The sequence below is a fragment of the Acinonyx jubatus genome, chromosome B4 (assembly GCF_027475565.1).
Source record: "Acinonyx jubatus isolate Ajub_Pintada_27869175 chromosome B4, VMU_Ajub_asm_v1.0, whole genome shotgun sequence".
Classification (NCBI taxonomy): Eukaryota; Metazoa; Chordata; class Mammalia; order Carnivora; family Felidae; genus Acinonyx; species Acinonyx jubatus.
The window spans coordinates 84,404,880-84,476,968 of NC_069387.1; the positions used below are offsets into that span (position 1 = coordinate 84,404,880).

Below are 72,089 nucleotides of genomic sequence, written 5' to 3' on the forward strand. Positions count from 1 at the left end.
GACATTTAAGGACAGGAGTTTAGGACTTGGCCCTCCTTAAAATGGTCCTGAGTTGAGTGTCCTGGCCCAGACATTTAGGATAGAAGTAAGGGGCTTGACGCTTTTTAAAGTGGCCTTGAGTTGAGTGTCATGGCCCAGACTGTGACACTTAAAGACAGGAATATGGGACTTGGTCCTTCTTAAAGTGGCCCTCAGTTGAGTGTCCTGACCCAGACCATGGCCTTTAGGTACAGGAATATGGGACTTGGCTGTTTAAAGTGGCCTTGAGTTGAGTGTCCTGGCCCAGACCATGACATTTAATGACAGGAATATGGGACTTGGCCTTTTTTAAAGTGGCCCTGAGTTGAGTGTCCTGGCCCAAACTATGACATTTAAGGACAGGAGTATGGGACTTGACCCTCTTTAAAGTGGCCCTGAGTGAGTGTCCTGACACAGACCATCACATTTAATGACAGGAATATGCTACTTGGCTCTTTTTAAAATGGCCCTGAGTTGAGTGTCTTGGCCCAGATTATGACATTTAAGGACAGGAGTATGGGAATTGGCCCTCTTTCAAATGGCCCTAGGTTGAGTGTCCTGGCCCAGACTGTGACATTTAGGACAGGAGTATGGAACTTGGCCTTCCTTCAAGTGTCCCTGAGTTAAGTGTCCTGGCCCAGACCAGGACATTTAAGGACAGGAGTATGGGACTTGCCCCTCCTTAAAGTGACCCTGAGTTGAATGTTCTGGCTTTGTGTCTTTGATTGAATTATGTATCTCAATTCAGTATAGGTTATCATTGATGCTAGGGTTATGAGAGCAACTCTTACCCTGTGATTGCTGATTATTTGTCTAAACCAGACATAGGCTCCCATTTGATAGACTACTCAGAGGAAAAATGGGTACACTGGATGGTTGCTTGTGTGGATGAAAAGTCAGCATGTGGCTTGCTGAGATCACATTTCTAAAAGCAAATGGCCTAATAGAACCCTGCAAAATGCTTCTGCTGTTACTACTGCCTATGCCTCTATGACCAAAAGAGATATTCTGATCCTTTGGGTTTTAGAGAAAATACCCAAGGCACCCCTGTGGCACAGTCACAGGGTTCATTCAAACTTGATTGGAATTCAGGATCGTTAAGCTCTATAAAGCTATTATTGCCATGAAGGAAACCCCTAACCCTGATGATACTGATTTAACAATCTCTGGAGGAAGAAACTTACAAATATTGGAAGGTTAGAGAGAATGTCCCCTGTAATAAATCCAGTACTACAAAGGCAGTCCGTTCAACTATGGTGATGATGATGATAAGGGAGGAGAAGGAAGAGGATGAGGAGGAGAAAGAGAGCAACAACAATAACAACAACAGGAAGAAGGAGGAGGAGAAGAAGCTATAATCATTGCCTGTATATAGAGGAAGGCAACAAAAAACTAAAATAAAAGTCCAAAATTTGACCTTTTTGGAAACCCAAAACTTACTAAAGTAATTTATAACAACAAAAAGATAAAATTGCACTGATTGACCTTTATGCCTCTACAATGTTGGTTCGGAATTTACATTGGCTGAAATGCACTAACTGGCAAACCTTAAGTGTCTTAACTGATACCGGGGCTCAAGTTACATTCATACCTGGGCTTCCACTAAATTTAAATTTAAATTGGAGGTGTTACCAAATTTAAGTCTCACCTTAACTGTTGGCACTATTGCTTTGCCTAAAATTTCCCATGGCCATAACACCTATTACCCTACAATGACCCATCATGGGGTAGTGAATGACCATTCTGACCCAAAGAATGGTACATTTAAATAGTTAAGCTGTTACTAATTAACGAGCTTGACAAAATGAGATCTGCCATGGACCTCCATTTGCCACCCCCAACCCAGTTAAAATAGTTAATATGGTTCAATATAAATTAAAACAGGCCTTTAAGGATTGAAAACCATTATACAAAATTTTGACAAGGGATGGTTTTCCCGACGATTTCTTCAATTTACAGCATCATTTTACCTGATCTCAAACTTGGAATGAATGAATGGAGACTCATTATGGATTATAGCCACTTTTATAGTGTGGTTTCCCCCATTAAGATACTCATGTCCAATATTATTGAATATACTGACTCCATCCAATCCGAAACTGGTGAACACTTTGCAGTTATGGATTTGGCTAATATTTTCTGTTCCCTGCCTATTTCAATAGTCTATTAGCTGCAGGTTGCCTTTAAGTTCAGAGAAACACAATGCACCCTTACCTGCTTACCCATGGAGTACCTCAATGCCCTGCCATCTCATGCAATCTTTATAGGAAAGAACTGAACGCTATTCAGATTTCTCTAGGAGCACAGGTATGACATCACATCAGTGACATCATTCTCCATGGATTCATTTGGCAAATTCATTCAGGGCATACAAAAAATCACAAAGGAGTTTTACCAAAACACGTGCTGTTGACCCACCCATAGTACAAAGCCCGACCATCTTGTTTAAATTCCTAAAAATTATTGATCAGTCAAGTGTTGCTTCATCACTGACACTGTCAAGAAACAAAACAATATTTATCTACTCAGTATAGCAATGTTAACACAAGCCAAATATCTTTCAGGCCTTCTTATTTTATAAGTTTTATGTAAATCCATTTAGGCCGTTACTTACAAATAGCCCATTTTGAATGAGGTATCTTACTATTAAAGGCTCTAGAATCCATCCAAATTGCCATACAATAGGCATTCCCCTTAATGTCTCCCGGGCCCTCCTTCACTGTAGAAGCTTTAGCAATATCCTCTAATGCCTATTCTGGATTGACCCTGATGGCAACAAATGTCCTTTGGACTTCCGGAATATAAAGTTCCCATGGATGTCTGCAGTACATACCTTTAGAGCATCTGTTGTTGGCTGCATACTAAGCTTACCTAGGTTCTATGCTTATAGCTAGCTGCTCATTAGGCCTTAGGTCATGAAAGCAGCACCATGTATGCTTGGTTCAGCCACCAAAGTCTTCCTCATGAAATGAAAACTATACCTACAAGGAAGAACTAAATCTGGGTCCTCTGACATATTCTGGATGCAGAGGAATGACCTTCTTGTCTCTAGTCCATTGTCACATACATGATGCCATGGAAAGTCACTCTTTCTCCCACCCCTCTACCTGGGCAGCCTGTTGAGATTAAACGCATGAATAGTTTAGCAATGGCAATTTTATACTTTACGTATGGCAGCAACATTCTCATACATGATGGAGCTTGCTGGAGCTGCTAGTTTTCATCCCTTAAAAAGAATATCTCTAACCAGTGATGGAACCCAAAGTCTAGCACCATTGACTGATTTTCAGACAGTTATCTTAGCACTAGATTGGCCCCATCTGTATGTTTTTATAGATTCTTTGGCCATTGTCAATGGTCTGGCCATCTGGTCCAGTCAGTGGCAGCAATAACAATTCTTTATCCAATGTTGCTATCTTTAGGAAATAGAATTCTTGGAAACACTGTACTCACAGATATGCACAATAAAATTCAAAGTCACACGTGTCTTTACCCATACTGAAATCACGATGCAAGGCCTCATCAACACCTGAGTTTAGACATTATTGACGGTGAACAGGCCACTCCTTTTACTTCTTAAAATATGTGTTGTTAAGTTCTTAAACAATACGTATATTGGAACTTTTACCTCCCTGTCAGCACTAGGATACATATCTCATAGGACAATACCTGTGTTAAACAGGTTAAAATTCAATTAAATGAAACTTAGCACATGCCAGTCATCAAGCATTGAGGTGAATTATAATAAAGAATCCAACTCCTTTTGTGATATTTTATGACTGACAGCTTTCAAGCCCTACCACTCCTGTTCACCTTCTCCTCCACATCTGGTTAACTGTATGAGGTAGCCTGGATGATTTCTCCTTTGGCACCAATGGTGAGTTGAAATCATGCAAGCCATGCAAGGTTTGTGAGAAACATCAAGCCAAACCCACCCTAACCACCATAAAAGAGGACCCCATTTCCTTTCCCCATTCTCCAAAGTCATTTTGGGACCACCCTTGGATGCCACACTGCTTTTCCCAGAAAGACTTATGTCATGAATACTATTTTTACCCTATTTCACCTTATTTGTGTGAATACATGGCATCTGGTGGCATGCTAACATTGAACTAAATTTTGATTAGGGTGATCTATCCTGCTTTTATGGAGTGGCTACAATGGAAATACTGTGCATCAAATGTCATTCTTTATGCAGAGAAAAAATCAAATTTGCTTACCTCAAAAATATCTAAGGCAGCAACCACAATGGTTATCTGATTATCCTAGTGACTCCTAACAGTCCACATCACTGAAAAACTGATTGCTGTTGTGGATAAATATTTTTGCCCAAAGAGATAAAATAAGTTAATAACAAACACAATGACTACAACAACAAAAGTGTTATTGTTTTTGTCTGAACCACAAAAAATATACTTAGAAGAAACGGTTTGTTGGTATCTTGTTCTAAATTATGAAAATTGTTAACTTTTATTTTAATGCTTACTTTGGTTTTAAGTACATTATAAAAAATTTTGGAAGCATTCACTTTTTCCTCTCCAATTATAATGAGTACAAATAATGATATTTATACAACAGTTGCTTCTGTTAATGCGTTTCTGATCCTTAGAAGTAAGCATATTATTTGCATGTCTATCTTTAGAAACATTTCCATTCCCCAGTTAGTCATTAATCAACTGGTACCCATGAGAGTATGACAGCAAAAAAGAAAAGAAAAAAGTTGGATGATTTTGTTATTAACAATAGTGAAAACACAATATAGCCTATAAGATTAAAACCATATTTTTTTTATTTTTTATATTAAAAATAATTTATTGTCAAATTGGTTTCCGTACAACACTCAATGATCATGCCAACAGGTGCCCTCCTCAATGCCCATGACCCACTTTCCCCTCTCCCCCACCTTCCATTAGCCCTCAGTTTGTTCTCAGTATTTAAAGTCTCTTATGGTTTGCCTCCTTCCCTCTCTGTAACTTCCCCCCCCCGCCACCGCCATGTACTTCTGTTAAGTTTCTCAGGATCCATATATGAGTGAAAACCTGTGATATCTGTCTTTCTCTGCCTGATTTATTTCACTTACCGTAATACTCTCCGGTTCCATCCACATTGCTACAAATGGCCAGATTTCATTCTTTCTCATTGCCAAGAAGTATTCCATTGTATGTATAAACCATATCTTCTTTATCCATTCGTCAGTTGATGGACATTTAGGCTCTTTCCATATTTGGCTATTGTTGAAAGTGCTGCTATAAACATTGGGGTACAAGTGCCCCTATGCATCAGCACTCCTGTATCCCTTGGGTAAATTCCTAACAGTCTATTGCTGGGTCATAGGGTAGATCTATTTTTAATTTTTTCAGGAGCTTCCACACTGCCTTCCAGAGCAGCTGCACCAGTTTGCATTCCCACCAACTGTGCAAGAGGGTTCTCCTTTCTCCAAATTCTCTCCAGCATCTATAGTCCCCTGATTTGTTCATTTTAGCCACTCTGACTGGCGTGAGGTGGTATCTCAGTGTGGTTTTGATTTGTATTTCCCTGATTAGGAGCGACGGTGAGCATCTTTTCATGTGCCTGTTGGCCATCTGGATGTCTTCTTTAGAGAAGTGTCTATTCATGCCTTCTGTCCATTTCTTCACTGGATTTCTGTTTTTTTGGTATGGAGTTTGATGAGTTCTTTATAGATTTGGGATACTAGCCCTCTGTGCAATATGTCATTTGCAAATATCTTTTCCCATTCTGTCAGTTGCCTTTTAGTTTTGTTGATTGTTTCCTTTGCAGTGCAAAAGCTTTTATCTTGTTGAGGTCCCAATGGTTCATTTTTGCTTTTAATTCTTTTGCCTTTGGAGATGTGTCAAGTAAGAAATTGCTGCGGCTGAGGTCAGAGAGGTTTTTCCTGCTTTCTCCTCTAGGGTTTTTATGGTTTCCTGTCTCACATTCAGGTTCTTCATCCATTTTGAGTTTGTTTTTGTGAATGGTGTAAGGAAATGCTGTAGATTCATTCTTCTGCATGTTGCTGTCCAGTTCTCCCAGCACCATTTGTTAAAGAGACTGTCTTTTTTCATTGGATATTCTTTCCTGTTTTGTCAAAGATTAGTTGGCCATACTTTTGTGGGTCCAATTCTGGAGTCTCTATTCTATTCCATTGGTCTATGTGGCTGTTTATGTGCCAATACCATACTGTCTCGATGATTACAGCTTTGTAGTAGAAGCTAAAGTCTGGGATTGTGATGCCTCCTGCTTTGGTCTTCTTCTTCAATATTACTTTGGCTATTCGGGGCCTTTTGTGGTTCCATTCAAATTTTAGGATTGCTTGTTCTAGCTTCAAGAAGAATGCTGGTGCAATTTTGATTGGGATTGCATTGAATGTGTAGATAGCTTTGGGTAGTATTGACATTTTAACAATATTTATTCTTCCAATCCATGAGCAGGGAATGTCTTTCCGTTTCTTTAAATCTTCTTCAATTACCTTCATAAGTTTTCTATAGTTTTTAGCATACAGATCTTTTACATCTTTGGTTAGATTTATTCCTAGGTATTTTATGCTTCTTGGTGCAATTGTGAATGGGATCAGTTTCTTTATTTGTCTTTCTGTTGCTTCATTGTTATTATATAAGAATGCAACTGATTTCTGTACATTGATTTTGTATCCTGCAACTTTGCTGAATTCATGTTTCAGTTGTAGCAGACTTTTGATGGAGTCTGTTGGGTTTTCCATGTATAATATCATGTCATCTGCAAAAAGTGAAAGCTTGACTTCATCTTTGCCAATTTCGATGGCTTTGATTTCCCTTTGTTGTCTGATGGGTGATACTAGAACTTCCAACACTATGTTAAACAACAGCGGTGAGAGTGGACATCCCTGTCGTGTTCCTGATCTCAGGGGGAAAGCTCTCAGTTTTTCCCCATTGAGGATGATATTGGCTGTGAGCTTTTCATAAATGACTTTCATGATGTTTAAATATGTTCCTTCTGTCCCAACTTTCTCAAGGGATTTTATTAAGAAAGGATGCGATATTTTGTCAAATGCATTTTCTGCATTGATTGACAGGATCATATGGTTCTTATCTTTTCTTTTATTAATGTGATGTATCACATTGATTGATTTGCAAATATTGAACCAGCCCTGTAGCACAGGAATGAGTCCCACTTGATCATGGTGAATAATTCTTTTTATAAGCTGTTGAATTTGATTTGCTAGTATCTTGTTGAAAATTTTTGCATCCATATTCATTGGGGATATTGGCCTGTAGTTCTCCTTTTTACTGGGTCTCTGTCTGGTTTAGGAATCAAAGTAATGCTGGCTTCATAGAATGAGTCTGGAAGTTTTCCTTCCCTTTCTATTTTTTGGAACAGCTTGAGAAGAGTAGGTATTATCTCTGCTTTAAATGTCTGGTAGAATTCCCCAGGGAAGCCATCTGGTCCTGGACTCTTATTTGTTGGAAGATTTTGGTAACTGATTCAATTTCTTCACTAGTTATGGGTGTGTTCAAATTTTCTATTTTTTCCCATTTGAGTTTTGGAAGTGTGTGGGTATTTAGGAATTTGTCCCTTTCTTCCAGGTTGTCCAGTGTGTTGCCATATAATTTTTTGTAGTGTTCCCTGAAAATTGCTTGTATTTCTGAGGGATTGGTTGTCATAATTCCATTTTATTCATGATTTTATCTATTTGGGTCGTCTCCCTTTTCTTTTTGAGAAGCCTGGCCAGAGGTTTATCAATTTTGTTTATTTTTTCAAAAAACCAACTCTTGGTTTCATTGATCTGCTCTACCATTTGTTTTAGATTCTATATTGTTTATTTCTGCTCTGATCTTTATTATTTCTCTTCTTCTTCTGGGTTTGGGGTGTCCTTTGCTGTTCTGCTTCTATTTCCTTTAGGTTTGCTGTTATATTTTGTATTTGGGATTTTTCTTGTTTCTTGAGATAGACCTGGATTGCAATGTATTTTCCTCTCAGGACTGCCTTTGCTGCATCCCAAAGCATTTGGATTGTTGTATTTTCATTTTCACTTGTTTCCCTGTATTTCTTAATTTCTTCTCTAATTGTCTGGTTGACCCATTCATTCTTTAGGAGGGTGTTCTTTAACCTCCATGCTTTTGGAGGTTTTCCAGACTTTTTCCTGTGGTTGATTTCAAGTTTCATAGCATTGTGGTCGGAAAGTATGCATGGTATAATCTCAATTCTTGTATACTTATGAAGGGCTGTTTTGTGACCCAGTATGTGATCTATCTTGGAGAATGTTGCAGTGCACTTGAGAAGAAAGTATATTCTGTTGCTTTGGGATGCAGAGTTCTAAATATATCTGTCAAGTCCATCTGATCCAATGTATCTTTCAGGCGCCTTGTTTCTTTATTGATCCTGTGTCTAGATGATCTATCTGTTGTTGTAAGTGGAGTATTAAAGTCCCCTGCAGTTACCACATTCTTATCAATAAGGTTGCTTATGTTTGTGATTAATTGTTTTATATATTTGGGTGCTACCGAATTCAGTGCATAGACATTTATAATTGTTAGCTCTTCCTGATGGATGGACCCTGTAATTACTATATAATACCCTTCTTCATCTCTTGTTACAGCATTTAATTTAAAGTCTAGTTTGTCTGATATAAGTCTGGCTACTCCAGCTTTCTTTTGACTTCCAGTAGCATAATAGATAGTTCTCCATCTCCTTACTTTCAATCTGAAGGTGTCCTCAGGTCTAAAATGAGTCTCTTGTAGACAGCATATAGATGGGTCTTATTTTTTTATCCATTCTGATACCCCATGTCTTTTGATTGGAGCATTTAATCCATTTACATTCAGTGTTATTACGAAAGGTCTGGGTTCAGAGTCATTATGTTATCTGTAGCTTTCATGCCTGTAGGGATGTCTCTGGTACTTTGAGGTCCTTGCAACATTTCACTTACAGAGTCCCCCTTTGGATCTCTTGTAGGGCTGGTTTAGTGGTGATGAATTCCTTACGTTTCTGTTTGTTTGGGAAAATCTTTATTTTTCCTTCCATTCTGAATGATAGACTTGCTGTGTAAAGGATTCTTGGCTGCATATTTTTCCTGTTCATCATATTGAAGATTTCCTGCCATTCCTTTCTGGCCTGCCAAGTTTCAGTAGATAGGTCTACTACTACCCTTATGTGTCTCCCTTTGTATGTTAAGGCCCGTTTATCCCTAGCTGCTTTCAGAATTCTCTCTTTATCCTTGTATTTTGCCAGTTTGACTATGATATATCGTGCAGAAGATCGATTCAGGTTACATCTGTAGGGAGTTCTCTGTGCCTCTTGGATTTCAATGCCTGTTTCCTTACCCAGATCAGGGAAGTTCTCAGCTATGATTTGTTCAAGTACACCTTCAGCACCTTTCTCTCTCTTCTTCTTCTTCTGAAATTCCTATGATATGGATATTGTTCTGTTTGATTGCATCACTTAGTTCTCTAATTCTCCCCTCGTACTCCTGGATTTTTTTATCTCTCTTTTTCTCAGCTTCCTCTTTTTCCATAATTTTATCTTCTAATTCACCTGTTCTTCCCTCTGCCTCTCAATCTGTGCTGTGGTCGCCTCCATTTTATTTTGCATCATTTATAGCATTTTTTAATTCATCATGACTAATTTTTAGTCCCTTGTTCTCTGTAGCAATAGATTCTCTGCTGTCCTCTATGCTTTTTTCAAGCCCAGCAATTAACTTTATGACTATTATTCTAATTTTTTGTTCAGTTATATTGCTTAAATCGGTTTTGAACAATTCGTTAGCTGTTGCTACTTCTTGGAATTTCTTTTGAGGAGAATTCTTCCGTTTCTTCATTTTGTCTAGTTTTATGTCCCTTATGCATTTTAAAAGCTCGCATGTGCCTGTATCTGTGAGCACTGCTGTATTAAAGGAGGATCATACACTGTCCAGGGCCTGGCCCTTCAGGAGGTGTTTTTCTGGAGATTGTTACTTGCTCTCTGTTGTTGTGACTTCGGTTATTTTATTACCCTACTCATAGTGATATTTCTTGTGTGGCAGGAAAAAATTTCTTTACCAAATATTTCTTTGTCTCATATTCCTGTGATCTGCCTTCTTAGCTTTTGTAGTGCCCAGACCCCCTCTCCCTTTCCTTAGCTCAGGATGGTATAGTATATAAGGCTCAATTGCTTGCTGTCTTTTTGGAGTCTCATATCTTTGTGGGGCTCCTGTACATAATTACAGTGGCTTTTCTACCATTAACTTGACTGACTCTTGTGTTTCATCTGTGACTAGTTCTAACCCTAAAACCATATTTTAGTAGTTTAGAATGTTTTGGTTAACAATTTGGGGTAAGGAAAATGCCTCCACCCCCACCCAAGGAGTCTCAAAATGCAGTGATCAGTGCAATTTTCCTGTTTTTATCTCTTCTCCTAATAAGTCCAGAAATGTGTGGTGCTTCGTTGTGTCCCAAAAGATATCCCTGCTGTTTTTTATCTGACCATGATGAGAAAGGAACATCATAATTAACTATGTGAGTCTTAATTGTATGGGTCCCTTGAGAAAGGAACTCAGGATTCCTCAGTTTTTTCTAGAAGCTGCTTCTTCTAGAATGAGCCTCTTTGTCAAAGAGTCATTGAACTTCTCACACTGTAGTAAAGTTCTAGAGCTGAATTCCATTAGCACTTAAGAAATTTGTTTGCTGCTGCACTGTTGGTCAGGTCCTATACCTGCTGCAGCAGTTGGAACTTACAATCACAAATGCAAGATGAAGTCCTGGGGCAGGCTTCCCACTCAGAGCATTTCTTCCACCCCTAGTGTGAAATGTTGCTCATACTACAGGAGTGTTTCAAGATGTGAAATAATATAGACCCCCCCCCCACTTTGGGATGATGTTGAGCCAAATGACACCCCATGCCCAACTGACTTAAATCCTAATATTAAAAACAAAAAGCAAAACCAGAAAGACCTGGCTTTGGTCACAGTGTCACATTTTCAGAGTAAAGTCTGTCCACTGAATGGATTAGGTGAGCTCTCTACCCCAAAATAACCGTCCTGTTCTCTACTCAATGCAGTAGCAGTCCTGCCTGTTCCACTTCTTTCTCCTCCCAGAGGATTTTTTTTTCTTAATTATGTGGGTTATTATCCTCCCACCAGAGTGGGATTATAAATACCTAGGATCTCAGGGAGAAATGGTTGAGAACAGGTAGTCTTCAACTCCAAGGAGACCTCTTGTCTCTTCAAAATTCTCCATGTTTACCCAAGACGTTTTGATCTCCTTTAACCAAAAATTTTAAAATATTACCAGTAGTTCTTTCAATGACTAGGCAGTTAAACACCATGAATTCAACTGGATTCCACTTTTAAACCATATTATAGAATGCCTCAAAAATAAGCAGTCAAGGATATTGTCTATACATTGAAATTATTAACATGGATTTTTGAGTTCTGAAAATATTTTGTTATTCAATCTTTATCATTTATTGAGTAAATAGAAAAAAAACAATTTTTTTCATATTTTTTATGGCTATATTCTCTAGGAAACTTGGCAATTTGTATGCAAAATTTCTAGACATTCTTAATTAACTACAAATTGTGTGGATTCCAGGCTAAGGGGTAACATTAATTTTAATAAAACTAATAATATAGGCTGTATAATACTTGAGGAAAAAATAATTTGCCTTTTTTTGTGGAAAAACTATATTAAAAGTCTACATCACCTACACATGTGAGATAGTCAACAAAGTTGAATTCAATGAAAAATATCCAGTTAAACTATTTTTTCCTGTTTACATGATATCAGCTGGCTTTAACTGTTTAACTTACATGTATATTATGCAGTAGACTGCTTCATAACATGTTATGAGTGAAATACTTTTAGTAATCTTATTTTCCCATCATTGTTTGAGGTGACTGAAAAGAAAAATCTGCACTTTTAGTCAAACATAGTACTGTAAACTAGAATTAGGAGTATCATGTAGTCTGTAACACTATTGTTCTCCAACTATAATGATGAATATATTAGAAGCTAGTATATTTTTAATACCTTGGAAGTTTAAGGTTATAATTAAAACCACACCCACAAGAAACATTGTTATTAGTCTTGCATACAAGGTGAATTAGTTGATCAGAAACAAATACTTGCAATATTTTCAAATATGGCCTGTGTTTCTTTATTAAGTTACTCATATCTAATACCTACTCTGTATTTAACTTATTTCTGCATTCTTAGAAGATAATTTTTTTGCTATTATGATAGTATGTAATTAAGTGCTACACATTTGGCATATCTGTTTGGTAACATTCTTATTACTGTAACCATTATTGTGTGTATATATATATATATATATATATATATATATACTATATATATATACTATATATATATATATATATATACTATATATATATATATATATATACTATATATATATATATATACACACACACACACTTGTGTGTTTTGTGTATTTATACTTTTCTTTTACCTATAAAATTATAAATTTGTATCTAGTGAAAATGTATATTCTGAGTAAAATAAGATAGCATTGCTAAATTCTTTCTATTTATAGTTTTCTTTGGATAGAATTCTATTAGTAAGATTTTAGTGTTTCTTTTAAATTTTTTTAATGTTTATTTTTGGGGGTGGAGAGGCACAGAGAGAGGGAGACAGAATCTGAAACAGGCTCCAGGTCCACACTGACAGCACAGAGCCCGATGCGGGGCTCAAACCCATGAATTGTGAAATCATGACCTGAGCCGAAGTAGGACACTTAATGACTGAGCCACCCAGGTACCCCAACATTTTAGTATTTCTGCCCTCGTTCTTGCTATGTGCATAGCCTATCTCCACTCATTCTGTTTCAATGTCTACTCTTCGGTGAAAATTTCTCCAGGATCCTCATTTGGAATAAACCATCCTCTATCTCTAAATATACCATAGGACATCTTTATCTTTATTGTAGAATGTTGTGTTCTTTCTAGTTATCTTGTTGTGGACATGCCTATAAATCATACTGTGAACCATGGACTATGGTTGACTCAGCTTTGAATTCCTCACATTAATCAATACTGCCTGCCCATCGTATATAATTCCTAATAGTTGAGTTGAAATCAGAGCCAGTGGTACAACTGTTTTTAAGATTGTCTTAAACTTGAATAAAGGTAACCAGCACTTCTGTAGAAAGGGCCATTGCAATTGCATTTCAGTTTCAAACAGGGACTTTCATAAACATAAGAGCATATTTTGCCTCATTGATTTACCTTCATTGGGTCAGGAAAAAATGGTAGAGGGTAGGAGGTGAGAGCAGTTACTAATATAATCTGCATATATTTTAGCTCCTTATTCTAAGTCGAAGTAAAGTTTTTATAAGGCTCAATATAATTGTCATCTCATCTGAAAAGTACATCCTTGTTATACAGTGCAAATAAACATGAGTTGTTATCTAACCTAGGGAAGTTAATTGTAGCTGTTTATGTCCATCCACATCTCACATTAATATTACTACTAAAGCCTTTATCATTACTTCCAGTTTATTTTTTCTGAGATCTTCAGGGATAAAGAGTGCCTTTATCTCTCAGCTTCCAGGACTTAACATAACACGTGGTCCATTCTGTATACTCAGTATATTTTTGTAGAATATATAGTCTTATATGAACTGCAAGACTGCCACTTGCGATTGTAGGCCTCATGCTACTCCCTGATGAATGTTGCCATTGCATGTGACTTTAAAAAGCTGTACATTTATTATAAATGGAAAAACAATATTGTCAATAAATGAATTTTCAGTCTTGAGGATATTACTCAAAGTATACATGAAAGTTAGGTTATAAGTATTTATAAGGTTATTACAGTAATGATTTGGTTTGACAGCTATTGAGTTAAAACTGTCATCTTTATTCTAATAAATGCTTCTCAGACAAATTTAAAGAGGAATTAGCTGCTATTGTTTTTGAACCTTGAACAGTAAAATTAACATTAGTTATATAGACAAAATTGAACAGAAAAAAATAAAACCTGTTATTTCACTAAACTTTCATCTCAAAACCAGAATATTGTTAACAATAATTCATGCCATTGTTAATCATAAAGTTGACAGTAATAACTAACAGTTTGCTCATGCTAATTCCTTAGTTCCCCAGCGACTTAGTTGTAGCCTATTCCCTGTTTTTAGAAGAAAAAAGTAGTGGTAGATTCTTCGTCTATGTTACATTGTAATTAGCTGAGCTGGGATTTGAACCCATCTTTATTTTTCTATAATGCCTGTGGTATTAGATCTGCACTGAACATTGTTAATGCTGACTTACATTCAATACCTTACATCTGATTTCTCAATATGCTTTAATTTGGACATAGGACCTATTATTATTAAAAGATCTTACTATTCCTCATCTCCATAACCTTACTGAAATAATGCCTTGCATTTCATTTTCTAAAAGAACCCTACATACCAAATAATGCCCACCTTACTTTTAAAAGGTCATTCCTGATTTTCTCAACTGGATTTGAAATATCTCTTTGAGTACTCAGAATTAAATATTTTATTCTTTTATGGCACATATGAAATTCTGTTTTCTCTTTAGTTATTTGCATGTTCGTATTCTTCCTTTCCCCAGATCATAAGCTTCTAGACCCAGGAATTATCTCTTGTCAATCTTTGTAGCTACTGTGTTACCTGGCACAATAGAGTAATAATATCTTGTATTTGTAGAGTCCTTTGCAGTTTATTAAATATTTTCAAAGAAGTCTTGATAATGTAAAGAATAATTTTATCAAAAACAGAACTTTTCAAACTGATACGACCTGCATCTAAAATGGTGTGCATATAGAACACAATCATCAGGCGGAGAATTGAATTGATTAACTTCTAAGGCATCTCCCCTAATATTCTACAGGTTGATCCTCATGACAACTTTGTGAAGCAAGCAGAAAAGCCGTTTAAAAGACATATTTAAGAAAAATGACTTATTTTTCTACTGGATTATTAATACCCTAGACACCAAAATATGAGTGCCTCAGAGATGCTTAAGTCTCTGATCAGGATATTTATGTAGATTGTCTAGTGACTGCTTTTGGCAATCATCTAGAATAGTGATTTTCACATTATTACTATGGAGTCAAAGGACCTGGTGTGATGCACAAGGAACAGGAACATGCCGAAGGCTCCAGGACCCCCACTAATTAATAGAAATGTAACTTTATTAAATTTATTGGAGTTGTTGGCAAAATTTTTTACTTGAAAAAAATTTTTTTCCTCAAGGGAAATAAAAAAAAAAAGAAGGAAAGAAGAGGGAGAGAAGAGGAAGGAGAGGGGAAAAAAGGAGAAGGAGAAAGAGAAGGAAAAGAAAAAAAGGGAGGAAGGAAAGGGGGAAGGGGGAGGTAGGGAGGTATATGCATTGATCTAAGGACTTAAAGGCATAAGGAAGAAGAAAAACTCTCCTAAGTTTTCCTCAAAAATGATGACTGCAAAATTAAGACTATTCATACATATAGTTGGGGTAAACATGTAAAGAAGGAGACAAGAATAAATGTTCCACCTAGGAGATACGTATATACTTACACTTAACTTTTTGCTGGTGTACGAAATGATAGCCGGGAACATATGTTTTATTGGACAATCATTTTTAAGCATAATGTGCTAAGGACAGGGACGGAGTGTGGGAGCTGAGTGCTAATTGCCTTTTCTGACTGCTTATTCATTGTCAGAAAAAAAAGGGATATGTACTACTCCCTTTCTATTACCTGTTAAAAATCTATGTTTTGAGGATGTACCAGAAATTCAACTCCCTGAATTAGAGCAAAGAAATAAAATACTCTGACCTTTAGAATGGTTTTTCATTTTTGAGTGACAAGACATTTCCTTTCATTACTTTATCACAGCTTTATATTCCTTAGGTTTATTATACAGGAGTTTAACTTTTTAATCATTTTTAGTGGGACTGTATTTCTCCTGGGAATAGTCAGGGAACAGGCACATTCAACCTGTCCTTGAGGTTAGAAGTTAGGAGGTTGACATAAAGGTGAGGCGTGAACTGTAATGCTAACCAGATACAGGGTAACCATGAATGAAACAAACCTGGTTTGTATGACCTCCAAAGAGAAAGACATCTAGAACTTGAAAAGCCTGCCAAGAAACAACATAACATTGTGGTTAGGAGCTTGTTTTCTGGAGCAGGACTGTCTGTGTTCTTTAATTGTAATCCGCATCCTACTACTTAACCACTCAGTGCTCCAGCATCACCATTTGTAGAATGAGGATTATGAACTATTTCCCTTATAGATTTGTTGTTGATTTAATGAGAAAATCCCTGTAAGCAGCTTCAAATAATACCTGAGTACATACCAAATGCTCAGAAAATGTTAGTTGATATTATTATCATGGGCTGCCTTAATACAAAGAAATCAACACTTAAAATAATAGCACCCATTGTTCTCCAGGTATATTCAGATGAGGAAGTAGAGGTGAAGATTTTATCATAGGACCTGAGAAATGTTAATTACGCATAAAAATTTACTGTTGTTGTTACTGTAATAGTCCGATTCCATGATTCCGTTTTTGATGTTTGACTACTGGAAGCTTTTAAGTCCTACCCCTCCCTGTTCCCTTTCTGCCCCACATCTGAACAAGCTGATAAGAAAGCCCCCTTGCTACTCCCTTCATTGATAGCAGGGCACGCCAAGTTCAAAACTTGTACAGGAATGCTCACCATGGGTCTGCTCCCTACTCACTATAAAAGCAGAAAACCAATATTCTTCCTCTATTTTCTTAAATAATTTTAAGAACAACTTATTAAGTCTGCCTTTCTCTTCCCAGAAAGATTTTTCATGTGAGAAAAACAACAACAATAGCAACAACAACAACAAAAAACTTTCATAGTCTATTGGTACAAACGGGGCATCAATGGTCTGGGCATCCTAACCACACTTTAGGTGGACGTTCATCCTGCTTCTATAGAGAAGCAGCCTCATGAGTCACGTGACCACTTAGCTCATGTGAAGTAAGAATATTTTTGTGAAGTATGGGATTCAGATAAACTGTATCTGAAATATCCAAGGCATATTGAAGGAGAGAAAAATAAGTGTAATACCACAGATTACTTTTTTAGCTGTTTTAGTTAGGAAATTTGATAAAGTATCATCGGAAGTTCTTTGTAAATTGTAAGGAGGAAACTATTTCAGTGATCTTCTTTATTTACCCTTTCTGGTTTAAATTTTTTTGTGTGTGATTATAATGCACGTACTCAAGGTTTCTTCTTATATATTCTTTTCCTTTTTTTCTTTTTATTATTATGTATGTGTACTCCTTATTCTCTTCATGTCCATTATAGTCCATTAATATGGACTATGTTACTTCAAATTTAATTTTTGTAAAGTTGTTCTCACCAATTTATCTTTATAGTTTCCCTGTACCAATGTTTTTTTGATGGTTTTATTTTAGGTATTTTGAGAGAAAGTAAGCATGGGGAAGTGCCGAGAGAGAGGGGGAGGGAGAGTCCCAAGCAGGCTCTGCACTGTCAGTGCTGAGCCTGACGTGGGGCACGATCCCACGACCATGAGATCATGACCTGATCTGAAATCAAGGGTTGGTCGCTCAAACTACTGAGCCACCCAGCTGCCCCTAGTTTTTTGTTTGTTTGTTTTTGTTTTTTAAGTAGGCTTCAAGCTCAGCATGGAGCCAAACATGGGGCTTGAACTCACAACCCTGAGATCAAGACCTGAGCTGAGATCAAGAATGAGTTGCTTAACTGACTGAGCACCGAGGTGCCCCTATTTTGTTTTGTTTTGTTTTGTTTTAAATAGAGTTACATTTTGGTTTATTAATGCCCCTTTTCATTCATCTTTTGATGTGTTTCTCTTCTGTAATAGGTATCATATTTGCTTGTCATTTGAAATGTGTTATTACAATAACTTTATAGAAGTTATTTATATAACTTTATATAAGCATGTTGAGACTTTGTTTTTATATTTTCAGTCTTTGTCTTGGCATCTGATAATCAACATATAAGTTATGTCATCCATAAGCAAACCTCAGAAATCCTGTTATGGTATGCTTATTCATTTATATATCCAGATGCCAGACATACTCCTTTCTTCAGAGACTTAAGTTATTTTTCATCAAAATGGATTTTTATTCTTCAAGAATAAATAAAAGATTAATAAATCATTGTAGCTTTAATTTCAAAGGATGTAACTATTGATCACCATTATTTGGAGCGACTGGACTTAGGTAGTCACTACTGATTATGAGGAAGTAAAACCTGAACAAAATTAATGGACTTGAGTATGTTTTTGTGTGTGTTGTTACCTGCCCCATTTTGTTTAGTTGGGACATTTAAAAATGAACATACTGTTTTTCTTCCAATACTAATTAAAAAAAAAAGGATTTGAAACTGAATTATTTGAGTTTCTTACAGTTTTTATTAATTCTATAACTTTATAGTTTTTAGGTTTTTTACATTATCTTGCACTTTATGTGACTTTTAAATAAATAATACATACTCTGTTCCTATTTTACACTTAATAAATGGAAAAGTGAAAATTTCTAAACGTCAAGGATTAGAATGAAAAGTTGATCTCTCAATAGTTAATTGGATATAGTTTGATCATCATTTGTGTTTTTCTTTATACTGAGTATGTGTTCCATCAGTGACTCAGTTTGTGCTTTATGGTGCCTTGTTGGTCCTCAGACTGAATTCTATAATAAAAGTGACTTGAAGTTTTTCTGGGGGAAAGTGAATTTATATGCACATTATTTATTCTCTACCTCAAAAACAGCAGAAATGGTCAAAAATTCCATTTTTGTCACTGTCAACTATATTCACTCACAGTGGCACTGTTCATTCTTGGCCTAGCCCCTTTGCTGCTGAACTGTCATTGTATCTTTTTCCACTTCTCACAGAGTTGTGAAATATAAGCTCAGTGAAAGAATGCATGAAAATTTGTTTCAACCTCTCAACATTTTAATGTTGTTTTGTTAGTTGCTCTCAGTCAAAACATGTAAGTTGAAATGATGTGTTGTTGTAACATGGACAAGTTTGTGTAGAGTGGATAAAGGCAGAGTGTTTCTAGAACTGCTATGTACCCAAGGACCTCTTCCCAGGAAGATCATAGGAAAAGAAAATGCCAGGACAACTGACTGAAATTGAGAGGTATTGTAAGAATGGGGCATGAAATAGGGCATTATGTCACAGATACTTATATTTCTATTGATTGATTTATTTCATTAAGGTATAACTTAGATATAGTGAAGCATATAGATCCTCAGTATAAGTTCAATGAGTTCAAATGTGTATAATGGTATAACTCAAACAGTTCTCAAGATTCACATTTCATCACCTGTAAAAGTTTGCTCACACCATGTCTTTATCATTCCCAACCCACACCCCACCCCATGTCAGGCAACCACTCTTCTAATTGTGTTCAGCACTTAGATGAATTTTTCTGTCTTAGGAAAAGTTCAGTAAGTTCAATACTTCTAATAGAAATATCTTGTAATTGGTGAGGTTACCAGTTAATGAAATTTGTTTATCATCTTGATTTTCTTGCATAATATTTGCTAAGATTATAGTTACATTGTTTCAGTTTGATGTGCTTGATTTTTTGAAGATCTATAAACTGTTATCTTCTGTATATGCCAATCCTTGAAGGCTGGATATAGGAATTTGGTAGTGAAAAATCAGACTCTATATACTCTGTGACCTTTCGCAGGGGATCAGATCATTGGTATGTGTGTGAAATAAGAAGTGTTACACAGTAGGTGTTTATCCAACCATGGTCCATGGACAGTCTGTCAGGATTATGGACCATGCTTATTAAAATTCAAATTCCTGGGTCTCTTACTGAATGAGAAACTCTTAAGAACTAGGAACACACTGCTATTTTTTTTTTTAAAGTGGTCATCACAAGTAAGTTGCACATACAAATATTGACTCAAACAAAATTTCTTAGTCTCTTAGAGTTTTGATGAACTAATCTGAGTTTATCAGTGCTTCCTCAATGAGATAGGAAACCCTTGAGACAATCCCTGGCATACAGTAAAGCACAGCATATATTATCCAATTTTGCTATTGTTTTGTTTTTTGTTACAAACACCCCTGCTTAAAATCCTTGAATGTTCTTTTGTTGTTTTGGTGAAAAGAAGTAAAGTTTGTAACATGATCTCAACCCTACGTCTGTCTTTACCCACACATCTAGATCAAGCACTCTTACTTTCTAAGCTTGTTTTCTAAGCTCTAAGTATTTGAACAGGCCAGATTTCCTCCCAGTACCTGGCCTCTATAAATGCTGTTCTCGTACCTGGAGCACTTTCTGATCTCTGGACATACCAGTTCAAATGCTTTTTCCTCAAAGTTCCCCGAACACACCTCCCCCAAATAAGTCAAATGTCTTTTTTTTCCCCCAAATAAGTATCACTAATTACATAGTCTTCTGATACTATAGCTATTTATATTTTAAAGCATTTACCATAATGCCAGTTTTATACTTGTATGATTATATGAATAGTGTGCCTTATCTGCATATGACTTAATGGATACTATGTCTAGTTTTGCCGACTACTGATAAGTAGTAGATGATTAAAAAAATAAGAGACTGAGGTGCTTTTTGTTTTGTCCTAAATTAAGGAACCAAAAAGACTCATAGTATTTTCTTGTTTATATCATCTTTTATTACGGTCTATAACTATACTTACGTACATTAAACCATTACAGAATTCAGATTGTAAGACGCCCAAGTCTCCCAAATTAAGGTACCTATTGTACTTTGCTCTGTAATTTCCAACATTATAACATGAGAAGTCAAGCTGCCAACTTAGTTTAAATTTGAGGCTTACGTTTGTAGAATAAATTAAGTACTTCAGAAATCTCAAGTCAAAACATTAACAGGCTAGAGGTTGTACCAATACTCTTACCATGGTTTGATCATCACTTGATTTATTCTTGTTACTTAATTTTTTATTTACAAATCAAAATAGAATTAAAATTTACTTTTGGATGCTACAATAGAGCTATGAATGGAAGAGACAGATCCACTTATTTGTTGTATCTCTGCACATTTATCTTGCTTTAAAATGATAATCTTTTGTGATTTAACCTTCTTACTAAGTAGTGAATATTTATCTGTGCACAATCCATTTCTTTCTTTTTTGTTAAAGTTTATTTATTTTTGAGAGAGACACAGACAGCATGAGTGGGGTAGGGGCAGAGAGAGATGAAGAGGGAGAGGATCCCAAGCAGGCTCCATGCTGCCAGCACAGAGCCAGATGTGGGCCTCAAACTTACAAAACCATGAGATCGTGCTCTGAGCTGAAACCAAGAGTGGGACACTTAACCAACTGAGCCACCCAGGGGCCCCATGTACACTATCCATTTCTCTTCCTTCTGGGATTTTCTATAGAGTCAGTGGTGCCATCAGTGAACAATCCTGAGTGTGTTTTATTAGGTATCTTTGTCGTGCATGGTGTATTCTCAAAGATCACACTTTCATTTTTGGCTCCCATGGCTTATCCTAAAGCTGTTAAAATTCCATCAGGTTGATCCACCATAAACTTTGGATCTTCTTCAATCAAGTACGTAGGTGGTTTCAAGCATATCTATGAGGTCCATCAGCAGTGGGAACCACTTGTTTTTCTTTCATCTTGTAGACAGTGTGTCGACTTTTGGCTATGGCAGGACTCCTTTTCTTATGGTCCTTAACTAAGTCAATTTTAATAAAAAGGGTAACACTGCTGATATTGCCAATGAAAGTGTGTTTAGCCTTCAGTAACTCAGTAAGATAATTCCCTACTCTTGTGACATTTCCTTGAAGGTCTTCACTTATAATTACATCCAGGATGACCAAATCAACAGCACAGGATATTGGATTTCTTCCATACAGTATTGAAATACTGTGGTCCAGAGCTGCTGATGGTTTCTGCAATTTCTTTGGTTGCTACCATTCATTCCATTGGGTAGCCATTGCCTGTTGGTTTTCTCATTGTGATGATGTCCAGAACAAAGTCTTAGCCATGCATTTGGAAGCTCCAGAAGTGTTTCTCAGCTTGTCGAAAGCCTCAGCTTAATTTTTAATTAAAATTTAGAGCATGCCAGATAAACTTAATTATTCTAATTTCCCATCCTTTAATAAAACAAGTAGCATAGCTTTTCATTAACAATGGCCATTTACACTTGTTGGAATGAGCACTGGGTGTTGTATGGAAACCAATTTGACAATAAATTATATTTAAAAAAACAAGGGCCATTTAGGAAATACAGCTATTTTAGGTATAGAAGATAAGTTTTATTATTTTGAATTTGGGACCTAAATTTGAGAAAGGTAAAAATCAAAAGATTGTCAAAAGAAAAATAAATAACATAAGCCACAGGTATCCAAACATAAGGTACAATATTCAATAGGTGAGAAATAGTTACACATAATATTTTAAAATACACACAAACACACACATGCACGTATACACTCCACAAACACACACGTGTATGTATACACTTTGCAGTAAGTGACTATATTAGGAACTTTTAACTTTTACAAAATTCAATAATAGTTATCAAAGGTAATTTATATCATATGACTTCACTCACTCATGTGGAATTTAAGAAACAAAACAGATGAACATAGGGGAAGGGAAGGAAAAAAAAGATAAAAACAGAGAGTGAGGCAAACCATAAGATACTCTTGAATACAGAGAAAAAAATAGGGTTGCGGGAGGTGTGTTGGTTGGAATGGGCTAAATGGGTGATGGGCATTAAGAAAGTCACTTATTGGGATGAGCACTGGGTGTTACATATAAGCGATGAATCACTAAAGTCTACTCCTGAAATTAAAAAAAAAAAAAGATAATTACAAATGTGTCAAAAAGTACAGAGAATTAAAAATATATTTGTGATAAAAGAAACTGTTTTTTGGACACATAAAAATTATATTTAACAAGGAAAAAACTAGAATTCTACTTCTTTTTTTTTTGTTTGTTTGCAATCATACATTGAACAATTTATAGTAAAGGAGTCACAAGCATTTTTTTATCCCTTGTGAATAAACCTATCATATCTAGCCAATTTTGTTAAATTTTAAGTACATTTCATTGTTTCTGTCTCATTATTTTCACTGACCATAAACCCAGGCACATGAAAATTCACTTCATTTGTACCTTTTGCACTTCTTGTATGTCTTCAAATATATTTCACTATTTTCTATTATATTTTGAAACAACCACACTGTCTCCCTTTAAAAGAAAATATTCTTTTTTAATCTCTTCTTTTCCTGGATAAACCAATGAATATCCATTCCTCTGCCTATATACCCTGATACCTAACATACATTTTTTTTTACATTTCTTCAAAATGAACAGGTATGTAACATGACCCAAATTTTAGAAACAATATATTTTGATTCATATGTAAATATTGAAATTTATAATTCAAATTGTAAGATAATTGTCTTTTTTAAATTCTGTTTTTAGTTTTTAATATATGCTCTCTTAGCAACTTTTGAATATAAAATACAGTGTTGTTAACTGTAGTCACCATGTACATTAAATCCCAAGAATTTATTCGTCTTATAACTGGACATTTGTACCCTTGAAAACTTTGTCTGCCACTCCTGCCTCTGACAACCACCAATCTGTTCTCTCTAGGAGATCTGTTGATTTAGATTAAACATATAAATGAAATAATATATCTTCTCTTTCGGACTTATTTTATCAAATCCTTCTGACATCCTTCTATTATCCTTCTTTTTATGGCTGAATAGTATTTCATTATATACATACGTGTGTGTGTGTGTGTCACATTTTCCTTATCCATTTTTGCACTGATGACACTTAGGTTGTTTCCATGTCTTGGCTATTGTAAATAATGCTGCAGTAAATATGGGAGTGCAGACATGTCTTCAAAATAATGATTTATTGTCTTTGAGGTACATACCCAAAAGTTGGGTTGCTAGACCGCATGGCAATTCTATTTTTCATTTTTTGAGGAATCTCTATACTGTTTTACACAGTAGCTGCACCGGTTTGCATTCCAACCAACTCCGTACAAGTGTTCTCTGTTCTCCACATCCTTACCAGCACTTGACATCTCTTGTCTTTTTGATAATAGCTATTCTAATAGGTGTGAGGTGATATTATGGTTTTGATTTGCATTTTTTTTGTTTTTTGTTTTGTTTTGTTGATTAATGATGTTGAGCACCTTTTCACTATCTATTGGGCATTTGATTATCTTAGGAAATATGTCTCTTCTGGTCCTTTGCCTATTTTTAAATCAAGTTATCTGTTTGTTTGGTTTTTTGCCACTGAGTGTAATGATATTTTTACAGAAGTAGAAAAAAGTTCTAAAATGTGTATGGTAGCACAAAAGATCCCTACTAGTGAAAGCAGTCCCGAGAAAGATCCCTACTAGTGAAAGCAGTCCCGGGAAAGAATAGCAAAGATGGAGGCATCACACTTCCTGATTTGAAACTGTTACAAAGTTATAGGAATCAAAAAAAAGTATGGTATTGACAAAAAAGACATAGACCAACAGAGTAGAATTAAGAACCCAGAAAGAATCCGTGCATACATGGTCAACTGATCTTTGACTGATATTTGACAATAGTGGAAAAAAATTGAGTTTAGTCGATAAATGGTGTTGGGAAAAGTGGATATTGATATGCAAAAGAATGAGACTGGGCCATATCTTACACCACTCCTAAAATTTATCTCAAAATGGATTAAAGACTTACAGATAAGACCTGAAACCATAAAACTCATAGAAGAAGACAAAAGGAAAAAGGCCCTTGACTCGTCTTGCCAAGGATTTCACAGATATGACAGCAAAAGCATAAACAACAAAAGCAAAACTAAACAAGTAGGACTGCATCAAACTGAAAAGCTTCTGCATAACAAAAGAAATGACCAACAAAATGAAAAGACATCCTGCAAAATGGGAAATAATATTTATGAATCATATATCTGCTAAGGGGTTAGTATCTAAAATATAGATAGAACTCTCACAATTATTAGTCTTATACAAAGCAGAATATCATTTACATTATTTACAATTAGGAAGAAGATATACAGAGTTGTTTTAAAACTCCTATTAGTAATGCTAATTTTTAAAATGAGCCTTCTACTTATCAGAAATATTAAATTAACTTTTGTTTGCACACATTATGAATCCCTGTATTCACAAATCGTAATTTTAAAAGACTCTTTAAATTATGTTTGTAAGTTCTGAGTGTCACACTTTTCTTCTTATATCTAACCAAGATTAAGGCTATTAGCTTAACTCACTGAAGTTTAGAATGCTTTTTACAGAACAGAAATTTACTATCTAGCTTTTCATGGAGCTGTTTTGGAGAGGAAAAAAAAAGCTATATTTGGAGAGAAAATATTTAAAGCATAGAAAGTTAAACATTTAATTTTTTTCTTTAATTTTTGTTTTAAATTTATATAAACCTAAAGAATGTATCAGTTCAAATTTGAGCTCCAACAGGTTGTAAGAAACCTTAAAATCTGATTCATTGAATGCTTGTTTTATGGAGCCTCTCAAATGAAAAAAATTTGTTCCTCTGTCACTGCAATTCTAAATTGCCCTCAGTAAAACTATGCCAGTTAGAGACATTTGCATATTAGCTAGGACTGTAACATGAAACATAGATAAAGTAGGGTTTTAGTCTGGAAAGGACACAGATTTAAGAAACTCCATGGTAACTGTAATAGTCAACAAGGATATAGTTGTGAAACCACATGACTTCAGAACCTGGCCAAAGACTAACAGCTTGAAGAAGCCTCTAGCCCTGGCAGAGGGAATTAAGTAAAATATTTTCAAGAACATAAGGACAATACTGAGGAATGTCTTTATAAGGTGTCAGAAAGGTAAATTGATGTAACATTTGTCCAAAGGACATTAGTGTGATGCACTAGGGTAACATGAGATTTTGAAACTGTCAGCTTCTAATCCACTTGAAAGGCCAGTTTTTCTGAATTCGGTCTCCTGCCCTTTGAACTTGAACTTTATTTATTTACTTATTTATTTTGAGAGAAGGAGAGAGAGAGAGAATCCCAAGCAGGATCCATGAACCATGAGATCATGACCTGAGCTGACACCAAGAGTCTGATGCTTAACTGACTGAGCCACCCAGGTGCCCCTGAACTTCAATTTGTAATGTAGGGGTCAGCAACTTGCAGTGAGCAGGCTAAATCCAGACCGTTATCTGTGTATATAAAATAAAGTTTTATTGGAACACAACCTCTTGCATTTATTACATGTCATCTGTGGTTGTTTTCATGCTGCAGCACAGATTGGAGTAGTTGCAGCAAAGACTGTCTGGTCCACCGAGCCTAAAATATTCACTTTCTGTCCTTTTACAGAAAGACATTTGTTGAACCTTGTTAGGAGACATAAAGCCTTAGACATAATAGATAAGTAAAGAGGATGTTTAGTGGCACATGAATCTTGTGGAAGGTCCATACAAGGGAAAATGTATACAAATCTGTCCAATGACCAGGAAGTATGGACTTTTCTCAGGACAGAGAAGAAAACCTAATACTGAGAACTCTGTGAAATTGTTGGAGCTCAGATTAAAAATAAAACTTCATACTCACGGACAAGGTGGCCCTCAGGAGAGGGAGACTCAAATATCTCAGATGTGCACACCATTATAGGGTTGAGCTTCCTGTCAGAATCAGTGGGGGACTTGGCCGGATATTCTACTTGCCAAGCTTCAGCAGCCTAAGGCCATCAGGAATACGCTAGTGTTAGGTTAATTAGCTTGCTACTGCAAAGAAAAATGCAAACTAGGAGGAACCATGAGGACTCTCAAAATGGGGAGTCAGGGCAGGTTGTTGATAGCATTTTGAATGCTGAAATGAGTCACAGGGTGATATTCACAGGGGCTGAATGGATTTTGTAAAATACGTAGCTACTGGAAGATGGGTAGTTGTACCTTTTAAGTATATGTCACTGTAGAGTTATTATCAGGGTAGATGGTCTTTGTTTTAGCATGGACTGTATGTGTCTAAATAAAGTGATGCTGAAAGGTTTATGCTCAGATAATTTATCTAGCATGTCACGCTGCTGTACAGTTTATCTGTTTCGTGAGCCCTCTTACAGTTTTGGAAATACGGTTTCTGTTTCAAGGTCCAGGATAAGAACATGCATTGGAGTAATAAACACCACATTCAGATTTGTAGATGCAATTGAGAATGGGTACAGCTTTTATTTGTACTTCTCTTAAAATGATACAGCTTAGTTTATTTTTTTAAGTTTATTTATTTTAAGAGAGAGAGCACACTTGAGCTGGGGAGCAGCACAGAGAGAGGGAGAGAGAGAATTCCAAGCAGGCTCCATGCTGTCAGTATGAAGCCAGATGTGAGGCTTGATCCCACAAACCGTGAGATCATGACCTGCACCAAAATCAAGATTCTGAGACTCAACCAACTGAGCCACCCAGGTGCCCCAGTTTATATTTTTTATAAGGTGCCCTTCCTCCCTTGATCTATGAACAAGCACTGATAGGAGTTGAATGGAGTTACCAAACACGAAATGCTCCTGCTATGATCTCCCCCTCCATCTTCCCCTCTGACATACTCAGCATTATCCCACTACATTCTGCTTTAAACTCCGGGGAGATTCTCAGTGTTCTTTTTAGCCTGACACCTCCAAAAGCCCAGGTATTCCTAAGTATGTATTATGTTTCAGACTGTAGAATATGAGTTTACAATACTTTTCCACATGATCATTTCTTGTACCTTAAATGCTTTTTTTTTTCCTATAGCTCTTACCATCATCTGACACAATATGCATGTCACTGATTTCTTTTTAAAGTTGGTATCCCCTGTTTTGGTAGGCAGATTCTTTTTTTAATGTTTATTTCGAGAGAGAGAGAGAGAGAGAGAGAGAGAGAGAGAGCGCACACACAAGCCAGCGAGGTGCAGAGAAAGAGAGGGAGAGAAAGAATCCCAAGCAGGCTCCATGCTGTCAGCACAGAGCCCAACATGAGGCTTGATCTCACGAACTGAGAGATCGTGACCTGTGCTGAAATCAAGAGTCAGAAAGCTTAACCGACTGAGCAAACCAGGTGCCCTGATATGCAGATTCTAAGACAGATACCCTCTTCCTAAGATTTGTCTGTTGGTTATTTAATCAAAGACTAATGTGGGTACTGCTGTGAAAGGATTTTACAGATGTAATAAAATCTTAAATCAGTTAAGCTTAACATAAAAGAGATTATCCATCTATCCAGGTGGAATTGACTCAATCAGGTAAGCCCTTTAAAAGCAGAGTTTTCTCATGGGGCACCTGGGTGGCTCACTCAGTTAAGCATCTGACTTTCGATCAGGTCATGATCTCACATTCCATGAGTTTGAGCCCCACGTTGGGGTCTGTGCTGACAGCTCAGAGCCTGGGGCCTGCTTCAGATTCTGTGTCTCCTCTCTCTGCCCTTCCGCTTCTCATGCTCTCTCTCTCTCAAAAATAAACAAACATTAAAAAAAAAAAAAAGGAGTTTTCTCTGGCTGGTAGCAGAAAGGAAAGATAGAGATTTTCAAATTGAGAGAAGAATCTGATGTGCTGTTGCTGCTTTTGGAGATGGAATGGGTCATGTGCAAGGAGCAGCCACAAGGAGCTAAGCGTGATCCTAGATTCACAGACAATAAGGAAATGAAGACATCAGTCCCACAAGTGTAAGAAGATTCACTTTGCTAACAGCGTGAATGATCTTGGAAGCAGATTACTTCCCAGAAACTATAGTAAGAGCCCACCTCTGTCAACATCTTATTTTTTTTCATCCTTGTGAGAACCTAAGTAGAGGTCCCAGCCAATACCAGTCAGACTTCTGACCTGAAGAACCAAAATAATAAATGGGTGATGTTTTCAGCTGTTATGAGAGTAGAGCTATTTTTCCCCATTTTGTTTATTGTTATCTCCTTGGTGACTAGATTGTGTCTGGCATACAAGAAATATATCAGAAATAATTCTAATTAGCCTGCTAAACTAAACACTTTGAATGATTTGAGACTGTTTTAATCTGTAGACTCACTCTAGATATTTAGCTGTAAGTCCAGTTGAGTAAAGGATTAAGGGTTAAATGTTTGAAGAGATCATCTAAAAATCTTATATAATCTCTGGTAACATTTAAAAAAATTGTAAAGGCATCAATGATACATTTACAAGTGTTTAAACTTTTTTTTAAGATGAATTGATTGCCAGACAATGAATACTTAATCTAATGCATGTTTTAGTGCACTTTATGTGACACAAATTAATTTGCAATAGAGGCAGGAAACCTATCTCTAAGGTAATTAGTCATGGTCAAATCTTAATTATCTCCTTAAAAAGGAAAACAGACTTATCAAGGTATCTACTAAGGTATTCTTGAGTGGTACTCTCTTATTTATTAATAACCATTTTCACTAAAATAAAACATTCTATGGTATATGTTTTAACGTATGGAGTTTGGAATAATGACACCCATTTTGAACACCTTAACCTCTGTGTTCATTCCAGTCACACCACAAGGTACTTTTATTTCTATACATGAGAAAAATGAGCCTCTGAAATATTAGGTAACTAGCTCAAGGTCAGAAAAATTGGATTGGTAAACCTAAGATTTCAGTCCAGGTAGATGCATAACATGAAGATCCATGTTTGTCCTATTGTGACATACTGTCAATCAGTGATGTTTTGTTTATTAAATGAATTCATAATTATTATGAATATATATGAATATATATGAATTTACATCTGTGTGAATATTTGCAGTGTTTGTAACAGATTTATTGAATATTAACAAGATATAGTCGTCATTTTCCTAGACAATAATTTTATCTTAGAAACTTTGTTGGAAGGACTGGATTGTGTGAACTTCTGTCATGAGGGCAATAATCAAATTGGTAAAACAAGTGCAAAAGGGAGTTAACTTTGATCAACAAATGAACTGAACAATTTTAAAGCAATCAATTATCAATCGGTTGACATTTGTTTTCCTTTCTTTCTTTCAAAACACATTTATTGAGAGTACCTCATATGCCTGGCATTGTATTCTATGCTAAATTCAGCATGACATTTGTCCTTGGGATTTGGGGAGCTTTGAGACAGGGATTTGAAGTGATCTATTGACAGAGAGCTAAAGCTGAAAGATGAGTAGGTATTAGCCTTAAGAAGGGCAGTTTAGAGGGAAAAAGAGACCAAAAGTGTGGGAATATTCTAAATGACAGAAAGTAAATGAAAAGATGGAAAATTAAGCAGATCTTGCTTTTTTTTTTTTTTTCGTTTTTTTTAAGGAACTGAAAGGAGTGCACTGTTGTTGGATACTAGAGGCCATTGTGTGGGAAGGGAGCACATGGAGGCAGAGATTTAAAAAGGATGAGATTTGTGTATGCAGTACCTTCCTGGTCACGTTAATACAGTTGAAATTTATGTGGTGTCACTGAGGGGAATGCAACGAGTAGGTTTTTTATTTGTTCATTCAGTCATTCAACAATATTCACTAAAGGCTTGTTTTGTGAGCTGTGTGCCAGGTGCTGGCTCATGGGTTAGGAGCTAGACTGCAGTGAATTTGTCATTGTCAGGGCCCTTTCCCTCATGGAGCTTATTATCTGGATTGATGGTTTTGAAAGGTCATTCTGTTGCAACATAAATAATAAACTCTAGCAAGAAAAGACCTGATAGAAGGAGCTGCAGTGAGTAGCAAATGGGAATGGTTGCCTGAGCTAAGGATTCAGGATCTAGCAACAAGGAAGTTGGGGGCAGAAATGGAGCTGTATTGGATGGAGGAGGCATTTAGGCCCCAACTCCTTTTTGTAAAGTTAGAATGATGGAGGGAAGGTAGTGTATATCTTCGTCATTGTATTTCCAGTCCTTGTCTACTAACTTAACCTTGAGTCTCAATCATCATCTTTGCTATATCATTGATTATAAACATTCTTGATTTCAGAATGTGCCCAGCATTTGCTTAATCATTAGGACTAAATTTGATGGTTTGGGGTATTTTTTTCCTGATTTTCAATTCACAAATGAATACTATTTACTGAATAATGAATACATTAACTTTTTGGACGTTTTTTCTTTTGGGCATTATAGGGACATAGTCACATTCAATTAAATACTATATAGCATGTTAGTGAGTGGTTAGTGAATCTCTCTTTCCTCCGGAATATCTACTAATCTACTCAAAAATTTGTAATATTTGTATAGTGGAGTACTATGTGGCAATGAGAAAGAATGAAATATGGCCCTTTGTAGCAACATGGATGGAACTGGAGAGTGTTATGCTAAGTGAAATAAGCCATACAGAGAAAGACAGATACCATATGGTTTCATTCTTATGTGGATCCTGAGAAACTTAACAGAAACCCATGGGGGAGGGGAAGGAAAGAAAAGGAGGTTAGAGTGTAATCACTTCCCAAATTGATGATATACTTGTTATGCCCAGAATTCGTGATCCCCAAAGACCACCAGGGAGCTGAGTCTGATGCAAAAGCAAAGAGCCTTTATTCGAGCTAGCTCGAGCTCAATACCCTACCTGCACTGACACAGTGGTGAGATACCGGGGAGAGAGAGCAAAGTTCAAAAGCACAAAGGTTTTATTGGGGTCTAGGGGCAGTTGATGAGGTAATGGCTGTGGCCTCAGCCGATTGGCTGGGGAAGGGTTGTGGACTTGGCCGATTGGCTGGGGAAGGGTCGGAGTCCTGTTACTCAAGGGGAGGAGGCGTGGTCAGCCAGTATAGGTCCGCTCCTTCATTCCCCCCTTGTCATGTAGCTTATAGACCCAATCATGGGACCGGCTGCATTTATGGTGACAAGGGGAACAGAGTTTGGAGGTTTACGCAAAGTTCTGGGAACCGAGTGTCGCTGGGGTGGCTCTGGGAGGTCTGATTAAGTATTGTCCCCGAGCTGGTGTCTGTGATCTCTCAGGTGATGTTTTGGGGGGCGTGGGGACTCCCGGCAGCATGAGCAATGACAAGCAGAATTAACAGAGTTACCAATATTAGGTGGGTCGAATGCGCTGTAGCTTGAACTTGAGAGGGTTGTGTTGGTCCCGATTGATGGTCCATCGCGTGACGAAGTCCTTCCAGATCGAGGAGGGGTCCGCTGGCCGAACGTGGGTGTGATGGACCCAGGTCATGCTGCCGTCTACTTTGAGAGCAGTGGGGGTTGTCAGTACCACGATGTAGGGTCCCTTCCAGCGCGGCTCGAGGGTCTCTCGGTGGTGCCTCTTGACGTAGACCCAGTCTCCTGGCCTGTACTGATGAGGTGTCGGGGTCGGGCCAGCCTCGTAGATGGCATGGAGGCATGGCCAAGTGTCCTCGTGCGCCCTCTGGAGCCCTCTCAAGGAAAGAAAAATTTCTTGATCTTTAAACTTAGCAAGAAGGTTGGGAATAATAGGAGGTGGCCTGCTAAACATGATCTCGTAGGGAGTAAAACCCTACTAGTGTAAGGAGTGTTCCTAACCCGGTAAAGGGTATACGGTAGGAGAGTCACCCAGTCCCTGCCAGTCTCCATGGTTAATTTGGTAAGGGTCTCTTTTAGGTTTCTATTCATTCTTTTACCTGTCCTGAGCTCTGGGGCCTATAAGCACAATGTAATTTCCAGTTTGCCCCCACCGCCTTGACTACTGCCTGTGTTACCTGCGAGATAAAAGCTGGTCCATTGTCTGATCCTACCATGGCAGGAAAACCATACCTGGGTAAGATGTCTTCTAGTAGCTTCTTAGCCACCGTCTGAACCGTTTCATACTTGGTTGGGTATGCCTCCACCCAGCCAGAGAAGGTGTCTGTAAATACTAAAAGATATTTATAACCATACTTTCCTGGTTTGACTTCAGTGAAGTCAACCTCCCATTGGGCTCCCATCTGGTGCCTCTGAGCCTGGTTCCTTTTATATTTGATGTGGCTCTCACGTTGGTGAGTTGGCAGGTCTTGCAGGCAGATACAACTTGTTCTAATATTGAGACTCCGAGCCGGTCTGGCAGCACGAGCTCCTTGTTAGGTGTATACCACCATCCCTTTATCTCCTGGGCCATGGGGAGTTTCTTGATCAGCTGTAACTCCTCCTGGGAGTATTTGGGCTGGTCTGGTAAAACTGGGTCTCCCAAGTCCGGTAGTTGTTAAGCCCTTTTCTAGCTCCCAGCATCAGCGCCTTGGTGAGGGCTATGAGCTCTGCTCGCTGGGCTGACATTCCGGAGGGCAGAGCCTCCGCCCATACAGTGTCCGTTTTGGTGACCACCGCTGCACCCGCATACCTGTGTCCGTCTCGCACAAATAGCCTTGGCATCGGTGAGGGGCTGGTCGGTCAGGTCCGTCCAGAATCCACGTATTTGTTCCAGGATTCCTGCAGAGTCATGTAGTGGAGCACCTAGGTCAGGGTCGGGCAGCAGGGTTGCAGGATTGAGGGCTGCACTGGGGTGGAACTGCACTCGTGGAGGGTTGAGTAGGAGGCTCTGGTACGTGTGTTGCTCATCCATCTATCCGGAGGCTGTTTCAGAACCCCTTCAATGGCGTGTGGGGTCGTGATCCAGATCTCCTGTCCTTGGGTCAGTTTGTCTGTGTCCTTGACCAGGCGTGCTGTGGCCGCAATAATTCTTAGGCATGGCGGCCAGCTGGCAGCCACTGGGTCTAGTTTCTTGGACAGGTAAGGCACCGGGTGGTTCCAGGGGCCTAAGGCTTGAGTTAGAACCCCTTTTGCTATTCCCTTATGTTCGTCTACAAAGAGGTGGAAGGGCTTTGTAATGTCTGGTAGGCCCAGGGCTGGGGCACTTAGGAGGGCCTTTTTTAACTGATTAAAGGCAGTTTCTTCTTTTTCAGCCCATTTAAATGTTTTCCCCTCTTTGGTAGCTTCATATAGGGGCCTGGCGATCTCAGCAAAACCTGGAACCCAGAGGCGGCAGTAGCCGGCTGATCCTAAGAATTCCCTTACTTCTCTTCAGGAGGTGGGAATAGGGATCTTTAGGACAGTTTCTTTTCTGGCATCTGATAAACGCTGCTGTCTGCCCTCCAGGATATATCCCAGGTAACTTACCCTCTCCCTGCATATCTGAGCCTTCTTCACGGATGCCCGGTACCCTAAGGCCCCCAGGGTAACCAGCAGGTCCTGGGTCCCTCGCTCACAGTCTTTGTCCGTGTCGGCAGCAATCAGGACGTCATCTACCTACTGTAGAAGGGTGGGACCAGGGTGCTCCCTTCTGTACTCACTCAGGCCCTCGTGTAGTGCCTTGTTGAAGATGGTGGGCGAATTTTTGAATCCCCGAGGCAGCCGTGTTCAGGTGAGTTGCCCACGGTAGCCCTCCTCCGGATTATGCCACTCGAAGGCGAATAAGGGTTGGCTCTGGGGTGCCAGCGGCAGACTGAAGAAGGCGTCCTTTAAATCTAGTACAGTATACCAGACCCTGGAGGGCGCCAAGGAGCTCAAGAGAGTATATGGGTTGGGAACAGTTGGGTGTATGTCCGTGACCCTCTTAATACTTCCTGGAGGTCTTGTACCAGTTGGTAGTCATTTGTGTGAGGCTTTTTGACCGGCAGTAAGGGGGTGTTCCAGGGAGACTGGCAAGGAACTAGTACCCCTAGGCTTTGTAGTCTCCAGATGTGTGGCTGGATCCGCTTCCGGGCCTCCTGAGACGTGGGGTATTGTTTGATCCTTACCGGACTTTCTCCTGGCTTGAGCTCTACCAGGACCGGGGTCCTGTGAGCAGCTAGTCCTATCCCCCCTGTCTCTGCCCAAACTGAGGGGAATTCTTGTAGCCATCTGCCTATATTATCCTCTCTCGGGAGCGCCTCCTCGTGGAGGCGGTATTCATCCTCCAGTTTCATGGTCACGACCTGGATGGGGTGGCCCTTGCCATCGGTGACCTGAGGCCCCCCTTGTCTGGAAGTTATCTGAGCTCCAATCTTGGTCAGTAAGTCCTCTCCTAACAGCGGGTAGATGCATTCTGGTATTACCATAAAGGAGTGGGATACCCGTCCCGTCCCCAAATCTACCGTTCTTCGGGTAGTCCATGAATACTGGCTCATACCAGTTGCCCCTTGTACCCAGGACTTCTTGCTGGCTAGTTTTCCTTGTGGGGTGCGGAGGACCGAATGTTGTGCTCCGGTGTCGATGAGGAAGTCAACAGGGGTCTCCTCCACTTTAAGAGTTACCCTGGGTTCGGGGAGAGGGTCCGAACCCCGACTCCCCTAATCACTCAGTTCATCTAGCTCTAGGACTTTTACTCGATCAGTCTTGCTTCCCTTCCCGCCGGCCCTTTTCGGACAATCTCGGGCCCAATGCCCTCTCTCCTTGCAGTATGTGCACTGATCTCTCTGTAGCCTCTGCTTCCCCCCCTTGGTGGTTCCTTTACCTTTTCTTGCGTCGTCTGCCAGCTGCCAGAGACAGCGGTCTCGTTCCTCGGGGAAAGTCAGCAGTTGTAGCTATTAGTATTCTGGCCAGGTCTCGAGTCTGCTTACTGCTGGCAGCCGCCATGGCGTGAGCCTGCTTGTCCTCAAGAGGCTCCCCGTTATTATATACCTTTCGACTACCACCAGTAAGTCCTGCAGACTTTTTTTCTCCTAGTCTATCTATTTTCTGTAATTTTCTCCTAATGTCTATGGCTGATTGGTTTACAAAGGCCATGATAACAGCTGCCCTGCTTTCTGGAGCCTCTGGATCCATGGGGGTATAGGTCCATGATCCGTTCTAAAAAGGCAGCTGGAGATTCATCTTTTCCCTGTTGTACATTTCCTACCTTGGCCAAATTGGTTGGCTTTCTAGCAGCCATTTGGAGACCCCCCATTAGAGTCTGGCAGTAGACCCGGAGCCTCTCCTTACCTTCTGCCGTGTTGAAATCCCACTGGGGCCGAGTTAAGGAGAAGGAAGCATCTATCTGAGCCTGGTTGGTGGTGGGATTCCCGTCTGTGCCCGGAACTAGTTTTTGGGCCCCATTGAGGATTCTTTCTCTTTCTTCAGTCATGAACAGGACCTGCAAAAGCTGCTGGCAATCGTCCCACGTGGGCTGATGGGTAAAAAGAACAGAGTCTAATAAATCAATAAGCCCTGCCAGTTTCCCGGAAAACTTAGGCTTCTGAGCTTTCCAATTGTAGAGGTCACTAGTGGCGAAAGGCCAATAGTGATGGGGCTGATTCCTCTCCGCGTCTGGGGGTCCAGTGGCTTGCAGGGGCAGAATAGTGGAGTCAGCAGCGGAGGCGGATTGCTCCCTCTGAGCCCTTTGTCTGGTAAAGGGCGGGCTTCCCACTGGAGCGTTTCCGCCTCCCGCTCTCGGAAGAGCTTCTGCCTCCCCTGGAGGGGGAGGATGGTGTTCTTCCGGCATTCTAGGGGGTTACACGGGGGAGGAAAAATTAATTCTTCTTTAGTCCCCCCTTGTAGGACAGGGTAGAGGGGTGCTGAAGGCTGGGTAAGACTTTTCTTGTTTTCCTTCTTCTTTGTCCCCTGCAAAGCAAGAATAGGTTTTGGCTCAGGAGGGAGTGGGGCTAGGAAGGGCTTAAGCCAAGAGGCTGGGTAGAGGGGTAGTCTGAGTCTGTCCCATAACGTCCGTCCAGTAAGTCCACAGAACAAAACAGAGAAACACAGAAACAGACAAACAGAGGGCCGTTAGAAACAGTCTTCCAACTCTGTGGAAGCAAAACAGAAAGCTAGCTCAGACCTTTGAGGGGATTCCACGTCCCTCCAAAACCGATGATGGGATTCCACGTTCCTCCTAAACCAAAAGCTAGACGACGGCCTCACGCCGACTGGTGGGAGCGACCTGCCTCGTCTCAGACCTTAGAGGGGATTCCACATCCCTCCAGAACCAATGAGGGGATTCCACATCCCTCCAAAAGGGAGGATCGGAACATCTTCCAAAACTCCCGGCCTGTGGTCCTCCAGTGCGTCCACTTAGACCGCGTTGGGCACTACTAGAATTTCAGAAATGAGCTCACACAGAAAAGACAGAACGAACAGACACTAACTGTGGCCAGTCAGGCTCTCCGGGTCGGGGGTCCCTCGGGGGTCTTGGGGATCCCGGGCCGAGCCCCCAAATGTTATGCCCAGAATTCGTGATCCCCAAAGACCACCAGGGAGCCGAGTCCGATGCAAAAGCTAAGAGCCTTTATTCGAGCTAGCTCGAGCTCAATCCCCTACCTGCACTGACACAGCGGTGAGATACCGGGGAGAGAGAGCAAGTTTCAAAAGCACAAAGGTTTTATTGGGGTCTAGGGGCAGTTGGTGAGGTAATGGCTGTGGCCTTGGCCGATTGGCTGGGGAAGGGTCTGAGTCCTGTTACTCAAGGGGAGGAGGCGTGGTCGGCCAGCGTAGGTCCGCCCCTTCATACTTTAGTAAACATTTGTGCTTTTTTTTTTTTTTTTTTGAACTGTGCAATTTGTTCTTCTCTAGGCAGGTTCTGTAATACTTCATATGTGAATGCTGGTACTCCTTCACAGTATTTAAAACAACATATTCAAATAGATATTTGAGTTTTACCCCTACCCTTGAAAGAGAAAGTAAATAAATTTGCTTCTTTTCTGTTTTTCTTAATTTCTAAAGTTATATTAGGTTTATAGAGGGCATGCTTTTAAAATTACATTTTTGGCTTTGAAAAAGGAAATATATTCAACAATCTAATAATTTTTAAAATATTAAAGTTAGAATATAATTATAATTTGTAAAATAACTCATTCTTCCACCAGATTCTTGAAACAAAAACATAGACCCTTTATTCATACTCCTGTTTCCAGGTCCTCATTCTTTTGGGAAAAAATGATATTTGGGAATTTGAAAGGTTCCACCTTTATATTTAGATCTGACAGAAATTTAAGAATAAATTCTATTCTTAAGCCCCCTGACAATTTTAAATATGTCTACACTTAATTTTTTATTAACTGTGTGTAGCTTGTTAATACATCTGATGGAAATCACAAGATTCTGTTGTGATATATTTGTATTTAATTTTTGTTCGGCTTAATTTTTTTTTTTTTTTTTTTTTTTAGTTTGGCTGTCTATTCTTCTAATGTTTGTTTATTTTTGAGAGCGAGAGCGAGAGAGAGAGAGAGAGAGAGAGAGAGAGAGCCAGGTGAGCATGAGCAGGAGAAGGGCAGAGAGAGGGAGACACAGAATCCGAAGCAGGCTCAAGGCTCTGAGCCTGGTCAGTGCAGAGCCCGATGTGGGATTCAAACCCACGAATTGTGAAATCATGACCGGAGCTGAAGTCAGACGCTTAACCAACTGAGCCACCCAGGTGTACCTGGCTTCTATCTTAAATGCTATACATTCAAATTTCAGTACCATTATACTATAGATCGTGTAGAAAAAGTTGAACAGTTTTGGAGGAAAAAAGAGAACTATTTCTTTAAATTGTCATAGTACTTTAAATATTTTAACTGTGTAACATTTGAAGTGTATGACAGAAACATTTGATATTTGTTAGACATCCTAAGGTCACTGCCATTTCTAATTTGATGAACTTCTTTATACAAAATTCCAACCTTATTTGCCCTATCCAATTTTTCTAACTTCCTTTTCCTCTTATTTTTAACAATATACTTAGCACTACAGTTGCATAAATGGAAATTTAGAATAAAAATTCTCAACCAAAACTTCCATTTTGCGCATTTCATTTTGTGTCAGACAATTCAGTTTTTACAAGTATTTATAGCCTATAGTAATTAATTTAAGCTAACAAGTACCTTAAAAGATCAAATATTTTAAATTACTAATAAAAACAAACATTTAAAACTATTCCTATTTACAAAGTTGGACTATTCTAATTTTCATCTTGCCTTTAACACTTTGAGGGAAAAGTTTATAAAATAATCTGAAGATTTACATTGGGAAATTAATGGATACTTATGGATACTAAAGAGTAGCAAGGAAAAAGTCTTCTTTTCTGGATAGTAGTTTCTAAAAGAGTATATTTCACCTGTTCCTCTGGTATTAGTTCTATGATAAAATTTTCCTTGTAGAAAGTTTTTATGTAATTCAGCCAGGCTTTCCTTATAATTTGTAAGAAGATGCCTTATAACTGAAACCTATAATTTATGCTTATGATTTATGTCAAAGTCAAATTCTTTTCTATTACTTTTAAGAGTCTTAAACATTTTCAGTATTAAAAAATGTATTATTTTCCCATTCAAAATCATTTCTGCTTTTAATATTCAAGCACGATAGGTAAGTGGTTGTTCTCCAAAGAAATTAACAGCTATGGATTTAAAATTCTGTTTCATTTTTTTCTTAGAAAATCTTAATATTATCCTTTTGGCTTTATGGAGGTGGACCATAAAATTGGCTGATAAACAAGTTAAGAAGTTAATTTTACCTTTATGTGTAAAGGTAAAATTTTCCAGATAAGAAAAAATCAGGCTTCATTAACTATGCAGATTGTAGGACTCTTCTCCATATTGCATGCTCTCGAACATAGAGGGCGCTGTTACATTGACGAAGACCACCATTTCAAGCAGTGATGTTTATAGCTCCTTTTAATGGCGAGGCCATCAGCTCCAATGTGTTTCATGACTGCTATGCATTAATCATTTTGCCTTTCTCTCAGTAAATATCTTTTTCTTAATGCTTTAATGAAGTTCTTTCCATAGGCTTTTATCTGAGATAAGTAAAGATGTGAATGTGAATGCATGGATGTATTTATGGAAAGCATTAGCTCATATGTTCAATGCTTCATGGCTTCCTGACAGTACCACTCTTAATTTTTAACACGTATAATATATCGTGACAAAAATCAGTCAACATGAGTCACTAGACATTAAATATTAAAAATTATGGAAAGACTGATAACTTGCTTTGACATTCTGGAAAAGCACACATTTTGTCACATTCATGCCAGGAAACAGAGACGAATATATTTAGGCTGAGTGATGAACAATATTTCTAGCAATACATAAAATAGCTCCAGTTAGTTTTTATGTTGATCATTCCAAGAAAAAGAAGGTTGTTTAAAATATTGTGATTTTGGAATTCAGTGATCTTAAAATTTTTATGTAGCTCGTTTGAGAATAGAGATATCTAATCAAAGAACAGGTAGGATACCTGTGGATGTTTTCTAAAGTGAGAACAATCAGAAGAAAGGCACCAAATTATCAATTTACAATACTATTCACTTCTCTCCTTAAAGCTATTAATGTTTTACTCATTCTTAAATGCTGACTTCGCATGTTACCACCTGCATGGCTGTTTTCCTATTGTAGAATACTCAGAGATTGGCCCAGATCCTGGGAATGAGCCTTAGCATACAGCATATATTTTTGTAATGATTAGGAAATATAGCTATTTCCTATATTTATCATCTGGCTTTATGTGCAATAAATGCTAGGCCAAAAAAATGTAAACAATACATGTATCAAGAGACTTAAGCATGTTTGTATGTTTAGATACTCTAACCCCATTGTCTAGAATCTCTATTCAAAATAATGTTCTGAGAGAGTAAAGATACCCTCATGAAGAAACAAAATATTTTTGCACTTCTAGAAACATCACAAGTAATTAAGAACGGTAGACTACTCAATGTGGTATTATAGAGATAATATATATTGTATGTTATATATGTATGTTTGTGTGTTTTAGTGGTTAAAAGATTCTCAAGTCTGAGAACTTGGGTTCAGATTCCAACCCAATCATTCACCAGCTATATCATCATGGAAAAATAATCTCTCTGCCTCAGTTCACTCATGTAGAAAATAGATATGAAAACAGTCTTTAAAACTGCATTCATAGGATTTTTGTAGGAATTAAATGATGTGGTCCCAGGTAGAATGTTTAAAAGTGTGTCTAGATCATATTAAAAGGTTGCTAATGTTATTTTTGTGGTTTTTCACATTTAAAGTGGTATTTTGTAACAATATATTTGCATTTACCAGCACCTAAGTCTTAACCTCTATCTATATGCTCTACAAGGGAAAGATATTACCAAAGCAAACTTTAAAAAGATGAATTGGTGTGTGTGTGGTGGCTTTTGAGAAGGAAGAAAATGAAGGAATGCTGACCAGTTAAAAATATACTGCAGTACTGAAATGAGGTCATATTAGAATATTCAGTCATGTCTTACCTCTGTCTGCAAAATACAGAGATATCAAAAGTACCCATCTATTATCATTTGGTCTTTTTGCTCCATGTTGTACTTTAATTATGATGTCTGCATATCATATCATAATGTTCCAGTAGTGAGTTCTGTGGAGTTTTATGTGTCTTTTGATGGGAAGAGATATGAATTCACAATTTAGAAATCCCATCACTACAAAGTTAGCCTTCTACCGGTCACTGAAAAGGTTGCTTTTCATTATAGTTATATCTGTCTATCTATCTATCTACCTACCTATCTATCTATCTATCTAGATTTGGAATTTCGTCATGTAGTCTAGATAGATGGATAGATAGATAATAGATAGATAGATAGATAGATAGATAGATAGATAGATAGATAATGAAATTTCAAATCATTCTGCTTATCTTTTACAACTTACTCCTCACCTCATGCTACTCAGCCACCTGGTGTCTGTGCTGTCGTTTGGACACTAAGCATCTCTCATCATAGGGCTTTATCTTGTCCCACACTTCCCAGCTTGTCAGGGAGTCAGTGTCATTCATTCTGATCTGCTTAAATGTCACCTACTAGAGAGGGTTCCGATAACTGCATCTGTGAAAATATTATCGCCATCCCATAACTCCATTTTTAAAAATTTTTAAGTATTGCATTTTATCACAAACATAAATTATATCTACCTAAATTTTGAATGTCTGGGAGCTCCTGGGTGGCATCTGACTCTTGTTTTCGGCCGAGGTCATGATTTCACACTTTGTGAGGTCAAGCCGTGCATTGGGCTCTTCACTGACAGTGTGAAGCCTGCTTGGGATTCTCTCTCTCCCTGTCTCTCTTCCCCCCCTCTCCCTCTCAAAATAAATAAGTAAACATTTAAAACAATTGTGAATGTCTGTCTTCCCCCACTAGTGTACAGTTCTACTGAAGCATGAGCTTTGTCTGTTTGCTTTTATGTCACTTGCCCCTAGAATATGAGACTAGTCAATTAAGACATATTAAGAGGCTGACTGATTATGACCAGTAATTTTTTTTGTTCAAACTCAGATGAAATTTCTATGCAATTTGAAACTATGTAAATTATAACTAGGTAAACTGGTGTCTTCTATAGATAACATCAACCAAGCATACTTTAAAAAGTTGCAGTACTATTCGTAGCATTTCCCAGTATTTACATACACACTGTTCTTAAGGGGGGAATTGAGCTGGATCTCATCATTGAGATTATGCAGCAACTGGTGAGGGTCAACATAAGCATCAGAGGAAACATAAAAATTAAAAATTGCTCTAAAAACCAAACAATGATTTGTTCCTATTTTTAAAAAGATTAGTATATTTAGAAATAAAGGGGGAAATGACATTTTACCTGACCTAAATCTTAATTTATATACTGTTCTAATTATCTGATGACCATTTTCTGAGTTGAAAAATAATTATATTTCGGATTATGCCACTACAATAAGATTTCTTACTTTGTCTTCTGGTTAAATGGTGTGAGCTGTGCAAACAAAGTGAAAAATACTAGTGCCCAAGTGACTACTCCTGTGTATTCATATTTTATGGTCTTTCTTTAGAATAAAACAGTATTTCTCTCTGAGGGAATATGTCATAAATAACAAAGCCTTAGAGACCACCCCTTTAGACTAAAAAGCCCTCTTGGCTTTCTAGAACAGAAAATAGTGACATAATCAGAGAATCTCAAGTATAGAAATACAATTAGAAGCATTATTCCGTTGATTCACCACATTCTTAAATCAAAATAGGGCTTTTGTTTCAAAGTATGATCTTTTTGTTCCATTTCCTATGTGGAATCCTTGTTTCAATAACTAAAGCACTCTTTAGTGCCTGAACTATTAAATAATTGAAAACGTTTTTTTTAATTTGTTTATTTTGAGAGAGACAGAGACAGTGTAAGTGGAGGAAGGGCAGAGGGAGAAACAGAATCCCAGGCAAGCTGCTCACTGTGAATGTGGAGGAGCCCAACGCGGGCTTGAGCCCACAAAACCATGAGATCATGACCTGAGCCTAAACCGAGAATCCAATGCTTACGACTGAACCACCCAGGCACCCCTAATTAAACAACGTTTAATGATGAATGAAAATAAAGACAACATCAAGTCAGTAAATCTTCATAAGTGCGTTCAGAGACCTGTGAAGAGAGTTGCCTCATGCTCTATCTCTGTAAAGATAGGGTACCAAGGTTTGAAGACATTGACTTTGGAACCAGAATCCCCCACATTCAAATCTCAGCTCAACCACACACTAAGAGTGTAATCTTTGGCAAATTACTTAACTCCCTCTCATCTTAATTCCCTTATAAATAAAATAGGGATTAATAATAATACCTGGACATAGAGGTTATCTAAAGAATTAACTGAATAGAATATTTGGTTCATTATAATCATACGAAAGCATTTTTTTTAAGTATTTAATATGGCTTTTTTTTATCTCTACAGAAATTGCCAATTATTTTGGGAATATGAGGTTGTTTTCATCATTTATCTTAGCCAGTTAATTTGAAATATTTCTATATGATGGTTCACTCTCTGTTTCCAGCACACACAAAAAAAGGAAAATAAATATTGTATATAATTCATTCATTACAATAAATATACATGAGTATCGCTGAGTCTATATTTAAAGGATGTTAGTGTAAGAGCCATAAGTTATCCCTATCCTGCTGATAGCTTGTAAGACATCGGGTCTTCTTTAACTACTCTTGAGCCTATTTCCATAGTGACATTGACATGACCATTGTAAATATTTACTAATCGTACTTCATGCCTAATAGCAAGAGCAGTTCTGGGAAGGACGTGGTAGTGGATATAAAAAAATGTTTTTGCCATAGTCATTGTCCCCTAAGGAATAGAAGAATATTCAAAATACTATTTATTTTTCAGAAGTGCAGGTTAATTCAGTTAACATTATTAATGTTATATTTTATGATATTTATTCTCACTTACTAATGAATTTTCAGATGCCTTACAAAACTGAGAAAGTCCTTCATGAAACTTAGTGAGCAGCCTCCTTGGGGGAAATTATCAGTTTACAAGTGCTTTTTTAAGAAGGAAGTATCATACTGTAATTGGAACTTTAATTGATGCCTTGATATCCATACATTGGTAAATAAATGGCCTGCTGCTGAAAATAGAAAGGTATTTACATGAATGAAATTTGCATTATTTATTTAGGTTCTTCATAATATTTTACACTCTTAAACTCTTTTCTACCTCTCTCTTCCTCTCCCTCCTGAGCACACACGAGCATGCACACACACTCACACACACACACACACACACACTCATCTGATGTATTCTGAACAGAAAATCTAGATGGTTTATTCATTGAGAGAGAAGCCACATAGGAGTATAAGGTCTGAAAAATTCACTCTGGAATCGTATTCAAACATGGTGCATGTTCAATGCTTATATGATGTTTGTTGTGAATTAGCTGCAGTTAACTACAGGACTCAAGTAGTACCTGTTAACAGCTTTCCCCCCTTTTATTTTATATCCAGCTGTGCTTTCCACATCGGTTTCATATAATTGGCAGTTTTTCTTTGAATATGAAAACAAGAGTTAAAATCACAGTATACCTCTGCTATTGGCACTTTGCCATTTGGTGTTTATTTTACATCTTTTTCACTGTGAGAAAAATCTGATGTATAACCAATAAGTAACTTGCTGCATGTACTTTAAGATGAATCCTTCATGGAGCATTTCCTTTTGCTTTACTTCCATCGTTCAGTATGTGCCCTTTGTCTTTGCTCCTGGTAATATGAGTCCTACACATATTTGGTGTTCTGGTTTTGGTTGGTGGGTTAGATGACTCAGTGTTATCAGAATTTTTCTCAGCATGTTCACTGCCTCGAGTTTTTCTGTCAGGTTTTTCTAAAATATTTTCTTTACATTTTTTTAATTTACTTTGAGAGAGAGAGAGTGAGTGAGAGAGAGAGAGAGAGAGTGAGTGAGGGAGGGACAGAGAGAGAGGGAGAGAGTGAATCCCAAGCAGGCTCTTCATTGATAGTCCTGATGCAGGGCTTGAACCCATGAGTGGTCAGATCATTACTTGAGCTGAAATCAAGAATTGGACATTTAACTGACTAAGCCTCCCCCAGGTGCCTCTAAAATATTTTTAGCAATAAAAAATAAAAGCAAAAAATTTGAAGGCAAAATTGGAAAAAGCTAAAGTTAATCTTATACAAATACTTTGCACAACTTATTTAAATTATTCAAGTTTATTTCTGCGTTAGAATATGTGAAACCAGAGGGCAGGCATAGAGTTAAGCTGTGTGCTGTTTACTAACTCAGCTGTCTACTGACTATCATAGCATGTTTGTAGAAATTAAGGAAAGGAAGAATAATAAAGGTTAAGTATACAGTAATTCCATGGTATATTGTTAAGACCTTGAATGTCAGGTAATGTAGGTGTATATGTCCAACTTTGTAGCAATTGTTCAAATGTGATCAGATTGTGTAGTTGGACATGAAGCCTGCAATAAGTGCCCATTTAATAAAAAAAACACTCATAAAAGATAATTCTTTTTATATCAATCAGAAATCTTAGATATAAGAAATAAAAATTAAACCTGGCTGAAGTAAGCAAAAATTGAGTATATTAAAAGATCCTTGGTGGCAAAAAGAATCACTGAATAGCCTCTAGGTGAAAGTCAGAAAATGTAAACATGGAGTCCCATCCAATGTCAAGACAAGTTAAGCCTGCTCCGTCATGGCTGAGGACTAGACATTACTTCCAGTGCCCTGGCTCTAACCTTTCAGATTTGTTTACTGGAGAAACCACTGCCAGAAATGACTTTCTGCAGTAATACTTTCTTGGACCATTAGCTACAGATTCTAAGACCAGGGCAGCTGTATGTTTTGGCTAAGTCTAAGGCATATTCTGTGCTTTAAAAGCACATGATCATGAAAATAAGTACAAGCTCACCTCATTTTATGGCACTTTACCCTGCTTTGCAACTATTGATTCCATTTCTTACAAATTGAAGGTTTGTGTCAATCCTACTGCAAGCAAACTGATTGGTGCCATTTTTCTAACAGTGTTTGCTCACTTCATGTCTCTGTGTCACATTTTGGTAATTCTCACAACATTTCACTTTTTCATTATTATTATGTTGGCCATGGTGATCTTTGGTCAGTAATCATTGATGTTATTGTCATTGTTTTGGAGTGCCATGAATCATGCCCATATAAGATGGCAAACTTTGTTTTCTATTTTAGAAATAATTTAGATGAAAAATTTTTAGAAGAATTGAAAGCACATTAACATTAATAAACTGTTGCTTAGTAATGAGCATTTCATGTAGAATGGGCTATTCCTTCTTCATCAGATGTGGGTTTTTTTTAATATTTCAAGTTTTTATTTAAATCAATTAATATATAGTGTGTTTTTAGTTTCCAGAGTAGAATTTAGTGATTCACCACTTATGTATAATACCCAGTGTTCATCACAAGTGCCTCCTTAGTACTCATCACCCATTTAGCCTATCCCTCCTCCTATCCCCCTCCAGAAACTCTTAGTTTGTTCTCTATAGTTAAGAGCTTCTTATGGTTTGTCTCCCTCTCTTTTTTTCCCCTTTTCCCATGTTCAGCTATTTTGTTTCTCAAATTCCACATATTTGTGAAAGTATATGGTATTTGTCTTTCTCTGACTGACTTATATCACTTAGCATAATACACTCTGGTTCCATCCACATCATTGCAAATGGCAAGATTTGGTTCTCTTTGACGGCTGAGTAAGATCCCTGTGTGTGTGTGTGTGTGTATGTAACCTCTTCTTTATCCCTCCTCAGTAAATGGGCATTTGGGTTCTTTCCATAATTTTCTATTGTTGATAATGCTGCTATAAACATTGGGGTGCATCAGCCATTTTTGTATCCTTTGAAAAAATACCTAGTAGTGCAATTCCTGGATCATAGGGTAGTTCTATTTTTCACATTTTGAGGAACCTCAATACTGTTTTCCAGAGTGGCTACACCAGGATGCATTCCCACCAACAGTGTAAGATATTTCTGCTTTGTCCAAATCCTCACCAACAACATCTGTTGCTTCCTGCATTGTTAATTTTAGCCATTCTGACAGGTGTGAGGTGGTATCTCATTGTAGATTTGTAGTTCCTGATGATGAGTGATGTTGAGCATCTTTTCATGTGTTTGTTAGCCATTTTTGTGTCTTCTTTGGAAAAATACCCATTCATATTCATGTCTTCTGCCCATTTCTTACCTGGATTATTTAGTCTTTTGGGTGTTGATTTTAATAAGTTCTTTAGATTTTAGATACTAACCTTTTATCTGATATGTAATTTGCAAATATCTTCTCCCATTGCATAGGTTGCCTTTTAGTTGTGTTGATTGTTTCCTTCACTGTGCAGAAGATCTTGTTGAAGTCCCAAAAGTTCATTTTTGCTTTTGTTTCCTGAACGATGGTCAACTTAATAGATAAATGTTGTGTATGTTCTGACTACTCCACCAACTGGCTGTTCCCACATCTTTCTTTCTCTCTCCAGCCTCCCTATATCCTGAGACATAACAGTATTGAAACTAGGTCAAGTAATAACTCTACAATGGCCTCTAAGTGTTCAAGTGAAAGAAAGAGTCACATGTCTCCTACTTTACATCAGAAGCTAGAAATGACTAAGCTTAATGAGGAATACATGTTGAAGGCCAAAGTAGGCTGAAAACTAGGCCTCTTGTGCCAAATAGTTAGCCAAGTTGTGAATGCAAAGGAAAAGTCCCTGAAGGATATTAAAAGTGCTACTCCAGTGAATATATGAATGATAGGAAAGTGAAACAGCCTTATTGCTGAAAGTTTAGCAGTTTAGATAGAAGATCAAACCAGCCACAACATTCTTTTAAGCCAAAGTCTATCCCAGAGAAAGGGCCTAACTTTTCAATTCCATGTAGGCTGAGAGAAGTAAGGATGCTGCAGAAGAAAAGCTTGAAGCTAGTAGAGGTTGTTTCATGGGAAATAAGCTATTCCATAACATCAAGGTATGAGATAAAGCAGTGAGTGCTGATGTAGAAGCCATAACATATTATCCAGAAGATCTAGCTAAGATAATTAATGAAGGTGGCTACACTAAACAATAGATTTTCAATGTAGATATAATATCCTTTTATTGAAAGAAGATATTATCTAGGAATTTCGTAGCTAAAGAGGAGAAGTCAATGCCTGGCTCCAAAACTTCAAAGGGCAGGGTGATTCTTGTTACGGGCTAATGCAGCTGGTGACTTGAAGTTGAAACCAGTGCTCATTTACCATTCTGAAAATCCTAGGGCCCTTAAGAATTATACTAAAGTTACTCTGCCTGTGATCAATAAATGGAACAAGAAAGCAAGGATGATAATTGATCTGTTAACAACATGGTTTTTTGACAATTTTAAACCTACTGTCGAGACCTGCTGCTCAGAAAAAGATTCTTTTCAAAATATTACTGCTCGTTGACAATGCACAATGATCGGTCAAGAGCTCTGATGGAGATGTACAATGAGATTAATGTTGTTTTGCTGCGTGCTAACACAGTATCTATTCTGAAGCCTACGGATCAAGGAGTAATTTCCACATTCGAGTCTTATTATTTACAAAATAGATTTTGAAATGCTAGAGCTTCCATAGATAGTCATTTCTCTGATGGATCTGGGCAAAGTAAGTTTAAAACTTTCTGGGAAGGCGTCACCATTCTAAATGCCATTAAAGACATATGTGATTCATGGGAAGAGGTAAAAATATCAATATGAACAGGAGTTTGGAAGAAGTTGATTCCAGCCCTCATGGATGACTTTGAGGGGTTCAGGACTTCAGTGGGAGAAGTAACGGCAGATGTGGTGGGAATAGCAAGAGAACTAGAGTTAGAAGTGGAGCCTGAAGATGTGACTGAATTGCTGCAATCTCATGGTAAAATTTTAATGGATGAGGAGTTGCTTTTTATGGATGAGCACAGAAAGGGAATTCCCTTTTGAGGGAATCTTCTGGTGAAGATACTGTGAAGACTGTTGAAATGAAAGCAAAGGATTTAGAATGGTACACAAACTTCGTTGGTAAAGCAGCAGTAGGGTTTATTAATACCAATTTTTAAAGGAATTCTACTGTAGGTAAAATGTTATCAAGCAGCATCTCATGCTATAGAGAAATCTGTCTTGAAAGGAAGAGTCAATTGATGCCTCAAACATCACTGCTGTCTTAGTTTTACAAAATTAACACAACCACCCCAACCTTCAGCAATCACCACGCTCTTTGATCAGTGGCCATCGACATTGACAAAAGATGCTCTACCAGCAAAAAGACTGGGACTTGTTGATAGCTCAGAGAGTGGTTTGCATTTTTTAGCAATAAAATATTTTTAATTAAGATATGCGCATAGTTTTTTTAGATATAATACTATTGCACACTTATTAGGGTATGGTATAGTGTAAAAATAATGTTTGTATCCATTGGGAAACCAAAAAATTCATTTGACTTGCTTTATTGTGATACTTGCTCTATTGCAGTGGTCAAACCAAACACACAATATCTCCCACAACATGCCTGTATCTGGCATGTTCAGCTTCTTCTTAGTGTTACTTCTCCCAAGATTGGTAAAGGGGATCTGGTAGTCCATCTAAAAGATACTACTTCCCCTCTACTTTTTATCTATCTTTTTGTGGAACTCTGTGCTTGAGTCTGATGGACTTTTCAACTTGTTCTTTACTGCTAAGATGTGATGGAAGTAAGGCGAAAAAAAAATCCTTATGACTTCTACTTGAGTCTTCTGGGACATTTACTTTGGAGTTTCTCACTTTAAAACCCACCTATCATACAGCGATAAGTCCAGGACACATAAGAGGCCATGTGTTGATGCTCTGATCAAAAGCCTCTCTTGAACTTCCAGCCAATAGCCAGTTTCAGTTGTCAGCCACTGTCATCCATGTGAGTAAGCTGTCAGATGTCCAGACCAGTCAAACTTGTAAGACCACTGTAGTCTCAAATAACACATGACTGCCACCCCTTGGAAGAGATCACAAGCAAGAACTGGTCAACTGAACCTAGGGAATCCTCAAACCATGAGAACCCATAATACATTGTTGTTTAGCCACTATATTTTGAGATTGTTATGCAGAAAAGATATCAACAAAATAAGACAATTCCACAAACGTAGGAAAAGTTTAAGATTCTGGGCAGAAGGAAAGGAGGGAGGAAGAGAGGGAGGCAGAAACAATGAAAGAGAAATGATTACTACAAATTTCACAAATTTACAAAGTATACCTGGTTTTGATTTCATTTAACCTATCAAACATAGCATAATATTTTTTTTAAACACTAACATTTCTTAAATGACAAGGACTACTAGAAGCCCTCTTGCAGAGATTTGTTTCTTGACTGTTCATAAATCCATCACCGTTCTTTGAAAGATACAACTATATTTCAAAAGATAAAAAATAATCAGGCTCACAGAAGATAAATAATTTTCCTAAGATCACATAGTTAATTGTTGCCAGAGGCAAGTTATAGACTCAAGTCTTTATGAATCCAAAGGCAAATTTTAACTTCAGTATATTGCCAAATTTGTCCTTTCCCTCTTTTATTCAATAATGTGAAACTAGTTTGATAAAGTTTATTTATTTCAAAGAAAATATGCAACATATATCAGCTCAGAACTGATTGCTTAGAATTGCACATGTGATTTTGAGAAGACAACAGTAACACCTGGTGATCTATAATACCAATTATATTTCTAGTTTTATGAACAAGGCTTGCTAAGAGTCTCCACACCAATTATTTGCTTTGAAACATGCTTGACTAGGACTTCTGCCAATATATGCCTTCAGAGCCATTCTGGAGACATGCAAACACCCACTTATCCATAGTATGTGCCCACCAACTTGAGTTGGTGTAAGAATTTAGATGTAAGCATAACGAATTGTGGGGTGAAGGCAGAGAGGGCAAGATTGCTCACACTCACTATTTATTTATAAAAAAATAAGTAATGTAGTGGGAGAATTATTTGTCAGTTTAGCTGGCGTGTCAAATTGAATGATTATGGGGTCACACAGTGAAATACTTAAATAAATTAGCCTTTTTGTAATGAACCTTGTATTGGCATTACTGGTAGTTAATTGTTGCAACAGGACAGTTATAACATGAATAAATACAAGCACATTATTTCCTAATAGCATGCTAAACTAGAATCAAAACAGGCATAGATAAGCATGGATTAAAGTTGAATGGCAATTAAATAAACACTGACACATTTTCTGATTTGTCTTCTCAAATGACTCAATTGGTTAAAAGCCATTAGAATCAGAAACAGTGCTGAGAATAAAAATTCAAAAGGTGTTCATATTTACAAAACTTATATGGATAATGAGAAGTCTTAGAGTCAAAAATAAATATGAAATTATGTATTTTTGAGCTTTCTTAGCATTTATTTTTTAATGAAATATGTATTTTTGAAATAGAAAAATTGGATAATTTTTCCAGAAATAAAGAAGATATCGTCAGTACTAACCTATAGGGAGTATGTTGTGACTACAAATTAAAATAAAATGATCACTTAGTGAAGTTTAACATCACCGACTCTATTCTGGAGAACTTTGATATTGGCACAGAATGTGTAGACTTTAATTTCTCCAAACTTACAAACAACATCTTTGTATCCCTCTTCTCTAGTTACTGGTCTACTTCTTTTTGATTAGCACAACTTTCTTGGATCCTTTCCTTCAGCCAGAGCAACATACTATCTTTTTAATCTCTTCTTCCCTATTTATGCTTCCCTGGCGGTCTGATTTGGTATCTTCTCCACATCTCTGAGCCCTCTAAAATTCAGAGTGCTGTGGGAAAACATGCTAACCAACCTGAATGCTGCCTCCTTCCCCTGGGAAAGACTGAAACTCGTCTGCCGCTACCTTAGACTCATAAGAGCGGATTAGAATTGTGCCTGCCTTCCCTGTGCACAATATTTAACAGAGAAGCTATTCATCTCAGAGGAAAATGAGCTCACAAAACAAAATAACATTTGCAGAGCATCTCTTTCAAAAGAAAAGGAAACTTTATGTTTACTTCTAGGAGTTGTATAGTCTTGGGTCTTACATTTAAGTCTAATCCATTTCGAGTTAATTTTTGTGAATGGCATAATATAGGGTTCTAGTTTCATTCTTCTTTTGTTGTTGTTCCTCATTAGATCCTTGTAACTCATTTATATTATAACTGAAATTTTATACCCTTTTACCAAACTGTCCCTATTTTCTCCATCCCTGGCAATCACTTTTCTGCTCTGTTTATGAGTTTGATATGTATTTTTTTAATTCCACAAATAAGTGTTACCGTACAGAATTTGTCACTCTCTGTCTAGCTTATTTTGCTTAGCATAATGCCAGGGTCCATCCAAGTTGTTGCAGATGACAAGATGTTCTTTTTTAAAGATGAACGATGATAGTCCATTGTATCACATTTTCTTTGTTTGTTCATTCATTGTAGACACTTAGGTTGTTTCTGTACCTTGGCTATTGTGAATAATGCTGCTAAGAACATAAAAGTACAGATATCTTACCAAGATAATGATTTTGTTTCCTTTGATAAATACCCAGAAGTGGGATTGCTGGATCATATGATAGTTCTATTTTTAATCTCTTGAGGAACTTCCATATTGTTTTTCATGGTGGCTGTACCAGTTTACATTCCCACCAACAGTATATAAGGGTTCCCTTCACATCCTTACCAACATGTATTATCTCTTGTCTTTTTAATAATAGGCATCCTAACAGATGTGAGGTGATACCTCATTGTGGTTTTGATTTGTGTTTTCCTGATGATTGCTAATCTTGAATACCTTTTCATGTACCTGTTGACCATTTGTATGTCTTCTTTGTTTTTTTCTTTATTGAGGACCTGGACAGTATGCCAACTACCGAGGAAGTAAAGATGAAAAACTTGACACAGACCCTATTCAAACAAAGTTTATAGTCTGGGGGGCCACCAAACGAGAAAACAGGAAGCTACAACAGAGGCACAGTCTAACACAGCGGGTTCTTAAACCTGTGGACCTCTGGAGCCAGAATGCCCAGGTTGTGAATCTGTCTCTTCCTTTTACTAGATCAGTGACTTTGGGCACATGACCTAACCTCTGCACACCTCAGTTTTCTTCTCTGTGAAATGGGAATATAATAGTAGTCCCCGTCTCAATGGATTGTTTTGAGGATTTATATAAAGCACTTAGAATACTGACATAGTAAAAGGCACTATGTAAGTATTGATAAGATCTAAAAATGCTAAAGATCAAGGATATAGGAACATAAAAGACATGCCTGACCCTCCTTGTGGAATCTGGCAAACCCAAAGGTAGGTGGGAATTGCCCAGCCAGGCCCGAGTCTGGCCTTGCTATAGGAAGGGTTCAGACCTAGGTTCATTTCCTTAGGTGCCAATGTCTCCTCCCCAGCTTCACAGTTTTACCACCACCATTTATTAAAGAGACTTTTCTTGTTCCATGTGTGCACTTGTCACCCCTAAAAAAGGTTAGTTGACTGTATATGGTGCTTTTATTTCTGGGCTGTCTCTTCTGTTGCATTGGTCTATGTGTCTGCTTTTGTGCCAGTACCATGCCTGTTGTGATTACTATAGCTCTGTAATAGAGTTGGAAATTATAAAATTGTGCTGCCTCCAGACGTATTCTTTCTTAGAATTTCTTTGGTTCTTTGGGGTTTGTGTAGCTCCATACAAATTTTAGGATTGTTGTTTCTATTTCTGCCCCAAATGCCATTGGAATTATGATAGAGATAGCAATGGATTTGTAGATGGATGGGTTACTTAATTGTAATCATTTCACAATGTATACATATATCAAATCATCATGTTTTATACTTTAAGTGTATGTGATTTTATTTGTCAGTTGTACCTCAATAAAGCAGGAAAACAAAACAAAACAAAAGTACACTGCGTTACAATTTGTATCAGGAGCAGAAACATCAATATAGAACATCCTATTTTATAGTAACCTAATAATCACACTAAGTTATATAAGGAAATATATTTTCATAAAAAGATAAAAAAGATCCAAGTAAAATATTAGTTATGAAAAATGTGAGAGTTAAAATACAGAATTCAATAGATGGAACAGATAAAACTGTAGACTAGAAAATTGTCAAATCAGAATTAGAAATCTCACTGAAGGAGACACCCCAAAAGGGAAACATAAGACATATGAAGTATAAAAATGGAAATGTGCTACTCAGATTATAGGAGTCTCATAATGACTGGGGTATAAAAATGAAGAGAAGAAATATTTGAAAAACAACAGAGATAAGTCTAATAAGAAAATAAAGCAAGAAAACGATATGGTACTTATTAAACAATAAGACACCATTTGCTATTGAAAAGGCTGTTGCATCAGCAAAGAGGAGAGATAAGAAACACTTCAGTCCTTCATATAGAGTGAAATTTACAACGTGAAAGACAAACAAGATTATAAGGAAAAAGAGACGACAGATAAAAGAGCAAGACAAAGGAGATGGACAATAGCTTATACCATGAATGAGAGAAGATGGCAGAATTGTATTTCTAAAGTTTGAGGGAAAAGGATTTAGAATTTTATTGCAGAAAATTGCCATTTAGATAGAGGGTATGAAAATATATTCTTGGCTATGTAGGGCTGCAGAAGTTCTGCAACACAAAAACCACACTGAACACAGTTGTGCATGAAGCACAGAAAAATAGAAGACACCGATTCAGCCGATATTTGAAAAAAAGATGAACAGATACCTTAGTAATGTTTGTTACTTTCTTAAACATATCTAGATCTATCTATGTACTTATCTAGATCTATGTATGTATCTGTTCATCTATGTATCCTTCATAACCCAGCCTTAGAAATCTAATAGTATGATGAAGTTGGAAGGAGATCAAGAGTTTTAAGAATGTAGAAAGTTATTTTAGTTTTAGGCTGAAAATAAAGATTCCAATTTTTTTAAAGGAAAAAAAATGGAAATATAAGAAATCACAATAAACATATAGTAAATTATGTTATTGAAGCAGACTTAAATATATTGATATAAACAATTAATAGGAATGGACTAAACACACCAGTTGAAAGACAAGAATTGACAAATATAATAATAAAGGCTTGGAGTACACCAATACTCTTCTTTCTTTTTCTTTTCTTTTTTTCTTTCTTTCTTTTTTTTTTTTTTTTTTTTTTTGTCTGTACTCACTTCTGTGTGATGATATCATTTAGCTTCATGGCTTTAAAAAAAATTTTTTTTAATGTTCATTTATTTTTGAGAGAGACAGTGCATGAGCAGGGAGGGGCAGACACAGAATCCAAAGCAGGCCCCAGGCTCTGAACTGTCAGCACAGAGCCCTACAGGGGGCTTGAAACCAGGAACCATGAGATCATGACCTGAGCCAAAGTCAGACGCTTAACCGACTGAGCCACCCAGGTGCCTCACTAACCTCATGGCTTTAAATACCATTTAAATACTGATGCCTCCAGATTTATATTTCAAACCTGGACTTCTCAAAACTCTAGACACATACCCAATTGCCTGCTCAACAACCAGAACAAAACAAAATCACATGATCTGTCATTAGAAGAGGTAATGGGATTATAATCTGAGGTGGTCAGTAAAGGTTTCATGAGATAATTGTATTCATAGGGAAATTTGAAGAATGAATATGGGGAAAAGTTTAAATTGGGGTGGAAGCAGAGGACTTTCAGGGGAAAAGGAACAGACTGAGCAAAGGCTCTGAGGTAGGAAGGAGCCCAGCATCAGAGGAATTGAAAAAAGGTTGTTGTGATGATGGTCACCAGAGAAGAAGAGGGTGGGAGATTGGCATAATGGGTGAAGGGGAGAGGGAGATACAGGCCTCCAGTTATGGAATGAATAAGTCATGGTTATAAAAGGCTCAGCATAAGGAATGGTAGCTATGCGTGTGGTGAACGTAGCATAAAGTATAAATTTGTCAAATTCACTAAATTTGTACACCTGAAACTAATGTAACATTGTGTGTCAACTATAGTCAGATAGATGATAGATAATAGATAGATAGTTTCCACATTGTGCACACTTAGATGTGACACCCTGAGAAGGACATAGTGTGGCTGAGAATGTATAATTCAATATATAAATCAATGTATAATTCACAAAATCATCAAACTGAAAATGAGAAAAATTCTATTTAAAAAATTAAACGGAGAACTCTGTTCTTCCAAAAAAAAAAAAAATGCCAGTATCATAAAAGACAAAGAAAGTTTGTGGACATGGTTTAGGTTAAGGAAGATTAAAACATTTACATGCAATACCTGCCCCTAAACTTGATTTCATACTTGTTAGAGAAAAGGAAAACAGTCTATGAAGAACATTGTTAGATTAAGCAACACAATTATTGTATGCACAGTGAATTAAATAAAAGTATCTTTAAAAAAAAAAAGTGTGTCGTGGCCATATGTGAGCACACTACAGAAAAGTGTTACAAATGTGGCTCTAAAGATGGGCAGGGCCAGAATCCTCCAAAGCCTTTGAACTTCTTTAAAGATTTTGATCTTTATCCTTATAACAATGAGAGGGGATTGAAGGGCATTAAGCATTAAATAATCACATTTTAATTTGGAAAAACACCTTAAGAAAATAAATCGCATCTTATTTATGTCCAGCATTTAGCAGAACAGTCAAGGCTCAAAAATGTCTTTTGTATGTATGCGAGATTATTCAAAGCTACATTACTTGTTAATAACCAAGTTTTAATAAATTTTATTATTACTTTCTAATACTGGGAAATAGCTTTTTCATCAGCTCTGCAAAATTATATTACTTCATGTAAACACTCCCTTCTTTTAGTATTATTTTAGATATAGGATGAGTTAGCCATGAGTTGTACTTTTCAGGAGTCATGATTTATCCATTTAATATAAACGTGAAAAGGTAGAGTGCATTTACTGGGAGTTATGAATATCAATTGAATGTTTAAAAATCTTTGGGTCATTTTGTGTGCTAGGTAAAACTTCAAAACCTACTTTTGACTCAGTTGTAATTTAGGACCCTGAGCTGCTAATAGAAATTAAAAAGAAAAAAAAATATTTTCACACATGGTCGGCAAACCAAATCTGCTGAGGTTTCTAGCAGTCTAGCTTGCTGTTGTCTGCTATTTAATTAACCAGTACACAAATAAAATGTCCTCAGTTTAATTTCCATTCTGTAGCTCAATACTGTAAACTATTCACAGCATAATTAAAAGTCCTGAATTCTCCCAGGAATGATATTACCAGTAAGCAACTAACCCATGAAATAGAGAAGCCTGACTGTTACTCTGCTAAATTGTGTGTGTTAATAAAGCTGCACAAGTGTTCTCTGCTTAATCTGACTGAGCTGAAAAAAACCCAGCTGGCATGCAAGCTACCTGCTTTTAAAACCTCTCCAAGCATCTGAGCTCTGGGAGAGCTTTATTAAAGTTAATACAGGAATTGCATTGTATTTTATTGAATTTCATTGAATTTTCTTCGTGAAAGAACTTACTGTCAAATCATACAAATTCACTCCAGTGTCACCAAGTGTAATTATTGTCAGGCTTCAAGTTTGATGCTTATCTTGAATCAGAGGAAAAAATAAATGTAATATAAGGTTTTAAAAGAAGAACAAAAAGGTTAAAGCCTGGCTTATGTCATTTAGAAAAATTACTCAGCTTTATTCTGATGTTTAAAATTAAAGGCTATTTCTTCTATGAGTATTCATGATTTAAAGAATCAGTAATTTAAACTTCTAACTAAAATAACTACACTGGGCAAATTGACCTAGTTATTTCAGCCTATGCAAAGAACCTGATTATGGCATGGTGAATACCTCTTCCAATTGCTTTAGTAGTCACAGTAAAGAGAATATAAATATGGAACTAATAGTGTATGGCTACAGTATTTGTATAATTATCCTAGATATCCAAACTCTCCTCCCCTGGAAGTCAAATATTTTCAGAAACCTAGCCTGTTACTTGTTACTTTGATATTTTTGCTGCAACGCATTAAACATGTTTCATGGTTTGGATCAGATCTCGGTTTTATGAATGATCCTCCATCTGCAATATCTCAATACTTGATTGTTTTGTTGATAAATAGAGAAAAGGGGGGGGGGACGTTTGGCCTGATCACTTTATTTCCTGAAGGATTGCTCGTTCCTTTGTCAAATCCTAACTGATCTCACATTTGAAAAATTATCACTTGAATAGCACTCATTTATTCTGAGTGTTAGGGGCGAATGTTATGTGCAGAATGCTAGTGTCTGTGAATGAAGGAATGGATAAGAGTTGTGCTGTATTTCACAGATGTTTTCTTGGCAGGTGACCATGAGGGGCCAATCCTATTGATTTTGATGCTGACTTGCATCAGCATATTTTGCATATTTTGCATATTTTGCATATTTGATTTTGCATATTTAGAGAAGTTCAATATCAGAATTGATTTAGGTTAAACAACTGAGTATGCATACTAGGCCATCTTGATTGTTATCAGATTCGTAAAAGTTGAAGGCTAAAGTGAGCATATAGAAATTTCCCAGTTTAGAGCGGGAAACATGTATCAATATGGCTGTAAACATTTCAGGGGAAATGTTCTATAAGCTCCTTTGATTAACTCACACTGGTGGTCAAAAATATTTTTGAGAAATGTTTCCCCATAAATATTCTCGTATATTTATTTATATACTTTAAACATTAAAAAAATGTTTACTTTGAGAGAGAGAGAGAGAGAGAGAGAGAGAGAGAATGCATGCGCACATGTGTGAGCAGGGCAGAGGCAGAGAGGGAGAGAGAAATCCCAAGCAGACTCCGTGCTCATGAACCTTGAGATCATGACCTGAGCTGAAATCAAAAGTCAGATGCTTAACCAGTTGAGCCACCCAGGCGCCCCTTCATGTTGTTATTTTTATCTTAACTTGAGTAGAAATGAAGAACCATGTTCTGAAGTTTAAGTATTCCTTCTTATAAATGAGAAATGGATAACTCTTTTCTTCTCTAGACGAGATAAGGAGTCAAACTTGAGGCCCAGTTTTTATATGGGGGTTGTTTTGTTAAAAGCATTTTGTTGTTAGTGTCTACTCTGTATTTTAAAAGGGCATAATACTTACAAGAATTGGATTATAACATAATATGTTTGGTGCCTACCATTTCACCTGGAATGCTTCATACGTGTAAGTTAGCATCTCTTGTAAACTTTTGAATATGTGTTATCTGGATTAAACAGTCTCAGTTTTCTACGTCTACTTTTTATTTTTTAAAAATATTACATTACTGGAACTTGTGGGACTAACTTCTCTCACTTAAAATGTAGGTAAATTTCGTCCATAGTTTTGCATAGATTAATAATTTATTCCTTTTAATTGCTGAGAATTATGTCATTGCATGGGTGTACTGTATATTGTTTATCCATTTACTTATTGAAGAATATCTAGATCGGCTTCATATTTTGGTGATATGATAAGACCACTGTGATATTTGCATATAGATTTTGTGTGTGCATCTGTGAACATCAGTTTTCAATTCACTTGAGTAAATACCTGAAGTGAGGTTCCTAGGTCTTATGTTGATTGTGTTTGCTGCCAAATAGATTTCCAAGATGGTGGTACCATTTTGCGTTACCACCAGAAATGTAGAATTCCACTTCTTTCACATCCCACCAGTTCTTGGTGTTGTCAGCATTTTTTCTATTTATTGTTTTAATAGGCATATAATAATATTAGGCGTATTTTTAATTTGCATTTCTGTAATGACAAATGAAATTGAACATCTTTTCACAGGCATATTTGCCATATGTATCTCTTCTTTGGTGATGTGTCTTTAGAGACATTTTTTTTCTTCGTTTTTTATTTTTATTTTTTAAATCTTTGTCAAGTTAGCTAACATACAGTGTATACAGTGTGCTCTTTGTTTTGGGGGTAGATTCCCATGATTCATCACTTACATACAACACCCAGTGCTCATCCCAAAAAGTGCCTTCCTCAATGTCCATCACCCATTTTCCCCTTCCCCCCATCAACCCTCCGTTTGTTCTCTGTATTTAAGAGTCTCTTATGGTTTGCCTCCCTCTCTGTTTGCAACTATGAGGTCAAACTTTCACTTTTCACAGATGACATGATACTCTACATGGAAAACCCGAAAGACTCAACCAAAATGCTGCTAGAATTGATACGTGAATTCAGCAAAGTTGCAGGGTACAAAATCAATATACAGAAATCAGTTGCATTTCTATACATCAATAATGAAGCAATGGAACGAGAAATCAACAAATTGATCCCATTTACAATTACACCAAGAACGATAAACTACCTAGGAATAAACCTAACCAAAGATATGAAAGATTTGTATGCTGAAAACTATAGAAATCTTTTTTTTAAAATATAGTTATTTCTCTTCTCACTGTGAGTTTTAAGAGTTCTTCATATACTATCATGGGGAGGGGAGAGGGTGTCCTTTATCATGTATGTGATGTGCAATTATTTTTTCCCCAACTGTGACTTGTCTTTTTTAGTTTCTTAACAATGTCTCTTGAAGAATGAATGTTTTTACACCAAAAGTGCAATTTGTCAATATTTTTAATGCTTTTGTTGTGGTATCTAAAAACTGTTTTGCTAAAACCCAAGCTCCCATATTTTTTCTCTTACATTTTTCTCTAAAATTTTAGAATCTTAATTTTATACTTAGGTTTATTGTCCATTTTGAGTTAATTTGTATGTAAGTGTGAATAAGTTCTGATTTTTTTAAGTATATGGATGTTTTAGGTTCCAGCATTATTTGCTGAAAACACATTTCTTTCTCCATTCAATTGTTTCCATTTCTCTGTCAAAAATCAGGTGTCTATATTTGTGTGGGTGTATTGCTGGATTTATCTCTAATCTGTCCTATTGATCTGTATGTCTAGTCTTTTGTAGATATCACATTATTTTGCTAATGCTGCTTTTAAAGTAGATAAAACTGCTTCTTAAAATAAAAATCACGTATGTTTAAGGTGAACAACATTATATTTTGATATATATATATATATATATGAATTATTTCTGCCATCAAACTAATTAACATATCCATCTCACAGCCTGTGCTGTGAGAGGACCTGGAATCTGTTCTGGCAAATTGCCAGTATACAATACATAATTATTAACTATAATAATAACAAATCATCTTGTTGTATATTAGATCTCTAGATGTATTCATCTTCTATAACCGCAACTTTGTATCCTTTGACCAACATCTCCCCATTCATTCTCCACCCCCCCCCCCCCCCGGCTTCCTATCCCTAGCAAAAGCACTTTTCTACTCTTTGCTTCTGTGTGTTCAACCTTTTTAGATTCCATATATAATTGAGGTCACACAGTATTTTACTTTTCTTTTTTAAAGTATAATTGACATACAATATCCTATTAGTTTCAAGGTGTACATCATAATAATTTGATATTTTTATATATCATGGAGTGATCTCCATGATAAGCCTAGTTACCATCTGTCAGGGAATATTTTCCTTTTTGTGTCTGGCTAACTAGGATGACATGATACTATTACTTTGAAGTATGTCCTTTAATGAGACGCCAGGGTGGCTCAGTCGGTTAAGCATCCGACTTCGGCTTAGGTCATGAACTCACATGAATTCGTGGTTTGTGAGTGCGAGCCCTGCTTCAGGTTCTGTGCTGACAGCTCAGAGCCTGGAGCCTGCTTCGGATTCTGTGTCTCCCTCTCTCTCTCTGCCCCTCCCCTGCTCATGCTCTGTCTCTCTCTCTCAAAAATAAATAAATGTTAAAAAAAATTTTAAATATGTCCTTTAAACTGACAGTGTGTGTCTTTGAGTTTTGTTCATTTTCCTAATCCTTTCAGCTATTCTATTCCTTTCCTTTTCCTTATAAATTTTAGAATCAAGTTTGTAAACATCTTCAAAAATTTTCTGAGATTTTGATTGCAAATGCATTAAATCAATAGACCAGTTTGGAGGGAAATGACATCTTCATAATACTGAGTCTTCTAATTCATGAACACAGCCTATCTCTCCATTATTTTAGATCTTTTTTATTTCTTTCATAAGTGTGTGTGGTTTTCAGCTTCCAGATGCTTCACATATTTTGATAAATGTGTTCCTAAGTATTTAACTTTGTTGGCACTAGTATAAATGGTAATGTTTTGGTAATTTCCAACTCAAATTGATAATTGCTGGTATGTAGTACATAGTACAATTGACTCTTGTATCCTTACTACTTGTGAAACTCATTATTTCTGGGAGCTATTTTGCAAAATTTTAAGATTCTCTACATAGATGATATTTTACCTTCAAGTAGAGACAGGTTTCTTTCATCCACTTCGATCTGCATTTTTTAATTTTTAATTTCTTTTTATTTCACTCTTACCGTCACTAAGATTTCTAGTATAAAATTAAATGAGACTGGTAAGAGAGAACATCTTTGTCGTATTCTTTATCCCTAGGGGAAAGCATACAGTGCTTTGTTATTAAGGTATTAGCTGTAGATTTTTGTAAACACCCTTTATTAGGTAGAGGAAGTTCCTTCCCACTCCTAGTTTGCTAGGTGCTTTGTATCACAACTAGATATTGAAATATTATCATTTTCTTTCATTTATTGAGATAATCATATTTTTTTCGTTTTAGTCCACTAATATGGTTAATTTCATTGATTATTTTTATTCACACAGACTTGTATTCCTAGCATTAATCCATTTACTTTTAATACCTTATACTTTTTATATATTCTTGAATTCAGTTTAATACGCTTTTGTTGAGAATTTTGGATCTATATTCAGGAGAGATATTGGTCAGTGATAGTCCAGCAATGTCTTTGTCTGATTTAGTTATTAGTGTAATGAAAGTTTCATAAAATAAATTGAAAAGTATTTCTGCCTCTTTTGCTTTTTCAAAGATTTTGTACAATTGTAATTTTTGTTCCATTGATGTTTACTACAATTCTCAAACTTTGGGAGAATCCATTACTGAAAGAATCTAGAGCTGGGGTTTGTATTTTTGGAGTGTTTTTAACCATAATTAAATGTATTTAATAGATACAAAGCTATTAATATTATTTACTTATTTTTGAGTAAAAGTTAATTTGTGTTTTTTAAAGAATTTGGTGCATTTTAAGTTGTGTAGGTTATGAGCATAATAAAATTGTTCATATAATTACTATTTTTCCTATTGTAGTCTGCAGACTCCTTAGTGATGTCTCTTCCTTCATTCCTGACATTGACAATTTGAGTCTTCGCCTTTATTTCTTGGTCAATCTGGCTAGAATTTTTTTTTCAATTTTATTGATATCTCTAACCAATCGTCTTTGGATTTGATTGGTTTTACCGTTTTCATTAAATTTTCTTTTTCAGAATTTATTTTTTATTTTATTTAAAGTAAACCTTGGGGTGCCTGGGTGGTTCAGTTGGTTAATAAGCATCTGACTTGGGCTCAGGTCATGATCTCAGGGTGAAAATATCACATTATTTTGTTTGCTACTGGTTTTTGGTTTGGTTCCTGAGTTTGAGCCCAGCCTCACACTCTGTGCTGACAGCTCAGAGCCTGGAGGGTGCTTCAGACTCTGTGTCTCCCTCTCTCTCTGCCCCTTCCATGCTTGCTCATTCTCTCTCTCTCTCTCAAAAATAAACATTTAAAAATTTTTAAAAAATTAGGTAGAGTTTAGTACATTCACAAAGTTGTACAACCATCATCACTAATTCCAGCGTATTTTTGTTATCTCAGAAGAAAATTTAATACCCATTAGCAATCATTCCCGATTGACTGTCCCCCCAAACCCTGTTCACCATTAATACATTTTCTCTTTCCATGGATTTGCGTATTCTAGACATTTTATGTAAATAGAATCTTACAACATCTGACCTTTCCAGTATGCCTTTTTTTTCTTCTTAATGTAATCTTTTCAAGTTTCATCCACCTTGTAGCATGAGTTATTATTTTATTCCTTCTTTTTTGGCTGATTCATCTTCCATTGTATGGATGTACTACATTTTGTTTGTCCAACCATCAGTTGATACACATTTGGGTTTTCTCACATTTTGGCTGTCATAAATAATCCGGCTATGAATATTCATTTATAAGTTTCTGTGCAGATATATTCTTTCAATTCTCTTGAGTATATACCTAAAAGTGAAATTGCTTGTTCATATGGTAACCATATTTTATTTTTTGAGAAACTACCAAATTGCTTTCCAAAGTAGCTGTACCATTTTACATTTCCACCAGAAATGTGACTGTTCCAATTTTTCCACATCCTTAGCTATACTTTTTGTGTCTGTCATTCTGATGGTAGGCATCCTAGTGTTTCTGTAATGATACCTGATCATGGTTTTGATTTACATTTCCCTCCTGTCTCATGTTGAACATTATGTATGCACTCGTTAGCTTATAATTCAGATATAATAATAATAAATTCAGTTCTTATTTTTCTCAAAATATAATTTCTTTTTAATTTTTGAAAGATGCTGTTGCTAAATATGCAATTATTGGTTAATAGTCTTTTTCTTTCAGTACTTTGACTATAACATCCCTGCCTTGTGACCTCCATGGCTTCTGAAGAGAAATCAGCTATTAATACTATTGAGGATTGTACATGAGTTTCTTCTCTTTTGCTGTTTTCATGATACTCTTTGTCTTGACAGTTTGAATATGATGTGTCCAAGTATGAATATCTTTAAGTTTATCCTACCTGGAAATCTTTGAACATCTTAAATATGTATATTAATGTTTTTCAACAAACTGACCTGTTTTCTGACAATATGTCTTCAAATATTCTTGTGTCTCTTTCTGTCTCACCTCTCCTTAGGCTTTCATTATGTGTATGTTGATAAGCTTGATGGTCTCCAACAGATCGCTAAGTATTTGTACATTTTTCTTTGTTTTTCTTTCTGTAATAAAGAGTAAATAATCTCTGTTGAGCAATTTTCAAATTCATTGATTTTTTCTTCTGCCAGCTGAAATTGTTTGAGCCTCTGTCATGACATTTTTTCAGTTACTATACTTTTCAACTCCAGAGTTTCTATTTGTTTTTTAATATAATAAATATCTTTATTAATATTCTATATTTGGTGACACATTGTTCTCAAGCATTCTTTTACTTTTTCAACCTGATTTTTTAAATTTTCTACATTATATATATATATATATATATATATATATATATATATATATATATTTGAGAGAGGGAGAGAGAGAGAGAGAGAGCGCGCACAAGCAGGGGAGAGGGTCAGAGAGAGACAGAGAATTCTAAGCACACTCTATGTTCAGTGCAGAGCCAGACATGGGGATCGATCCCACGACCCTAGGATCTTGACCTGAGTCAAAAGCAAGAGTCAGAATCTCAACTGACTGAGCTACCCAGGTGCCCTTCATCCATTCTGTTAGTTTCTATAACATATTTGTAATAGTTTATTTAAAGTCTATTTCTGGTAAATCTAACATTTGGACTTCCTCAAGGATGGTTTTTATTGACTGATTTTTTTTCTGATGCTGGTAATATTTCCTAATATTTTTGCATGTCTCATGTTTTCATTGTTGAAAATTGAACTTTTAAATATGTAATGTGGCATAGGCTTTTAAAATATTTCATAATTTTGGGAAATCATTTTTCATTCCATAGTGTTATATGTTAATTTTCTTTAGCATTTAGCTATTGTTTTCTCAGTAACCAAAACAATAGTGATGTTATACCAAAAGAGAAACTTTCTTTTCAACTAATTTTCTTGGAATCCTTGGTGAACTTTCTTTGAAGAGTGCAGTAGTGTATGCCAATAACTATAAAAAAAAAAGTGGAATAATTTGTTTATAATATCATTATTACCATTGTCTAATACTTTTGCACATTTTTTTCCATTTCTTTACATTGTATGTGAAGACTATACTCATGTTGCAAGCCATAACAATTTTTATTCACTGCAAAGTTCGATTGTCATAAAAATTGGAGGAGTCCAAGGCTTAAAATTCCTGAGAAATCAATTGAGCACATGGTATTAATTGCTTTACTTCCTTACTATATAGTGATTTATTTAAATTTAGTAACAGTCTTTAGGTCCCTAACTTTGGATTTGTTGCTTGTGGCCCCTATTGCAGTTTTTAATTTAAAATACTTTTTTTTTCTGAGTATAGGTGGTTTATTTCTTCATATCTCTTCTAATCAAGAAAACTCACTTTCTAAGCATATATTACACTATGCTATTTCCCATTTAATACTTTGAAGTATGTACCATTTATATTCCAATAGTGTTGATTTCTTAATTGGTTGGAAAAGTACTTAGCATTATAGCTGACTTATATTCAGTTGACCCTGTATGTATGTATGTATATATGTATGTATGTATGTGTGTATATATACATATATAAACACAGATTTGAAATGCCAGGGTCTACTTTTATGCAGATTTTTAAAATAAATATACTATAGTACTGTAAGTGCATTTTCCCTTGCTTATGATTTTCTTAATAACTTTTTTGTCTCTAATTTACTTTATTGTAAGAAAATAGTATATAATACGCATGACATACAAAATGGATTAATCAACTGTTTATGTTATTGGTAAGGCTTCTGGTCAACAGTAGATTATTAGAGGTTAAGTATTGGGGGACTCAAAAGATATATGTGGATTTTCAACCGTGTGGAGGTGGGTCTTCCTAAGCCCTGTTGTTCAGGGGTCAACTGTAGTTCTTTCTGATTCGTAAGTAAGAGATGCTATCTAACTTTTCTAAACACGCAAACATCTTTCTAAGTAAAAAAAAAAAATGTTTCTATTTTTTCCCTAAGAAATAAATACTTTTTAGCTAAATTAAAACAAAGCAAAACACAACAAAACGTATCGTAACATTTTCAAGGTATCAACAGTCCATTCTACTTGTACAGTTTTGACAAAAATAAGTATTTATATTAAATAAACATAATTTGAAGGTGTTTATTCATTAACACTCGTGTATAGTATCTAACAACCGAACTACATATTGCAATTCCATGCTATGGAGAAAATGTTCACGTAAAAAAAAGAGAAACGTGAAGTCGGAATGTCTGGATAGTAAATTCAGGGCACATAAAAAAGGCAATAAACTATCTAAACATATTTGTAACTTGAAAAGCTTTTAAAAAGTATTTTTAAGAAGGTATAAATAAGATAAAAGAAGAAAAGAAAAATCAGACCATAAATTCTGTTGTGAGGAACAGTAGTAGAGCAAGATAAAAATTCATATTATACAATTTTAATGTTATTGTCTGCAGGCTTTTCACATATGTGCCTCACATCCAGCCAAAGTCTTCTCAAAGAAGGTAGGGATATATTTCTTTTCAAATACCGTTAGTCTTAATGAGGTATTTTCTGTGCCTTGGATCCTTGGTTCTGCAGTAATGGACTGTTCCTTCATAGGAGAAGTTATAAATTATTGTGTATCTCTAGATCTAATCAGAAGGGGCTAGTGAACACTTTTAGTGTTGTTCCTATTGTTCAAGTGAAGTCATGCAACTTTTATTCACCCTTAAATCTATATGCTGGCTTTCCTTGCTTTTGGCTCCTAACTCACTGTTCACTTAATTAGTTACAGGCCTGTTCCTCACTCTGAGGCTAGGAAAGCACTTAACCCAGATGCTCCTGAAACTGCAAACTAGAACGCTTTTCAGTTGAGAACAGTATGTGGGAATTATTCTTACTCCCTCCAGGAATGGAAATTATGAGTACCTCTTGATGTTTTCAGCTGCTGCAGGTAAAGTAAATAGCACTTGTGCTATTCATCTTTGTCCTAGTGTTGCCATCTGAAAGCTAAGAAAAACAATGTATATTTACAAAACTAATATTATATTTTTAAAGTTAGAATTATTTTAACGTTTACTGATTTTAATCTCATTTTAGATGAATTTAATGTTTATTTCATCTTTTATGTGCCATTTGGGATATCTTAAAAATGGAATTAGGAGGGTGTAATATGCTGTTAATTTGTGAAGATGCAAACACATAGATTTGACATAATTTTAATGAATTGTCTACCAAAGCAGGGAGAAAGAATGCATGATTCTGAAGGAATTCAAGACAGCAGGAAAGTGAAGCAGAACCAGTAATAAGCTTTATATTATTGGGATATATATATATATATATATGTATATATATATATATATATGTATATATATATATATATAAAATATACCATTATATCTATCTATGTATATATATACACACCTTATATAAATACCATTATATATAAATAATTTTATATATACCAGTTAAAACCATTGTGTATACCTATATATATATACACATATATATATACCTTATATATACCATTATTTATGTGAATCATTTTATATGTACCAATTAAATATATATGTGAATATTACTCAGCCATCAAAAAGAATGAAATATTGCCATTTGCAATGATGTGGTTGGAGCTAGAATATATTATGCCAAGCAAAATAGAGAAAGACAAATACCATGTGATTTCACTCACATGTGGAATTTAAGAAACAAAACGGATGAACATAGGAGAAGGGGGAAAAAAGAGAAATGGAAGCAAACCATAAAAGACTCTTAACTACGGAGAACAAACTGAGCGTAGCTGGAGGGGTGGTGGGAAGGGGGATGGGCTAAGTGGGTGACAGGCATTAAGTAGGGTATTTGTTGTGATGAGCACTAGGTGTTATATGTAAGTGATGAATCACTAACTTCTACTCCTGGAACTAATGTCACACTATATGTTAACTAACTGGAATTTAAATAAAACTTTTAAAAAGATATATCAAACTTAATGGATAGAGCAAAAACAGGCCAGATTGAGTAGCAGCAGGTAAATATAACCTGAGTAAAGGAAAATTATTCTTCATGCATGCAGAGTAAGGTAAGTAGAACAGCAAGGTCTGTAGGAGTTCCTAGCAGGAATTGGTGTGGGTGTGTTGTTACCATTTGTGTTTAGCCTGTTGGTTGTTATTGCAAAGGCTTCTGCACTGGCTCTCATCTTTCTGGATTAGAAGACTGAACTGATAATATTAGGAAAGCCCCATTCACTCAAACAACCAAAGCTTTTAGCAAACTATGTCCGTTAGAGCACTGGACCTACCACCTTCCTTGTAAATACACATTCATAAAATTCTGTGTAATACTTCCCTCACTTTGAAATCTTCAAAGTGTACTGGAAATTTAAAAGCTCTGTAATCTCTTGCAGCAAAGAAATCTGATTCTAATGTGTAATTTAGTGTCTCCTAAAATTAAGAAGATATTCATTTATTTATTCATTTTTTACTTGTAGTAGGATATGATTTCACATCTTATACAACACGCTTTTAGAAATACTGTCTTAATTCTGCTTTACTTAGAGTAGCCCTTTAGATGTTTAGAAAGAATTATATTATTCTTATTAGATATTCTTCTCTCCAGGTTTCAAATCCAATTTGTTTGTATGAAAAGATTTTTAATTCCTTCAGTATTATAGTGAAAAAAAAAAGGCATCTTAAAATTATATTTGTAGAATAATATAAAGGAACAAGAAATTGAGGGTACTGGAAATATGAGTTTGCCTTTTTGTTCTATTACTAGGTTGTTAGGTCAACAAGGGTCATTACCTAAAATCACTGTTCCATGTTCTGGAAGAGAAAAAAAAATACTCATGCAATAATTAAATAGAATAGGATTTTATATGTATATAAAAGCAGTTATTTTTGTTCCTATCTCCCAAAAGTCATTCAGTCAATCCTATTTCCATCTTATTTTCTCCACTTATGAAATACATCTTTTTTATATTATCCTATTTATGAGAATTGTATATTTAAGAACTTAATGTAGTTTGTTTTAAACCATGTATTTAAAACATTTCCCCCAGATGAATGATGGGGAGCATCTTATCAAAAAAGTTTTTTTTTTTTTTTTTTGAGAGAAAGAGAGTGCAAGCAAGGGAAGGGTAGAGGGAGAGGGAAAGAATCTTAGGTAGGCTCCATGCCCAGTGCAGAGCCAGAAGCATGGCTCAGTCTCACCACTGTGGTGAGATCATGACCTGAGCTGAGATCATGACCTGAGCTGAAATCAAGAGTCAGACACTTAACTAACTGAGCCAACCAGGTGCCCCTCAAACAATTTTATTAACATGAAGATTTTTAGATACTTATAAAGGATATTTGAGAATAGGAAAATTCACATTAAATATTTTTTAAGAAGTTTAACCAATTTGCATCAAAACCTTTAAAAATATGTTTTCCTGTGATCTAAATTTTTTAATTTTATGAATCTATCTCAAGGTAATCATATAAGTACACAAGTGTATGTAAGGAAGCTTAGTAAGAGGCCATTTATAATGAAAAATGTATATCAGAACATGGATAGCCAGTGAAATACTGTGTTCAATATTTTTAAGCAATATATTTTTAGAAAATTCTGGTTGGACATATATTAAAATGTGGTGAGGAATTAATACATTTTTCCCTTTTTGCTATCTGTATTTGTTGAATTTGTATAAAATAAGCATGGATTAACTGTGTAAATTTTAAAATAATGAAAATTAGTTGGCACAGAATAAGCATTAAATATTTTCTTATAATTTTTAAGAGCAGTTTGAATCTTTGTTCAAACTTTGTTTAAATGAAGTGCTTCAAACTTGGCTTAGCCATGGAAATTGTATGTTTCTCCATAGCATCCCTGAAACTGTGTCTATTTCTGTCCTCACTAAGTACAAAAGACAAGATGAAGAATGGATAAATTCAGAAAAATGTCCCAGAGCATTTCTGATAACAGTTGTAACATTTGCTCTATCAATATTTTGTAAATCAACTAAAGACATTTTGCAATAGCAGTTGAAGCACAATACTGTTCCACGAAATTAGGTCACTGAAATTTCAAGCAGGACTTTATTATTTGAACAAGTCTAGCATTTTTCAGCAGTTCAAATAGACTGTAAATGTGCAGACAGAACTAGGCTTTGGCACTAATTATGTTCTGCTTTGTGTAGCACAGCCTTATTTAATATTCCTAGTGCCATAGTAAATCTTACCACAGTTTAGGCTGCCTGTTGAGATTTAGCCAAGAAGAACCCTGAATGGGAAAACCTACTAATAACTCAAACGTAATTTGAATGTTATAGCATACTATAGGCCCAACTGCAGTATCAGAAAATAGACACCAAAAATGTCAAGGGACATTGACAGTGCATATGTCTCTTAAACTCTTGTGAATCCCAAGAGGGAGGTGAGCTTGTTTTCTATGTACCTACCTTTTCTGCTTGACCCAAGACATACTAACATTTTTGAGAATGGAAATAGAGGTAGAAAAACAAAATAAAATAATTATATATCCTACAAAAATATATTTTTATAGCTTTTGAGGTTTCATTTATATTGCTGATAATTTTAACTGAATCTCCAAAGTTTTGTAAGTATAAGCTCTATTTTATTTCCCTAGAAATTTAGGAAGAAAATACCACAGACAGGGAGAATAGAACATTAGTGGAGTTTGAGTATACAGTGTTAGGGTGGGGAAGGATAAAAGATGCTACCGATCAAATCCAGGAATGGCAGTGCTGAAACAGAGAAGTGGATGGTACATTAGAGTGCCTGACCATAGTCTTGAAACATTTAGGGTCTAAAATTAAAGTAAGTAAAAGCTTAACATTCTATTTGCTACTATCATTAAAAGGTAAAATAGTTTATTTTGTCAAAAAACTGTCAAAAATAATTACCTAGTATAGCTTATGTAGATTACTAAAGCCCATGTTTTACAAATCTTCAAATGCCTAACACTAAAAGTAGTATGTTTAAAATTTATTATTTTTTGTTGTCAAGAATATTGCCAGATTGCATATTATCACTGAATCATAACTCTTGGGTAGAACTGTGTTATAAACTTGCATTATTTGAAAACAAAATGTTCTTATGTATAAAATGTGGGAAAAACTGGGAAAAGGAGATGTGGTTTCTATTGAGCAGTGTTTCTTCACATCATTATAGTTGTAGTTAAAGTGAAAACAGTCACAATTCCAAATTGTAGCCTAGGAGATTTCTTTTGCTTTTTTAAAATTTTATTTTATATTCTTATTTTTTTAATTCGAGTATAGTTAACATATAGTGTTATATCGGTTTCAGGTGTACAATACAGCAATTCAATTCTATACATTACCCTGTACTCATCTTGATAACTGTACTCTTAATCCCCTTATCTATTTCACCCAAGACCTCACCCACCTCACCTCTTGTA

General features: G+C 36.4%; 1 pseudogene; it reads right to left on the reverse strand.

Moving 5' to 3' along the window:
* Window positions 1-21,013: 21,013 nt before the first annotated feature.
* On the reverse strand, window positions 21,014-33,196 carry LOC106975841 (ethanolamine-phosphate phospho-lyase-like; annotated as a pseudogene).
* Between the last annotated feature and the right edge of the window lie 38,893 nt (window positions 33,197-72,089).